The 72,089-nt window shown below is 43.3% G+C and overlaps 2 protein-coding genes and 4 non-coding genes across 8 annotated transcripts; 2 read left to right on the top strand and 4 right to left on the bottom strand.

Moving 5' to 3' along the window:
- Positions 1–14,043: 14,043 nt before the first annotated feature.
- On the bottom strand, positions 14,044–14,115 carry trnat-cgu (transfer RNA threonine (anticodon CGU)). The gene has a single exon. It is a non-coding gene; the product is annotated as a tRNA-Thr (tRNA).
- A 2,037-nt stretch (positions 14,116–16,152) lies between these two features.
- trnas-gcu (transfer RNA serine (anticodon GCU)) lies at positions 16,153–16,224 on the top strand. Its single transcript has one exon. It is a non-coding gene; the product is annotated as a tRNA-Ser (tRNA).
- A 98-nt stretch (positions 16,225–16,322) lies between these two features.
- Positions 16,323–16,394, bottom strand: trnat-cgu (transfer RNA threonine (anticodon CGU)). Its single transcript has one exon. It is a non-coding gene; the product is annotated as a tRNA-Thr (tRNA).
- A 5,988-nt stretch (positions 16,395–22,382) lies between these two features.
- LOC131722788 (zinc finger protein 583-like) lies at positions 22,383–33,664 on the bottom strand. 2 transcript variants are annotated; one of them, XM_059015865.1, is made up of 3 exons: positions 32,894–33,664; positions 24,733–25,047; positions 22,383–23,650 (listed from the first exon to the last, which is right to left on the bottom strand). In XM_059015865.1, exons 1-3 carry the CDS (start codon positions 33,162–33,164, stop codon positions 22,647–22,649), a joined length of 1,590 nt encoding a protein of 529 aa, XP_058871848.1. In that variant the 5' UTR covers positions 33,165–33,664; the 3' UTR covers positions 22,383–22,646. The 2 variants fall into 2 exon arrangements, with proteins under 2 accessions (XP_058871848.1, XP_058871849.1); XM_059015866.1 differs by lacking the exon at positions 24,733–25,047.
- Positions 33,665–41,106: 7,442 nt separating this feature from the next.
- Positions 41,107–51,575, bottom strand: LOC131696766 (zinc finger protein 883-like). Of its 2 annotated transcripts, none has more exons than XM_059015864.1 (4): positions 51,467–51,575; positions 49,688–49,951; positions 47,495–47,996; positions 41,107–43,035 (listed from the first exon to the last, which is right to left on the bottom strand). In XM_059015864.1, exons 2-4 carry the CDS (start codon positions 49,907–49,909, stop codon positions 41,999–42,001), a joined length of 1,761 nt encoding a protein of 586 aa, XP_058871847.1. In that variant the 5' UTR covers positions 49,910–49,951; positions 51,467–51,575; the 3' UTR covers positions 41,107–41,998. The 2 variants fall into 2 exon arrangements, with proteins under 2 accessions (XP_058871847.1, XP_058871846.1); XM_059015863.1 differs by lacking the exon at positions 51,467–51,575 and adding an exon at positions 51,092–51,226.
- A 1,055-nt stretch (positions 51,576–52,630) lies between these two features.
- Positions 52,631–52,749, top strand: LOC131722812 (5S ribosomal RNA). The gene has a single exon (XR_009320045.1). It is a non-coding gene; the product is annotated as a 5S ribosomal RNA (ribosomal RNA).
- The last annotated feature ends 19,340 nt before the right edge of the window (positions 52,750–72,089 follow it).

Here is a 72,089-nt window from a genome sequence, read left to right on the forward strand (position 1 = left end):
ACACCGCTTCCCTCCCAGTCCCTCCTCAGCTCCGCTAGAGCCACACTGCTTCCCTCCCAGTCCCTCCTCAGCTCCGCTAAAGCCACACTGCTTCCCTCCCAGTCCCTCCTCAGCTCCGCTAGAGCCACACTGCTTCCATCCCAGTCCCTCCTCAGCTCCGCTAGAGCCACACTGCTTCCCTCCTCAGCTCCGCTAGAGCCACGCCGCTTCCCTCCCAGTCCCTCCTCAGATCCGCTAGAGACACGCTGCTTCCCTCCCAGTCCCTCCTCAGCTCCGCTAGAGCCACGCCGCTTCCCTCCCAGTCCCTCCTCAGCTCCGCTAGAGCCACGCTGCTTCCCTCCCAGTCCCTCCTCAGCTCCGCTAGAGCCACGCTGCTTCCCTCCCAGTCCCTCCTCAGCTCCGCTAGAGCCACACTGCTTCCCTCCCAGTCCCTCCTCAGCTCCGCTAGAGCCACACTGCTTCCCTCCCAGTCCCACCTCAGCTCCACTAGAGCCACACTGCTTCCCTCCCAGTCCCACCTCAGCTCCGCTAGAGCCACGCTGCTTCCCTCCCAGTCCCTCCTCAGCTCCGCTAGAGCCACACTGCTTCCCTCCCAGTCCCTCCTCAGCTCCGCTAGAGCCACACTGCTTCCCTGCTAGCACAGCATGGGGCTGATTCACCTGCCATAGCACTGTCAATAGCAGAGCATGGGACTGATTCACCTGCTATAGCACTGTCAATAGCACAGCATGGGACTGATTCACCTGCCATAGCACTGTCAATAGCACAGCATGGGACTGATTCACCTGCCATAGCACTGTCAATAGCACAGCATGGGACTGATTCACCTGCCATAGCACTGTCAATAGCAGAGCATGGGACTGATTCACCTGCTATAGCACTGTCAATAGCACAGCATGGGACTGATTCACCTGCCATAGCACTGTCAATAGCACAGCATGGGACTGATTCACCTGCCATAGCACTGTCAATAGCACAGCATGGGACTGATTCACCTGCTACAGCACTGTCAATAGCACAGCATGGGGCTGATTCACCTGCTACAGCACTGTCAATAGCACAGCATGGGACTGATTCACCTGTTATAGCACTGTCAATAGCACAGCATGGGGCTGATTCACCTGCCATAGCACTGTCAATAGCACAGCATGGGACTGATTCACCTGCTATAGCACTGTCAATAGCACAGCATGGGACTGATTCACCTGCTATAGCACTGTCAATAGCACAGCATGGGGCTGATTCACCTGCTACAGCACTGTCAATAGCACAGCATGGGGCTGATTCACCTGCCATAGCACTGTCAATAGCACAGCATGGGACTGATTCACCTGCCATAGCACTGTCAATAGCACAGCATGGGACTGATTCACCTGCCATAGCACTGTCAATAGCACAGCATGGGACTGATTCACCTGCCATAGCACTGTCAATAACACAGCATGGGACTGATTCACCTGCCATAGCACTGTCAATAGCACAGCATGGGACTGATTCACCTGCCATAGCACTGTCAATAGCACAGCATGGGACTGATTCACCTGCTATAGCACTGTCAATAGCACAGCATGGGACTGATTCACCTGCCATAGCACTGTCAATAGCACAGCATGGGACTGATTCACCTGCTGTAGCACTGTCAATAGCACAGCATGGGGCTGATTCACCTGCCATAGCACTGTCAATAGCACAGCATGGGACTGATTCACCTGCCATAGCACTGTCAATAGCACAGCATGGGACTGATTCACCTGCCATAGCACTGTCAATAGCCCCCTCTCTCCCTCTCTCGTTGCTCCAGCTAGGAGTTCACATTCAGCTTCCTTAGATTATATAGCGCCATTCTTTACTAACTTTTACAAATGAGCTTATTGGAGGCTTAAAAGGCATGTCGTATGCAGACAGGCTAAAATAATTGAATCTATTCAGTGTTGAACAAAGAAGACTACGCGGCGATCTGATTCAAGCATTCAAAATCCTAAAAGGTATTGACAATGTTGACCCAGGGGACTTTTTCAACCTGAAAAAAAGAAACAAGGACCAGGGGTCACAAATGGAGATTAGATAAAGGGGCATGCAGAACAGAAAATAGGAGGCACTTTTTTTACACAGAGAATTGTGAGGGTCTGGAACCAACTCCCCAGTAATGTTGTTGAAACTGACACCCTGGGATCCTTCAAGAAGCTGCTTGATGAGATTCTGGGATCAATAAGCTACTAACAACCAAACGAGCAAGATGGGCTGAATGGCCTCCTCTCGTTTGTAAACTTCCTTACCGGTTCATGATGCTGAGTAAGTTCAGTGGCCTAGACAACTCCTTGTGCAACTTGTCACCTGACTGAGCCTGGCTTATCACCGTTACAAAACTGCACATCGTTACATTAATTAAGAATTTAAAAAAACACCTTGCATTCTTTCTCTGATCCTTCGTTCCAATAAGAGTCACTCCTGGAGAGTAGGAACCTCCCCTCCCCTCTCTCCCTCCCCTCCCCTCCCCTCTCTCTTCTTCTCTCCTCTCTCCCCTCCCCTCTCTCTCCCTCCCCTCCCCTCTCTTCTCTCCTTTCTCTCCCCCTCTCTCCCCTCCCCTCCTCTCTTCTCCTCTCCTCTCTCTCCCTCCCCTCCACTCTCTCCCTTCCATGGGACTGATTCACCTGCCATAGCACTGTCAATAGCACAGCATGGGACTGATTCACCTGCTATAGCACTGTCAATAGCACAGCATGGGGCTGATTCACCTGCCATAGCACTGTCAATAGCACAGCATGGGACTGATTCACCTGCCATAGCACTGTCAATAGCACAGCATGGGACTGATTCACCTGCCATAGCACTGTCAAAAGCACAGCAGGAGACTGATTCACCTGCCATAGCACTGTCAATAGCACAGCATGGGACTGATTCACCTGCCATAGCACTGTCAATAGCACAGCATGGGACTGATTCACCTGCTATAGCACTGTCAATAGCACAGCATGGGACTGATTCACCTGCCATAGCACTGTCAATAGGACAGCATTGGACTGATTCACCTGCCATAGCACTGTCAATAGCACAGCAGGAGACTGATTCACCTGCCATAGCACTGTCAGTAGCACAGCATGGGACTGATTCACCTGCCATACCACTGTCAATAGCACAGCATGGGACTGATTCACCTGCTATAGAACTGTCAATAGCACAGCATGGGACTGATTCACCTGCCATACCACTGTCAATAGCACAGCATGGGACTGATTCACCTGCTATAGAACTGTCAATAGCACAGCATGGGACTGATTCACCTGCCATACCACTGTCAATAGCACAGCATGGGACTGATTCACCTGCCATAGCACTGTCAATAGCACAGCATGGGACTGATTCACCTGCTATATCACTGTCAATAGCACAGCATGGGACTGATTCACCTGCCATAGCACTGTCAATAGCACAGCATAGGACTGATTCACCTGCCATAGCACTGTCAATAGCACAGCATGGGACTGATTCACCTGCCATACCACTGTCAATAGCACAGCATGGGACTGATTCACCTGCCATAGCACTGTCAATAGCACAGCATGGGACTGATTCACCTGCCATAGCACTGTCAATAGCACAGTATGGGACTGATTCACCTGCCATAGCACTGTCAATAGCACAGCATGGGACTGATTCACCTGCCATAGCACTGTCAATAGCACAGCATGGGACTGATTCACCTGCTATAGCACTGTCAATAGCACAGCATGTGACTGATTCACCTGCCATAGCACTGTCAATAGCACAGCATGGGACTGATTCACCTGCCATAGCACTGTCAATAGCACAGCATGTGACTGATTCACCTGCCATAGCACTGTGTCCGTTTTTGGACACCTATATATATATGTCTCTCTCCCCTACTCAAAAAATCTGCACATGGCAGAGTTCAGGCACACGGCACACACACACACTGACACACACAAGCTGACACACACACACACACACTTACAGGCAGACACACACTGACACACACACACACACACTGACACTTACACAGACACACACTGACACACACACAGACAGACAGACAGACAGACACAAAGACACTCACACACACACTGACACACACACTGACACACACACCCTGACACACACACACACTGACACACACACACCTTGACACACACACACACAGACACACACACACTGACACACACGCACACACACACACACTGACACACATACCTTGACACACACACACACACACCCTGACACACACACAGACACACACACCTTGACACATACACCTTGACACACACACACACACACAAACACTGACACACACACACACATACTGACACACACACCTTGACACACACACACACAGACACACACACACACTGACACACACACACATTTACACACAGACACACACACACACTGACAAACACGCACACACACACACACAGACAGACAGACACACACACAGACACAGACACACAGAGACACACACACACAGACACACTGACCCACACACACACACACAGACACAAACACACACAGACACAAACACACACAGCGACAGACAGACACTGAGACACACAGAGACAGGCAGACACACACACACTGAGACACAGACACACACACTGACACACACACACACAGACACACACTGACACACACACACGCACAGACAGGCAGACACACACACACCCTGACACACACACACACACACACACAGACAGACACACACACACTGACACACACACACACAGAGACACACACCCTGACACACCCACACTTACACACACACACTGACACACACACACACTGACCCGCACGCACGTACACACAGAGACAGGCAGACACACACAGACTCACACTGACATACACGCACTTACACACAGACACACACACACACACACGTACTGACACACACAAACACTGACACACACACACGTACTGACACACACACACACACACACACACACACAGATACACACACGCACAGGTACACTTATGCTATGCACTTTAGCTGCCAGTTAAATATTTAACTAAATGTTAAATCTAGCTAAGAGATTTAAGATTTATTTAAATATTTAGCTAACTGTTAAATCTTGTAAGTAGATTTCTAAATGATATCTTAATGCACACATTTATAAAAAGCTGTATTTATTTTCTCCTCATTTCTGGCAGCCCATACTAACGGCGCTCGGAACTTTGGCATTTTTAAATCCTAACGGTCTCTGCTCAGCGGAGTGGAATGTTCAGGAGCCGGTTGCCTAGCAGCGTCTCCGCCTCCTTCTCTGCCCCGCCCCCTCTCTCCCTCTCTCGTTGCTCCAGCTAGGAGTTCACATTCAGCTTCCTTAGATTATATAGCGCCATTCTTTACTAACTTTTACAAATGAGCTTATTGGAGGCTTCGTGTTTTTAAGATGGTTCAGGTGCAGTCCGGGCAGACTGACTGCAGCATCATTACAGTATACCGCACTGCGCTCGGCTTTGTGTGGAGGCTGATACACAAAATAATGAACGACTGGTAAAGAAATCACTTGGATTGCTTTTTAATGCTAAATGTGTATCTGGTATTCTAAGTATTACCTACAATTAATAACTCAGCTATATTCATATTCAGAATGTGATAGAGTATTAAGTTCCTGATTAACCTGCGATCTTTGAAATTGACGAGGAAATCAGTTTATGGGAAAGTAATCAAGCACTTTGTTTTTAAGGAAGTCTCTCGGAAGTGGTGTTTTGGGATTGCAATTAACCAGTCGGTCTGGAGTAGAGACGGTCCGAATCTGTGGAGGAGTGAATTCCTGGGAATTCACACTCCTCCAGGGAGCCGCCATCTTCCTCAGCGACATCGTCATCGGAATTATCACAAACGGACCGCTAAAGTGACCTGGAATACATGAACTCAGCTGCTCGGTTCTAGTTTTGTGAAATCGACAGACGTTGTGTCTCCTTTTAAGAAGTAGGAGTTCATAAAGGCTGGAGTTGAGGGTTTGAAAACGTGACCCAATGAGAAGTCTTGTTTTTGTTTGACAGCGTATAAAGATTTAACTGACAAAAAGGCCTGATATGTTACATTGGAAGTGCTTCGCCTGTAAAGAGTTTGATAGTATGTTTACTTGATTTCCATTTTTATCATTCAAATACTAAACAGGTAAGATGCTCCCTCTGCAGATTACAGATTCTCTTCAGATTTCCGCGGTTCTGTGCAGTTTGGGACGGCCTCTAGGCTTGAGGTTTGCAGACATGTGATAGACAGTCTCTGGGTTCGGGCAGCGATGCACATTTTAATTTGAGCTGCTGTGCTGTTATAGATTCATCTGATAGAGACACAGGGATATCTTCAGACGGCACGGTTCAGGTGTTTTGAGACTTGTGGAAAGGATGGAAGTTTTACAAATATTACAATTTTTTTTTTATCAATAACTAGAGTAAATTATCAAAATCCGTTGTTCTGTATCTGACTGGTTGTATGTTAACCTTACAGAGGATTCTATGAAGAGAAATGTAATAAATGAATTTTCAAATTTGACAGGCCCTCGATGTGCGTCTCTTGTTTTGTGTTTTGTTGTTCTTCAGAGCCGGGCTCGCTGACAGGTTTAAAACACAACGCGTCGCTTTCACTGGCGTTCTGCTGCCTGGACTTATTCCTGCGATATCTTTATCAACACAATCGCCATGGTTTATGTTTTTATTAACATGGCCCTCGTCATGAATAGTTCTCAGGAGTTGTTTTAGTTTTACATCAGTTATGAACGGAGCGCGGGAGGGGACTTGAGACAAAAAATATATCTCCCAGAGACACACAGGTACTGACGCACGCATGCGCACGCACACACACACGCACACACACACAGGTACTGACACAAACACACACACACAGGGCTCAACAAGGCTGAACACACACATACACATACACACACACACACACAGGGATCAACAAGTCTGAACACACACATACACACACACACACAGGGATCAACAAGGCTGAACACACACATACACATACACACACACACACACACACACACACACAGGGATGAACAAGGCTGAACACACACATACACACACACAGGGGTCAGCAAGGCTGAGCACACACACACACACAGGGATCAACAAGGCTGAACACACACATACACACACCCACATAGGGGTCAACAAGGCTGAACACACACACACACACAGGGGTCAACAAGGCTGAACACACATACACACAGGGGTCAACAAAGCTGAACACACACACACACACACACAGGGGTCAACAAGGCTGAACACACACACACACACACAGGGGTCAACAAGGCTGAACACACATACACACAGGGGTCAACAAGGCTGAACATACACACACACACAAAAACACACACACACAGGGGGGGTCAACAAGGCTGAACACACACACACACACACACAGGGGTCAACAAGGCTGAACACACATACACACACACACACACACACACAGGGATCAACAAGGCTGAACATACACACACACACAAAAACACACACACACAGGGGGGGTCAACAAGGCTGAACACACATACACACACCCACATAGGTGTCAACAAGGCTGAACACACACACACACAGGGGTCAACAAGGCAGAACACACATACACACATGGGTCAGCAAGGCTGAACATACACACACACACACAAAAACACACACACACAGGGGGGTCAACAAGGCTGAACACACACACACACACACAGGGGTCAACAAGGCTGAACATACACACACACACACAGGGCTCAACAAGGCTGAACACACACATACACACACACACACACACACACACACAGGGATCAACAAGGCTGAACACACACACACACACACACACACACACACACACAGGGGTCAACAAGGCAGAACACACACACACAGGGGTCAGCAAGGCTGAGCACACACACACACACACACACACGGGGATCAACAAGGCTACACACACACACACACACACAGGGCTCAACAAGGCTGAACACACACACAATCACAGGGATCAACAAGGCTGAACACACACACACAGGGGTCAAAAAGGCTGAACACACACATACACACACACACACACACACAGGGGTCAACAAGGCAGAACACACACACACACACAGGGATCAACAAGGCTGAACACACACACACACACACACAGGGATCAACAAGGCTGAACACACACATACACACACACACAGGGATCAACAAGGCTACACACACACACACACACACAGGGCTCAACAAGGCTGAACACACACACACACACAGGGATCAACAAGGCTGAACACACACACACAGGGGTCAAAAAGGCTGAACACACACATACACACACACACACACACACAGGGGTCAACAAGGCAGAACACACACACACACACAGGGATCAACAAGGCTGAACACACACACACAGGGGTCAAAAAGGCTGAACACACACATACACACACACACACACACACAGGGATCAACAAGGCTGAACACACACACACACACACACAGGGATCAACAAGGCTGAACACACACACACACACACACACACACACAGGGATCAACAAGGCTGAACACACACACACACACACACACACAGGGGTCAGCAAGGCTGAACAAACACACACACACACGGGTCAACAAGGCTGAACACACACATACACACACACACACACACACACCCACACACACACATGGGTCAGCAAGGCTGAACAAACACACACACACACGGGTCAACAAGGCTGAACACACACATACACACACACACACACACACACACACACACACACACACACACAGGTACTGACAAACACACACACACTTATGTGTTGCTAATTGGTAGATATGCATATTTCAACATTACAAGAGCCAATCAAATCGCGTGAAAGCTCAAAGCGGGCGGAGCTCATTTGCATACAAACTCCAGATTTAGCGGCAATTTAAATATTTAACTAAATGTTAAATCTACCTAAGAGATTCAAGATGTATTTAAATATTTAGCTAACTGTTAAATGTTGTAACTAGATTTCTAAATGATATCTGAATGCACACATTTATAAAAAGCTGTATTTATTTTCTCCTCATTTCTGGCAGCCCATACTAACGGCGCTCGGAACTTTGGCATTTTTAAATCCTAACGGTCTCTGCTCAGCGGAGTGGAATGTTCAGGAGCCGGTTGCCTAGCAGCGTCTCCGCCTCCTTCTCTGCCCCGCCCCCTCTCTCCCTCTCTCGTTGCTCCAGCTAGGAGTTCACATTCAGCTTCCTTAGATTATATAGCGCCATTCTTTACTAACTTTTACAAATGAGCTTATTGGAGGCTTCGTGTTTTTAAGATGGTTCAGGTGCAGTCCGGGCAAACTGACTGCAGCATCATTACAGTATACCGCACTGCGCTCGGCTTTGTGTGGAGGCTGATACACAAAATAATGAACGACTGGTAAAGAAATCACATGGATTGCTTTTTAATAGTAAATATGGATCTGGTATTCTAAGTATTATCTACAATTAATAACTCAGCTATATTCATATTCAGAATGTGATACAGTATTAAGACAGGGTCCAGTATTAGAAATAAATAAACATGCTTGAAGAGAAACAGCAGTGATGTTTATTGCCCATTCCCATCCATTCTCTAGATGTTTCTACATTGTGGTTGCAATCCACAGGGACAAGGGACTCAGTGATGTTGAATAAAAAACTAGAGCCCACAATTAACCAATATAGAAAGGAAGGGGGGAGAAATGTATTGCCTGCGTGCAGCACCTTCCACTTTCCTCTATTAAATGTCATTTGCCATGTGTCTGCCCAGTTCTGAATGCTGTTTAGATCATTTTGAATGACCTTTGCTGCTACAACAGTATTTGCCCCTGGGTCGACATTGTCAATACCTTTTAGGATTTTGAATGCTTGAATCAGATCACCGCATAGTCTTCTTTGTTCAAGACTGAACAGATTCAATTCTTTGAGCCTGTCTGCATACGACATGCCTTTTAAACCCGGGATAATTCTGGTTGCTCTTCTTTGCACATTACTTCCCTTGATTTAAATTCAACACTTCTCACAATATATCCGAGCATCTCGTTGGCCTTTTTTATAGCTTCCCCACATTTCCTCATGTTGAAGCTGTGATTAAAGGTATTGAAAGCGGTCTCTCTCTGGGGTTCCCCTGTATCAGTGGTGTGGGGTTTCCTCGGGTTGAAGCTGTGATTAAAGGTATTGAAAGCGGTCTCTGTCTGGGGTTCCCCTGTATCAGTGGTGTGGGGTTTCCTCGGGTTGAAGCTGTGATTAAAGGTATTGAAAGGGGTCCCTACCCTGGAGTCCCACTCGTTGAGGGTCTTGACGTTGATGAAGGACACTTCCCCGTTGGCTCCGGTCATCACACCATCGTGTTCACAGCGAACGATCAGATCGATATCCTCCCCCAGCTTCCAACACCGGTACCTGAAACACAGAGACACACACAGGGGTCAACAAGGCTGAACACACACACACACACACACACACACACACACACACACACACACACACACACACACACACACACAGGGATCAACAAGGCTGAACACACACACACACACACACACACACACACACATACACACACACACACACAGGGGTCAACAAGGGTGAACAAACACACACACACACACAGGGGTCAACAAGGCTGAATACACACACACACACAGGGGTCAACAAGGCTGAACAAACGCACACACACACACAGGGGTCAACAAGGCTGAACACACACACACACACAGGGGTCAACAAGGCTGAACACACACACAGAGGGATCAACAAGGCTGAACATACACACACAGGGGTCAACAAGGCTGAACAAACACACACACACAGGGGTCAACAAGGCTGAACACACACACAGAGGGATCAACAAGGCTGAACACACACACACACACACAGGGGTCAACAAGGCTGAACAAACACATACACACACACACACACAGGGGTCAACAAGGCTGAACATACATACACAAACACACAGGGGTCAACAAGGCAGAACACACACACACACACACACACACACACAGGGATCAACAAGGCTGAACACACACACACACACACACACACACACACACACACACACAGGGATCAACAAGGCTGAACACACACACACACACACACACACACACACACACACACACACACAGGTACTGACAAACACACACACTCTTATGTGTTGCTAATTGGTAGATATGCATATTTCAACATTACAAGAGCCAATCAAATCGTGTGAAAGCTCAAAGCGGGCGGAGCTCATTTGCATACAAACTCCAGATTTAGCGGCCATTTAAATATTTAACTAAATATTAAATCTACCTAAGAGATTTAAGATTTATTTAAATATTTAGCTAAATGTTCAATCTAGCTAAGAGATTTCAGATTTATTTAAATATTTAGCTAACTGTTAAATGTTGTAAGTAGATTTCTAAATGATATCTGAATGCACACATTTATAAAAAGCTGTATTTATTTTCTCCTCATTTCTGGCAGCCCATACTAACGGCGCTCGGAACTTTGGCATTTTTAAATCCTAACGGTCTCTGCTCAGCGGAGTGGAATGTTCAGGAGCCGGTTGCCTAGCAGCGTCTCCGCCTCCTTCTCTGCCCCGCCCCCTCTCTCCCTCTCTCGTTGCTCCAGCTAGGAGTTCACATTCAGCTTCCTTAGATTATATAGCGCCATTCTTTACTAACTTTTACAAATGAGCTTATTGGAGGCTTCGTGTTTTTAAGATGGTTCAGGTGCAGTCCGGGCAGACTGACTGCAGCATCATTACAGTATACCGCACTGCGCTCGGCTTTGTGTGGAGGCTGATACACAAAATAATGAACGACTGGTAAAGAAATCACATGGATTGCTTTTTAATGCTAAATGTGTATCTGGTATTATAAGTATTATCTACAATTAATAACTCAGCTATATTCATATTCAGAATGTGATACAGTATTAAGACAGGGTCCAGTATTAGAAATAAATAAACACGCTTTAAGAGAAACAGCAGTGATGTTTATTGCCCATTCCCATCCATTCTCTAGATGTTTCTACATTGTGGTTGCAATCCACAGGGACAAGGGACTCAGTGATGTTGAATAAAAAACTAGAGCCCACAATTAACCAATATAGAAAGGAAGGGGGGAGAAATGTATTGCCTGCGTGCAGTACCTTCCACTTTCCTCTATTAAATGTCATTTGCCATGTGTCTGCCCAGTTCTGAATGCTGTCGAGATCATTTTGAATGACCTTTGCTGCTGCAACAGTGTTTGCCACTCCTCCTATTTTTGTGTCACTTGTTATTGATTTATTTATATAAATGTGTGTTTTGTTGTTCAGCTCTTTATTATTATTTCTCATCTCGAGTGTGGTTTGATGGATTTGCTTCACTGGACCCCCCTAAACTACTTTCTCTCTTTCCTCTATGGAACTATACGAGCGAAACTCCGATTGGCTGAAGGACTGTCTGCCCAATGCACGCCCCCCCTGTTGCTTAGCAACCACGTCTCCCGTTCCACGGCTCTGCTTGCCAGCGGCTCGCTGCTTGATCTCCCCGCCCTGCCAATCATCTCCTGCCTTTATAAATGCGGAGGAATATTGTGAGAGGGAGAGCCGGACTTGTGAAGGAGATTCCGCGCTGCAGACTGGAGCTGGAACGCGGAGAGACTTTATAACTTCGTGTCGCTCACCAGGAAGGCTGTGTGTGACCGGGAGGGGATCATTTCCAACACGGGGTGCAGCGTGCTGGGGTTCCCCGGTCAGGGAGCCTCTTAGTTTATTGTTAACGTTGTGTGCTTTATTTCATAGCTGTGCCACTCCTGCAGCAAGGAGTCCTCTGTGTTTATTTGTTATATTATATTTTATTTTATTCTTGCGTGCACGCAGCTGTTTTATATATTCATTTTAAATAGATTGGGGGGAATTGGTACCATGTACTTTATAAATGTAATGTAGTTTGTAACGAGACCATTCAACTGCTGACGTTGTTGTCTACTTTGTATGCATCACAAAAAGAACAGAATTGCTGATCTGGTTAATTAACTTTACTATAAGAAACTGATAGATCCAAGTATGTTATATGAACTGCAATAATATAATCTGTGGTAATTAGTTTAATTAACTGCACTATAAGAAACTGATAGATTTAGAGTTTGTTTTATTGTATTATCCATATATATATATATATATATATATATATATATATATATATATATATATATATATATATATATATATATATATATATCTACTAGACAATTGTTAGACTGTGAAGTGAAGGTGGCATTGTCATATGGTTTACATTATTGTTAATGTGCTTGAGATTTTTAAAACAATTACTAATAGAAAACTTGTAAAGATTATTTTTGGTATATGATTGCTTGGTTTCTCCTGGATAAAAGAGTTTGTGCGGAACCAACTACTCGACGTCCTTGTCCTCCATAAACACAAGGTGGCGCAGTCAAATTATTAACAGAAACGTAGCTATATGTATATAAAGACCTGCGACACAAGAAACCAACCGTTTGCTAAACTATTTAAGGACCAAGCGGTTTTTTTGGCTGTATTTGACTCTCTTCCTATAACAATGCACAAAAAATCAATTTGTTACAGTCGCATCTTGGAATGGGTGTCCTTGTTTTCAGGACACTCTGGGGAACGTTATAGCTTCTCTTAAATAATCTGTCAAAGCCGTCTGGCAAGGCAAGCTGTGGCTTTCAATTTGAAATTTCAGTATGATGTGGTGTTGACACGATCTCGGTCCTTAAAGGGTTAAGAGCCAAACACACTGACCAATTGCGCCACAGGAGTTTGCTGCGGGAAACAAGGTAAAAAATCACGCGCCTTGACAGGTTGCATTTCTGAAACTGACAGCTCGGCACCGTTGGTTGTGCTTGATAGGAAATGGTGTTGTTGGAGTCGGGGTATAGCTCAGTGGTAGAGTATTTAACAGCTGATCAAGAGATCCCCGGTTCAGATCCGAATACCCCCATTTTTATTTAAATTAAAATACAAGTTACATTATATAATTTTTCATTTCAGCTGCAAAGGTACAAACAAGTAACAAATAGTGTTTTAAAGACAGCAACAAGGTACGGACGGGGATTGAACCCGTGATCTTCGGTTTACGAGACCGACGCCTTACCACTTGGCCACCGCACCCTTCATGACTGCAAATGAAATCGGAAGCTTGGACTCTATTGAGAAGGCTGCCCGGAAACCAACCTTACAGTTAACAACTGAATGCCAAGGATGGGCAAAATAGTCTCGGAAACTCTTTAAATAGAAAACATTGGTCTCCATATTTATATAAAATACAAATAGAAAATAGGTTGCCAGACATGTATTTTAAATAGAAATTAGTAAATACTATTTTGCAAATAATATTTTTTTAAAACACTTGATCTACCGGCTGTAGTATACACCCATTTTTTTATTTATTGTTTTCATAATAATGAACTGAAAGTTTCAGTACTGCCTCAGTCCACAAGCCTGTCAGTAACCGTATTTTGATCCAAAAGAACTGGTACTTCTATAGCAATAATTACAATAGTTTTAGGCTGTCTTTGAAAATGAATTAATCTGGAGTTAAGAATCGTACATCTTTTACCAGAAACATTTTGTTTTACATTAAATGGATTTCATATTAGAGTGAAGCTATGGTCGCATTGCTGAGTAAGGAATGACCATAAAACAAGGCACATGCTAATTCTGAGGACACACTCGTTTTAGGTGTTAACCCTATTATTTGCAGCAGCAGCGATGCAATTTTAAAGCTTTTCGCCATTTTTCTACTTTTTATTTACTTAAAACGAAAATGCAGTTTCTGCTCAATTTGTAATAAAGCAGTACTTGTTATATAATCCTTACAGTAATCATAATATAATCAGAGCCTTCTGAGGACACAGACGCCGTTACCCACAGTGACTTACAATCGGAAACAAAAATACATTTCAAGAATCACAGTTCAAGTATTCATACATATAAGAGCAAGATAAAATACAATGACTTCAGTTCTAAAAAGTACAAGTATATGACAAAATACGATTCAATAATCAGAGCAGATAACAGTGTCAGTGATAGTTACATCAGGATATGATTAAATGCAAAATACTACAGATTGAATAACAGTTGCGGCAGATTACAGCTGTCTCCTTTCTCTAACTAAGCGTTCAATCTCCTGCTGCCGTCTAGACTTTCTGGGAATGGTTTGTACTATTTCCTTCCTTTTTTCAACTCCAAACCTCTCACTTCCATATGCGTAGATGATGTCCCCAAATTTATCCAGCTTCTTTTCAACTGTTCCACTTAATCTTTCCAATGCAAAGCAGAGATCTGTGTTTACTGTGTCCCATGCAGTCTTCTCACAAGCTCTTGGTCATTTAACTCCAGGCTTGTGCCCGTTGAGGTTCTTTTCTCTCTTATGCTGGTTTGTCTGACCGGGTTCACAAGGATCATTAGGTTCATCACTAACTGTGTCCATGCAAGTCCTCCTCACGTCTATGTATATATTTATAGACATTATCTACAAGACAATTGTTAGACTGTGAAGTGAAGGTGGCATTGTCATATGGTTTACATTATTGTTAATGTGCTTGAGATTTTTAAAATAAGTATTACTAATAAAAACTTGTAAAGATTATTTTTGGTATATGATTGCTTGGTTTCTCCTGGATCAAAGAGTTTGTGTGGGAACCAACCACTCGACGTCCTTGTCCTCAATAAACACAAGGTGGCGCAGTCAAATTATTAACATAAATGTAGCTATATGTATATAAAGACCTGCTACACAAGCAACCAACCGTTTGCTAAACTATTTAAGGACCAAGCGTTTTTTTGGCTGTATTTGACTCTCTTCCTATAACAATGCACAAAACATCAATTTGTTACAGTCTCATCTTGGAGTGGGTGTCCTTGTTTTCAGGACACTCTGGGGAACGTTATAACTTCTCTTAAATAATCTGTCAAAGCCGTCTGGCAAGGCAAGCTGTGGCTTTCAATTTGAAATTTCAGTATGATGTGGTGTTGACACAATCTCGGTCCTTAAAGGGTTAAGAGCCAAACACACTGACCAATTGCGCCACAGGAATTTTCTGCGGGATACGAGGTAAAAAATCACTCGCCTTGACAGGTTGCATTTCTGAAACTGACAGCTCGGCACCGTTGGCTGTGCTTGATAGGAAATGGTGTTGTTGGAGTCGGGGTATAGCTCAGTGGTAGAGCATTTGACTGCTGATCAAGAGATCCCCGGTTCAAATCCGAATACCCCCATTTTTATTTAAATTAAAATACAAGTTGCATTATAGAATTTTTCATTTCAACTGCAAAGGTACAAACAAGTAACAAATAGTGTTTTAAAGACAGCAACAAGGTACGGACGAGGATTGAACCCGTGATCTTCGGTTTACGAGACCGACGCCTTACCACTTGGCCACCGCACCCTTCATGACTGCAAATGAAATCGGAAGCTTGGACTCTATTGAGAAGGCTGCCCGGAAAGGAAATCTGCCTGGAAACCAACCTTACAGTTAACAGCTGAATGCCAAGGATGGGCAAAATAGTCTCGGAAACTCTTTAAATAGAAAACATTGGTCTCCATATTTATTTAAAATACAAATAGAAAATAGGTTGCCAGACATGTATTTTAAATAGAAATGAGTAAATACTATTTTGCAAATAGTATTTTTTTAAAACACTTGACACCCTCTACCGGCTGTAGTATACACCCATTTTTTATTTATTGTTTTCATAATAATGAACTGAAAGTTTCAGTACTGCCTCAGTCAACAAGCCTGTCAGGAACCGTATTTTGATCCAAAAGAACTGGTACTTCTATAGCAATAATTACAATAGTTTTAGGCTGTCTTTGAAAATGAATTAATCTGGAGTTAAGAATCGTACATCTTTTACCAGAAACATTTAGTTTTTCATTAAATGGATTTCATATTAGAGTGAAGCTATGGTCGCATTGCTGAGTAAGGAATGACCATAAAACAAGGCACATGCTAATTCTGAGGACACACTCTTTTTAGGTGTTAACCCTATTATTTGCAGCAGCAGCGATGCAATTTGAAAGCTTTTCACCATTTTTCAATTTTTTATTTACTTAAAACGAAAATGCAGTTTCTGCTCAATTTGTAATAAAGCAGTACTTGTTATATGATCCTGACAGTAATCGTAATATAATCAGAGCCTTCTGAGGACACAGACGCCGTTACCCACAGTGACTTACAATCGGAAACAAAAATACATTTCAAGAATCACAGTTCAAGTATTCATACATATAAGAGCAAGATAAAATACAATGACTTCAGTTCTAAAAAGTACAAGTATATGACTAAATACGATTCAATAATCAGAGCAGATAACAGTGTCAGTGATAGTTACATCAGGATATGATTCAATGCAAAATACTACAGATTGAATAACACTTGCGGCAGATTACAGCTGTCTCCTTTCTCTAACTAAGCGTTCAATCTCCTGCTGCCGTCTAGACTTTCCGGGAATAGTTTGTACCTTTTCCTTCCTTTTTTCAACTCCAAACCTCTCACTTCCATATGCGTAGATGATGTCCCTAAATTTATCCAGCTTCTTTTCAACTGTTCCACTTAATCTTTCCAATGCAATGCAGAGATCTGTGTTTACTGTGTCCCATGCAGTTTTCTCACAAGCTCTTGGCCATTTAACTCCAGGCTTGTGCCCGTTGAGGTTCTTTTCTCTCTTATGCTGGTTTGTCTGACCGGGTTCACAAGGATCATTAGGTTCATCACTAACTGTGTCCATGCAAGTCCTCCTCACGTTTATATATATATTTATAGACATTATCTACTAGACAATTGTTAGACTGTGAAGTGAAGGTGGCATTGTCATATGGTTTACATTATTGTTAATGTGCTTGAGATTTTTAAAACAATTACTAATAAAAACTTGTAAAGATTATTTTTGGTATATGATTGCTTGGTTTCTCCTGGATAAAAGAGTTTGTGTGGGAACCAACCACTCGATGTCCTTGTCCTCAATAAACACAAGGTGGCGTAGTCAAATTATTAACATAAATGTAGCTATATGTATATAAAGACCTGCTACACAAGCAACCAACCGTTTGCTAAACTATTTAAGGACCAAGCGGTTTTTTTGGCTGTATTTGACTCTCTTCCTATAACAATGCACAAAAAATCAATTTGTTACAGTCTCATCTTGGAATTGGTGTCCTTGTTTTCACTCTGGGGAACGTTATAACTTTTCTTAAATAATCTGTCAAAGCCGTCTGGCAAGGCAAGCTGTGGTTTTCAATTTGAAATTTCAGTATTTCAGTCCAGATAGTTCAGCAGTCGGATGCCTTGAGCCCGCAAGGGAGCTAAAATGGCATCCATACATTTGGAAAAGGTTCGAGGAGCTAGTGACAGGCCGAATGGGAGGACACAAAACTCGTACACCCTGCTCTGGAATGCGAAACGCAGATACTTCCTGTGACCCGGGCAGATGGGAACGTGTAAGTACGCATCTGTCAGGTCCACGGTGGTGAACCAGTCGCCGTGTCGGACTGACTGGATGATGTGCCTGTGCGTAAGCATCCTGAACGATAACACCCGCAGGTATTTGTTCAGTCGCAGATCTAAAATAGGACAGAGCCCGTCGTCCTTTTTGGGCACTAGGAAGTATTTGGAATAGAACCCCTGGTCAATCAGAGCAGGGTCTACTTGTTGAATGGCACGCTTCCTGAGCAATGCCTGTATTTCCACATTCAGAGCTGAGGACTGAACCGAGTCCTTCGCTGCAGTTACGACCACCCCCCTGAAGGGGGGAGGCTTTAACTGGAACTGAAGGGTGTACCCAGTGGATATAGTTTTGCGCACCCAGATGTCGTTGGTGCATTGTTGCCAGAACTGGAGCTGTGGAACAGTATAAGGGTGGGCTAACAGCTGCCTGGATGCCTCAGGGCTGCTTTGGCTGTGCTCGCTCACGAGGGGCCTGGCCAGAGCCACGAGGACGTGACCTGCCACCTCCTCTAGGGCGCCATTCTACGCGCCGCGGTCTTGCAAACCCAGGCTGGCCGTGCACTGATGGACCTACGGTGTCCTACGCCATGGCTGTTCCTGAGGCCGCTTTGGCTGGAACTGTTTATTTGGCCACAACTTAGCCATTTGCAGCGACGCCTCCCGCGCCTTGACGGAGCGTTGCAACATCTCCACCGTCGGACCGAATGTGTGTCCGGGTGTAATCGGAGCATCCAGCAAAGGGGCCTTGTCAGGCTCCTGCACTCTCACCTGCGAGAGCCAGAGCTGTCTTCTGGCCACCACCATAGACGTGATGCTCCTGCCCTGAGCCCGCGCGTTGAGCTGGGCTAGCTTCACCAGCAGCTGACTGAGTGTGCCTAGCTCGCTTCTGAGGGCCGCAGAAGGGCACTCAGGTAGGTCTTGAAGGAGTGCCGCCTGGTAAACCGTCAGTAGACTGGCTATATTAGACAGGCTGACTGCCTCCGTGGCCACAGAGTACCCTTTTTTCAGGTGTATCTCTGTGGTCCTGCACTGCTTATTGGGGCAAGCTGGGTCTTTAGTAAGCCCAGATAGTGTCGGCGTCTTCACTAACGCGGCCAACGCAGCGTCTACCGGTGGAAAGGACGCTGAACCGGCCTCACTAGCCCTTTGCATAGTAAAGGCCGAAGCCTTGCGAGACGTCGCAGGAGCAGAGGCCGGAGCCCCCCAAGTAGACTGCAACTCTTTAACAAAGTCCGGGAATGCCGGAAGCATCCTGGACTGATGGGAATGGGCTGAAGGCGACTCAAACAGCGATCGCTGGTGAAGCTCTGTCCCAGGCCAATCGATGCCCAAGTGGCGGGTTGCACTGTCCTCCCTGCATAGTAAGCACATTATATTTCCAATTGCACACAGTGGAAAATCAGTCTTCCTTTGTTTTATAGATCATGGTCCAGGTGGCTTACTGCACAGACAGCCCTCAAACAAAAGTGTTTTGTATCTTGTTTTTCTGCATTTCCAGACAGCTCATTTTGAAAGTTTGCGTTTGAAGGCCAGACAAGAGTGATTACATAATTAAATAGTGTATCAAAATGTAAACACATCTATTAACACTGTAGTTCCGTAGACTGAACCGCCCCAGGATCAAAAAACCATCCTTAGAAAAGCACATGCACACTCAATTAAAACACTGAAACAATGTTTTTTTAAAACAGGGAGCGCTGCCTATATAAAAGTCTCCAGAAGGCTGAGCAGGAACAGAGACCATGGATCAAACCATCAGGTACTTCGATATGTGGATAGATGATCTCAACCTGGGGGCTGTGGTGCAGGACCTGCAGCAGAACAGCGGAGGTACCCTGGGTGTGGGTAGTGACGTGGCCCCTGGTTCCCCCATGTCCATCTCCACCTCCCAGAGTGGCTGCAGTGAGAGGGAAAGCAGGACGGAGAGCCCTAGCCCAACCGACAGCCCCTCTGAGAGCTGCTGTGGCTTCTGCAAGCAGAACGACGAGACTGTGCAGGTGTACTCTTCTCACTGCCTCAGGACACACTCTTGAAATCAGCAGAAAGAAACGTATGCAAAGAGAGGGTAGGATAGCGCAGGCTACAGTTGGAGGTGCGTATCATGCTTCACACAAGAACAGCGCAAGACGCGTAAATTCAGTTCCGCGCTTCCACACAGGGAGAAAGGCTTTATCGTAAATTAATATTTAATAAAAAAAAAAAAGAAATTAGGATTTGTTTTAACAGTGCATTTCTCTGCAGAGTAACCATGACGCGCATTTCTGAGGTTAAACTTTTCCATAAATGTGTAAAAACAAAACAGACGTGTCTAGTTTCTATAAAAGAACCACCACTAATTTATATGAGACCACCGGCGTAGATTTAGCTAGGGACGGTAGGGCCATGTCCCTACCAATGTCAAGGGACCGTTGAATTGTCCCTACCAATAATTTAAAATCTGAAACGTCTTTTGTCAATTCGTTTTATCCGCTCGGCTCCACAAAGGGTTAACTCTCTCAAGATCCCCTCGTTGCTCCTCCAGTCTCCAAAAAAAACCCAAAAAACGCTAATTTGATTGTCTTAGGCCCTAGGTTCTCAACCGGGGGCGCGGTGAACGTTTGAATAATAACGTACTAGTAATAATAACAGTGACGTGCCAAACGATACTCCCGATTTCGACCCTTTGAGTGCAGCGAGTTATTAAAGAGAGAAAGAGATACCGGGAGTTTAAAAAGAATGGCACCCTGGGATTTGTAGGTGTTTGGTGGGGTTTTGGGGTGTAATCAGCAGACAATACAACTACAAATTCCATAATGCATCACTGTAACACGGACTCAGTGCGCGGCTGACGTCAGGGACCAAGCAGAGTCTGGTGTTGTTTTCATTGAGGCGCAAAAGTGCACAAGGACTCGGGAGTGAAAGGTCATTTTCCGGATTTAAAATAAATTTTTTAAAAAAATCTAGTCATTCTTAAACTGTATATTGTGCCACAATTTTCACATTTACTTAAATAAGAATAAATATAATCAGTTTAATTCGATATTTAGTTTGTGTTTGTTGGTTAATGCGTTGTCACATTATTTCAATCCTCCTCCTTCCTCCCTTTGTAACTAACTTACTCCTTGCTTGATATTTTTTGTATCGTGTGTGTAAAAAGCGAACACGAACATATATTTGATTGAATGGACAGTGTGACTATCCAGGCGGCTAAATAAACGCACTATATAGTCAGTAATAATAAAAAAATGTTAAAAAATCAAATTAAAAAAGGGGGGGGGGGGGGGGGGGCATATATACAAATAAATTTCTGTGGGGCGTGAGTAAAAAAAAGGTTAAGACCCGCTGGCTGGACTCTGGAAAGACGCTCATCTGAAGCTGCTGCTTGCCGGTCAGTCTGATAGGAGTGTGAGCCACTGACTGAATGAAAGCCAGGTGCCGGGGCTGAAGGTATTGTCAGCTCGTCAGCAACAGGGTTTGAGAGAATAAACCTACCGACCTACCTAATGGATAGGTAGGTATGTTTATTACGTTAGCGACCCATTGCTAGTTGCTAACCCCACGTCCTTGGTGGCTAGCTAGCTTGTTTCACAGCTAAATCATTACGTCTGTGTGAGTGTGCGTGTGCGTGTGCGTGAGCATGTTTTGATATCGTTAACCAAATAACGTTAGCTAATCACTTCAATTTGGCTTTAGGTGACTAAAGCAGATTGGCAGCCAAAAAAAGAAAGATGGACATCAGGACATTTTTTACAAAAAGTCAAAGTGTAAGTAGGATGGAAGATGTTGTTAAAGTAATAAACACAATTGATAATGATTCTCATAGCAAATGTAACAATAATTTACTAATGAAGTTAGCAGAGTCATACTTTCTCTAAACAGCATGCATCAATTTATCATTTTATCAGGTGAATGAAGCAGTGCAACCTGGTAAAAGCAGTACAGAGGCAGGTGGAGCAACAGGGTCGCAGGTGAGGTCTGTAATGGCTTAGTGATTATTTGAGTCTGTGAGCTTTTGATCTGAACAGATTGTGATTAGGGGGGGCCCTGTTTATCAAGCAGGTTTATTCTTTTGTTTTCAGTAAATATTTCTGTATTTAATCAAATGCACTCCAGTTGTCTAGGTGTCCAAGCGTCTGCAATTCTGAGAATGTTCTCGAGTCCTGTAAGAGCCTGCAACTGACTTCACTTCTTCACACACTAAGTGCAGGGAGAGGATTACACACCTGTGTGAATTTTATGGTGTCTTTTAAGGTCTCCTAACTGGCTGAATCTCTTCCCACAAACATCACAGTGATGAGGTTTCTCTCCTGTGTGAATGGCTTTGTGTTTTTTAAGGTTTCCTATGTGACTGAATGTCTTCCCACACTCAGGGCAGTGATGAGGTTTCTCTCCTGTGTGAATTTTATGGTGTCCTTTAAGGTTTCCAAACAGGCTGAATCTCTTCCCACAAACAGAACAGTGATAAGGTTTATCTCCTGTGTGAATGGCTTTGTGTCTTTTAAGGTCTCCAGACTGGCTAAATCTCTTCCCACAAACAGCACAGTGATGAGGTTTCTCTCCTGTGTGAATGGCTTTGTGTTTTTTAAGGTATCCTAACTGGCTGAATCTCTTCCCACAAACATCACAGTGATGAGGTTTCTCTCCTGTGTGAATGGCTTTGTGTTTTTTAAGGTTTCCTAAGTGACTGAATCTCTTCCCACAAACATCACAGTGATAAGGTTTCTCTCCTGTGATAATGCGCTGGTGTGAATGAAGATTTCCTAACTGTGTGAAACTCTTATCACTGGTCTGTATGTGGGAAGGTTTCTCTCCTGTGTGAATGCGCTGGTGTCTTTTAAGCAGTGATATATGATTGAAACGCTTCCCACAATCAGCCCAGGAACACGTAGTCCCTCCTGTGGGATTTCCCTTGTGAGTTTCAGGAGCGTCTAATTGACAGGAACTCTTCCCACCTTTAATAGAATGAGGCAAGGTCTTCAAGCTGCCCTGGGTTTCTGAATTGTTAAAACATGCAGAATGTGGCGTCTCTGTACTCTCCACAGTAAGTGGGTGTCTGTCTTGTAAAGAAGGGATTGTAACTGAGTGAGTTCTCAATGTCTTCACATACTCTTCTTGGGGTGTCGTTTCTCTGTGTTTCTTGCTCTGTGGTTCGCCTCTAGTAGAGTTTTTGCACTGGGGTGATGGAGTGGAGTCGTGTTCTCCTTCATCTACTTTAGAAGCTAAAGAAAGAAAGAGAAGAGAGACAAAGGTTATTGTACAGCATTCTTCCACATGCACTGTTCTGCAGGGCTTCATGTCATAAACATGACAATAATAACACAGCAATGCTTACTGTGAGACACACAAGAGTGAAATGTGCTGCTGAGAGCAAACATTACAGTCCCTGGGATAGTTGTAGTGAGATGAGCTTTTAAACATGATATTGTATTTGAATAAAATGTAAGAAATAAAATAAGACTGATGGGTCATACAATACGGGTTCACTCTCATTGTGGCGATGCTGCTGCATACTCTCCACAGAAATGCTCTACTGAAATGTTTCTTCTGGGGACGCTAAGCAACCAGACTGGATGTGACATCACCCCGTGATGGGACATGTGATCCCTGCAGCTCTGTAAAGCTGTGGGAGCAGCACAACTGCAAACAGTCTATCAGAAATGGGGAAAGATCTAACAGATCTAACACAGGGGTGTCCAAAGCTGGCCCTTCCACTCCTGCTCTTTGTTCCAACCCTGTTCTGAGTTGTTTAAATGAACCAATTAAAGCTCCATCCAGGCACAGGAGCAGCACTGAACCTGTTCAATGTGGAGTGGAATGGCCTCCAGGAGCGTGATTGGAGAGCGCTGATCTCACAGCATTCTAAAGAGGCGTGGCAGTGGCTGCACATCTAGCGTGATTGGACAGCGCTGCTCTCACAGCATTCTAAAGAGGTGTGGCAGTGGCTGCACATCTAGCGTGATTGGACAGCGCTGATCTCACAGCATTCTAAAGAGGTGTGGCAGTGGCTGCACATCTAGCGTGATTGGACAGCGCTGCTCTCACAGCATTCTAAAGAGGTGTGGCAGTGGCTGCACATCTAGCGTGATTGGACAGCGCTGATCTCACAGCATTCTAAAGAGGCGTGGCAGTGGCAGCACAGTTAGCAGGAGCCTCAGGAGCAAGCACAGTGATGTCCTTGTTGACATAGTTGTTGGGCAGCTCCCCTTGTTTAAAATATGAATCTCAAGCACACTGCTGGTGTTCAGTACCAGGTTCTGCAGGATGAATAGGCAGCTCAATGCTGCTTGTTTTGTAGGATTACCTCCAAATCCCAGATCACATTCAGATGGAGAATCATCACACAGGTTGGATCCCAGCTTGGTGTTCTCCTCAACTGTACAGACATTATTTTCAGTAGGAAGTTCCTCTGCGATGGAGACACATTCCTGTTCTATGAATTCCTCTTTAATAGGAACACACTCAGGGACGTCTTCATCTTTAACACATGGCAGCTCTGTAACCTGTATTAGACTTGCACACCACTCCTGCTCAAAGGACTCCTCTCGTGTGTAAGCTGCTTCTATCTTTGGCCCCTCCTGTGCTTCAGATTCAGGGATAGCGTGGCTCTCTATGGGATCTGTGGGAAACAAAATTGTATAAAATTACAACTCTTACTTACTAGCTAGGTTCCTCTACAAAGCCAGCCCCTTGTCAGAATGACTGAATAGATTCAATTCTTTGAGCCTGTCTGCATACGACATGCCTTTTAAACCTGGGATAATTCTGGTTGCTCTTCTTCGCACTCTTTCTAGAGCAGCAATATCCTTTTTGTAAGGAAATATCTGTCTGTGGTTAGTGAATTAGCCTGAATACTGGAATGCAGCCCTGCACCCCAAGTTAAACTGCCAAGAGGGGATTCTGAAAAGGGGAGATTGATTATTACTATTATTTCTTATTTATTTCTTAGCAGACGCCCTTATCCAGGTCAACTTACAATTGTTACAAGATATCACATTATTTTTACATACAATTCCCCATTTATACAGTTGGGTTTTTACTGGAGCAATCTGGGTAAAGTACACTGCTCAAGGGTACAGCAGCAGTGTCCCCACCTGGGATTGAACCCACGACCCTCCGGACAAGAGTCCAGAGCCCTAACCACTACTCCACACTGCTGCCCCAGATTCAGCTGAGCAGTTTGATACCAAACATGCCCTCAATCATCTTTAGATCATGGGGTCTGCATTGCTCCTTAGAAAAGTTAACTGGAAAAGAAAACCATGGTAAGAACATGGCAAAATCGCTCCGCGCGGAGTGCAGGATGTGCCCTATAGCCTGGAGATCGCAGGTTCGAATCCAGGCTATGTCACAGCTGACCGTGACCGGGAGTTCCTAGGGGGCGGCGCACAATTGGCTGAGCGCTGCCCGGGTAGGGAGGGCTTAGGTCGGCAGGGGAATCCACGGCTCACCGCGCATCAGCGACCCCTGTGGCCGATATGGCGCCTGTGGCTCTGCAGTGGAGTCGCCAGATCTGTGTTGTCCTCCGGCACTATAGGTCTGGTGGCATTGCTGTGGATCTGCAGTGCGAAAAATGACGGCTTGGCAGGAGCACGTTTCGGAGGACGCGTGTTCCAGCCTCCGTTTCCCGAGTCGACGGGGGGGTTGTGAGCGGTGAGCCGAGGATACAGATAATAATTGGGCATACTAAATTGGGGTGAAAACCGGGGTAAAATAATTGGCGACGACTAAATTTAAAAAAAAAAAAAGAACATGGCAAAATAAAGGCAATTCTAGATAAGTCTGATATTGTATGATTATAAACTGATTGAATACACAGATTCATGTAGAAAGTTAAAGTAGACAAATATGTTGACTTATTTTCTTTTGCTTAATTAATGTGTTATTATTTATTATTATTATTATTATTGTGACTAACCTTTTGGGGTTGCAGCACCCCCTAGCGGTCACACACAGGATTTATTCAGCTAGAATTAAACAAAGATCTGTTATAAAGCTGTGGTATAATGAAAAACAATTCATGTGAAAATCTGAGCGTAACATTGAAGCAGGGTTTCACTCTAACTATTCTCCTGCTGAATGCAAACCGACAAGTGTGGTGTTCTGTGTGTCTCTGCTCTGGGGGCTCTTGCCACCCCTCCTCAAAGGCTCAGCCGGTGTAGAGCCTCACCCCTCTGAGGGAGACTCCCTGCTGGGACAGAGGGGACCCCCTGGACAAACAGTCACTTCAATCCAGACTGAAGCTGCCCCTGCCTCGTGCATCACTGCAGGCAGCCTCCAAAAGAGACGTCACAGACTGGCTGGGCAGTGAGACATGGTTCCAGTGGCAGAGTGGGGGAGCTCACAGGTTAGAACATAAGAAAGTTTACAAACGAGAGGAGGCCATTCAGCCCATCTTGCTCGTTTGGTTGTTAGTAGTTTATTGATCCCAGAATCTCATCAAGCAGCTTCTTGAAGGATCCCAGGGTGTCAGCTTCAACAACATTACTGGGGAGTTGGTTCCAGACCCTCACAATTATCTGTGTAAAAAAGTGCCTCCTATTTTCTGTTCTGAATGCCCCTTTATCTAATCTCCATTTGTGACCCCTGGTCCTTTTTTCTTTTTTCAAGTCAAAGAAGTCCCCCGGGTTGACATTGTCTATACCTTTTAGGATTTTGAATGCTTGAATCAGATCACCGCGTAGTCTTCTTTGTTCAAGACTGAATAGATTCAATTCTTTTAGCCTGTCTGCATACGACATGCCTTTTAAACCCGGGATAATTCTGGTTGCTCTTCTTTGCACTCTTTCTATCCTTTTTGTAGCGAGGTGACCAGAACTGAACACAATATTCTAGATGAGGTCTTACTAATGCATTGTAAAGTTTTAACATTACTTCCCTTGATTTAAATTCAACATTTCTCACAATATATCTGAGCATCTTGTTAGCCTTTTTTATAGCTTCCCCACATTGTCTAGATGAAGACATTTCTGAGTCAACATAATGCCACCGGGTATAAGAGGAGCTATTTCTCTTATTTGATTTATTTATTTTTAATTAATAGTGTTACTTTACCCTTTTTTAACTCCCAAATTAAAACACATTTTCCCTCGCAGCAGGAAACCGCACAACAGCTGAGGACAACAGAGGCAAGTCTCAGCAAAGTGTCTGAGGAATGTCTTTCTGTGAACTCATACTGTATTGTGATCATGGTTGGGATGGAAACTGTCATCACAGAATACAAGTTTCAATGTGTCAAATACAACGAGCAGACAAGGGGCTGCAGCAGGAGAGCTGCTTATTCTCAAAGCAGCTTCATGGAAACAAGTGATTTCCACAATTCTGACTCTTCAAAGTGCAGCAACATGTTTTTTTTGTACAAACTCCACCTTTGTAATAATCATTAGTAACAACATTGGAAGCTTACTTGTGCAACGCCATGTGAACTGTATATATACATTCAATCACATCCCTTCTAGTATTACAATACATTTGTACTGGTGTGGCTCTCCCTATTGCATGCATTCTCTGCTCTTAAATAGTAACCTGTATTAGTAAGTGTCTGGATTTGAAACAATATGAGAGATCGTTTCCTAATTCTGTTATACCCTGTATTAGTGAGTGTCTGGATTTTAAACAATATGAGTGATCGTTTCCTAATTCTGTTATACCCTGTATTAGTAAGTGTCTGGATTTTAAACAATATGAGAGATCGTTTCCTAATTCTGTTATACTCTGTATTAGTAAGTGTCTGGATTTTAAACAATATGAGAGATCGTTTCCTAATTCTGTTATACTCTGTATTAGTAAGTGTCTGGATTTTAAACAATATGAGCGATCGTTTCCTAATTCTGTTATACTCTGTATTAGTAAGTGTCTGGATTTTAAACAATATGAGCGATCGTTTCCTAATTCTGTTATACTCTGTATTAGTAAGTGTCTGGATTTTAAACAATATGAGAGATCGTTTCCTAATTCTGTTATACTCTGTATTAGTAAGTGTCTGGATTTTAAACAATATGAGAGATCGTTTCCTAATTCTGTTTACCATCAGCTGAACAAAATACTTTATTTATTTATTTTATGATTAGAATTTTTCTAACAAACAAACTGCAGCTTCACGCTGTTTTGAGCAAATGATCGATTTTAATAATAGAAAACACACTGTTATAGTATAATATATACTGCACCACTATCCATTCTTAATAATACACACTGTTATAGTACAATATATACTGCACCACTATCCATTCTTAATAATACACACTGTTATAGTATAATATATACTGCACCACTATCCATTCTTAATAATACACACTGTTATAGTATAATATATACTGCACCACTATCCATTCTTAATAATACACGCTGTTATAGTATAATATATACTGCACCACTATCCATTCTTAATAATACACACTGTTATAGTATAATATATACTGCACCACTATCCATTCTTAATAACACACACTGTTATAGTATAATATATACTGCACCACTATCCATTCTTAATAATACACACTGTTATAGTATAATATATACTGCACCACTATCCATTCTTAATAATACACACTGTTATAGTATAATATATACTGCACCACTATCCATTCTTAATAATACACACTGTTATAGTATAATATATACTGCACCACTATCCATTCTTAATAATACACACTGTTATAGTATAATATATACTGCACCGCTATCCATTCTTAATAATACACGCTGTTATAGTATAATATATACTGCATCACTATCCATTCTTAATACACACTGTTATAGTATAATATATACTGCACCACTATCCATTCTTAATAATACACACTGTTATAGTATAATATATACTGCACCACTATCCATTCTTAATAATACACACTGTTATAGTATAATATATACTGCACCACTATCCATTCTTAATACACACTGTTATAGTATAATATATACTGCACCACTATCCATTCTTAATAATACACACTGTTATAGTATAATATATACTGCATCACTATCCATTCTTAATACACACTGTTATAGGATAATATATACTGCACCACTATCCATTCTTAATACACACTGTTATAGTATAATATATACTGCACCACTATCCATTCTTAATAATACACACTGTTATAGGATAATATATACTGCACCACTATCCATTCTTAATAATACACACTGTTATAGTATAATATATACTGCACCACTATCCATTCTTAATAATACACACTGTTATAGGATAATATATACTGCACCGCTATCCATTCTTAATAATACACACTGTTATAGTATAATATATACTGCACCACTATCCATTCTTAATAATACACACTGTTATAGTATAATATATACTGCACCACTATCCATTCTTAATAATACACACTGTTATAGTATAATATATACTGCACCACTATCCATTCTTAATACACACTGTTATAGTATAATATATACTGCACCACTATCCATTCTTAATAATACACACTGTTATAGTATAATATATACTGCACCACTATCCATTCTTAATACACACTGTTATAGTATAATATATACTGCACCACTATCCATTCTTAATAATACACACTGTTATAGTATAATATATACTGTACCACTATCCATTCTTAATAATACACACTGTTATAGTATAATATATACTGCACCACTATCCATTCTTAATAATACACACTGTTATAGTATAATATATACTGCACCACTATCCATTCTTAATAATACACACTGTTATAGTATAATATATACTGCACCACTATCCATTCTTAATACACACTGTTATAGTATAATATATACTGCACCACTATCCATTCTTAATACACACTGTTATAGTATAATATATACTGCACCACTATCCATTCTTAATACACACTGTTATAGTATAATATATACTGCACCACTATCCATTCTTAATAATACACACTGTTATAGTATAATATATACTGCACCACTATCCATTCTTAATAATACACACTGTTATAATATAATATATACTGCACCACTATCCATTCTTAATACACACTGTTATAGTATAATATATACTGCACCACTATCCATTCTTAATACACACTGTTATAGTATAATATATACTGCACCACTATCCATTCTTAATACACACTGTTATAGTATAATATATACTGCACCACTATCCATTCTTAATACACACTGTTATAGTATAATATATACTGCACCACTATCCATTCTTAATAATACACACTGTTATAGTATAATATATACTGCACCACTATCCATTCTTAATAATACACACTGTTATAGTATAATATATACTGCACCACTATCCATTCTTAATAATACACACTGTTATAGTATAATATATACTGCAGCACTATCCATTCTTAATAATACACACTGTTATAGTATAATATATACTGCACCACTATCCATTCTTAATACACACTGTTATAGTATAATATATACTGCACCACTATCCATTCTTAATAATACACACTGTTATAGTATAATATATACTGCACCACTATCCATTCTTAATACACACTGTTATAGTATAATATATACTGCACCACTATCCATTCTTAATACACACTGTTATAGTATAATATATACTGCACCACTATCCATTCTTAATACACACTGTTATAGTATAATATATACTGCACCACTATCCATTCTTAATAATACACACTGTTATAGTATAATATATACTGCACCACTATCCATTCTTAATAATACACACTGTTATAATATAATATATACTGCACCACTATCCATTCTTAATACACACTGTTATAGTATAATATATACTGCACCACTATCCATTCTTAATAATACACACTGTTATAGTGTAATATATACTGCACCGCTATCCATTCTTAATACACACTGTTATAGTATAATATATACTGCACCACTATCCATTCTTAATAATACACACTGTTATAGTATAATATATACTGCACCACTATCCATTCTTAATACACACTGTTATAGTATAATATATACTGCACCACTATCCATTCTTAATAATACACGCTGTTATAGTATAATATATACTGCACCACTATCCATTCTTAATACACACTGTTATAATATAATATATACTGCACCACTATCCATTCTTAATACACACTGTTATAGTATAATATATACTGCACCACTATCCATTCTTAATAATACACACTGTTATAGTATAATATATACTGCACCACTATCCATTCTTAATAATACACACTGTTATAGTATAATATATACTGCACCACTATCCATTCTTAATAATACACAGTGTTATAGTATAATATATACTGCACCACTATCCATTCTTAATAATACACGCTGTTATAGTATAATATATACTGCACCACTATCCATTCTTAATACACACTGTTATAGTATAATATATACTGCACCACTATCCATTCTTAATACACACTGTTATAGTATAATATATACTGCACCACTATCCATTCTTAATACACACTGTTATAGTATAATATATACTGCACCACTATCCATTCTTAATAATACACACTGTTATAGTATAATATATACTGCACCACTATCCATTCTTAATAATACACACTGTTATAGTATAATATATACTGCACCACTATCCATTCTTAATAATACACAGTGTTATAGTATAATATATACTGCACCACTATCCATTCTTAATAATACACACTGTTATAGTATAATATATACTGGACCACTATCCATTCTTAATAATACACACTGTTATAGTATAATATATACTGCACCACTATCCATTCTTAATAATACACAGTGTTATAGTATAATATATACTGCACCACTATCCATTCTTAATAATACACACTGTTATAGTATAATATATACTGCACGATTATCCATTCTTAATAATACATGAAGGCAGGGTGCTGCTGCCACCCCCTGTATTCACCCAGTTCGGTCTGGAAAGGTCGCTGTAAATGTGTGTGAGGAACAATAAGGAAACAGGACTAAAGCAAACCAATGAGCCGCGACTGTACCAAAGACAAACACAGCACTGGAGCTGAAGACAATGAAACCACTGATCTAAAAACAGAGGTGCAGTCAAACACGAAAACACGATGCGCTGCTGTGTGTTGATATGAGGTCCCAAATCATTATTCTAAAGCTCTGCAATATGGTCTGTAACTCTCAGTGGGACTCTAAACAAGACATCACTTTACCTGAAGGACAGACACTGTGTAAGACTCTCTAATTACAGACTGGTTAAGACCTACCAATATAGTCGTTTCTTAGTTTCTAGAATACCTATTTAAATATGAATTAGACTAGGCTAGATGCACTACGTTCTTATAATCTATAAAATAACACAATGCCTCAATTAGACTCCTTATAACCAATATTAGGACAGAGCTGTGCTATTATAATAATCAAACACTAAAACGTGTCTGAAGAGAGATTCGACCCAAGATCTTTCCAGTAGAAGGCGGTTTGAGGTGTTGGATTGACCGAGCAATACCACCCAATAAAACCCATCTTACCTTGAAATATGAAAGGCTGTTTAATGTCTGCATGTGCAGCGTTTATACACCCTCGCACGGCTTTCAGCTCGCTCTCTGATATTTCCAATCTCAGCTTCAGAGTTTCATTCTCTCTCTTCACTGCAGACATGTCCTCTTGTAATTCAGTGAATTTGCTGCTCACAGCTTCAGTAATCGCGCACACGACGCTGTCTGCAGCCGCTTTCACTGCGAGCTCGACGGTGGAGGCGAGCTCGTCTTGAAACAACGACACGGAGACACTGACGTCCATCTTCACTGGTTTAGTTTGAGACTGCTCTAGCGGAATCCTCTTTGCATTCAGAAACACCGCCTTCGGTTTGTATTTAGTAAGATATATCTGTTTTTATCGTAGCCTTCCCATTCAAATATATTCATCACTTCTGGTGTGATAAAGAAAGAACACAAACAACAGTCTTTGCAAGGAGTAACTTTCCTTTCGTGTTTCAGAATCGCGCAGAGCTCTGCTGGAGCTTCAACGCGTTTGTTTCTCAGTAAATCATCTCATTGAAAAGCTCGACTTGTCTATAGCTGCGACTGACGCGCTCCGCTCTGTGTGTGAAATTCAACACAGAAAAGGGATGCTTTCCTTTTCACGGAACTCCGTGCAGGTGATAAACAAACACAAAAATCACTAATTATTAGAAAACATTTCATCCCAGCCTAAATCCTTTAAACAGCAGGAGACAGCGTGTTGTAAAATCATCACTGACTGCAGCCACCTCTCCACACATGAACAAAACAAACCTCTCTATTTCCTGAACTGAAATGAAAGCGTCACCAGCAGAAGGCGGGTCTGGTTGGACCCGTCGCGTATTATTGGCTGTAGAAACACTCTATCCCCAGCATGTGAGCCTGATTGGCTGGCCTCCCTGTCGGAGGCGGTTATGAAACTGGATCGCAGAGTTCGCCATGTTGGCTCTGTGAGCGCGGTGTTCTATACGATGCGGACACTGCGCGAGATCCGAAATGGCGCCAGTTTCGAACGTCTCTGCGTTCTCATGCGCGCGCTCAATTCCAAAGCCGCCGCTGCTGCTGCGCGCGTGGGGTTTGAAAGCTGCAGAGGATTTTACATCATCAGAAAGCAGCGGACAGCGCAGCGAGTTAACATTTCCAAAAGCATGCTTTTGACAGCACCGATTAACTTGTGTACTGGTTCAGTACCGGCCTCCGTACAACCACGGGATCATATGCGTTACACGACACGTCACTGCACAATATATATATATATATATATATATATATATATATATATATATATATATATATATATATATATATTAGCTCAAAGAGCCAGCTGCCCAACGTTTCGATATGTTGTACATATCTTTCTCAAGGGAGCCTGTGTTTGAATCAAAACATTGGAGGTATTTATAGGTTTTTGTCGGCATGACAACTACTTGTTATTGTTTACATTCAAATCCTTGATTTATTCTTATTAGATGTAATGGTGTTCTATATATTGTGACATAAATTTTGTTTATTTATTTAAATGTTATATATTTATTGAAGTTAATTAGTTCATTCTTTTCTGTTGAGTCCCGCTGGCATCATCGTGTTCAGTCTATTTATCCATTTACTTTCTTTTATTCTTCTATATGTCGCATTGTCTAATTTGAGCTGTTCTAATACTACAAACTTTACATCATTCATGTCATGTCCCTGACTGGTGAAGTGCTGTACTATTGGTTCATTCATTTTTTTATTTCTAATTAATGAAAGGTGGTTCTGAATTCTTTTATATAAAGTAGTTCCAGTCTCTCCAACATATTTGATTTCATCACATTTTTCACAGGCTATTCCATAAACAACATTGCTATTTTTACAGCAGCTACAGACAAGTCGAGCTTTTCAATGAGATGATTTACTGAGAAACAAACGCGTTGAAGCTCCAGCAGAGCTCTGCGCGATTCTGAAACACGAAAGGAAAGTTTATTTATTTTTTATTAGTTTTAGAGTGCTCTTAAGTTTAAACTCTTTTTCAGCTGATGCAGTTTCTTTGCCATTCGGAAGAAAAACTGAAAAAAAGTTTATCTTGGAAGCAAAAAAAAAAAAAAAATAGCGTATAGTTTTCTTTGTGTTGAGTTTGTACAAACACAGCTATTTCTCTCTCTTCTCCCTTCTCTCAAACAATTCATCTTAGCCACATCTGTGATTATGTAGCTTTGTTACACAGTATAAATAATTATTAATTGTAAAATATTAAAATCAGAGCTGCAGGTTAACAGATCCATCATAAACTTTGTGAAATCAAATCCATTCAAGAAGCAAACATTTTGATTTTGCACATTGCTAATGTTGAGTGAAAATTTTCCAGTTTTTTTCCTGTGGACCCCCTGGACTGTCTCTGAGGACCCCAGGTTAAGAACCACTGCTCTGGATTAAAGAGCATCATTTTATTACTCTCTCTCTCCCTCTTGTGGTCACAGAGTGTAGTGCAGTTAGTTTTGTTTGGTGTTTTGACGAAACACTGATGAGAGTCCCTGCAATGTGGGACCTGTATGGGTGGTTCCATGGTGTAATGGCTAGCACTCTGAATCCAGCGAGCTGAGTTCAATCTCGGTGCATTCCTTTTATATTTGTCTCACAATAACACTTTATACACTGGTCTTGGTTTAAATAACTATTGGTTTAAACTCTGGTTGAGTGTCTTTCATAGTAACTAATATTAGTATATACACTAGTGATACTGCAGATTCCACCCTCGCCCCGCAGTGGAGGAATGACCTTCCTACGGATGTCAGGACTGCCCAGTCCCTGACTGCCTCCTCAAGACTCACCTCTTCAGACAGGACCTGTAAAACTCAACTCTTCCCTTCTAGACAATATAGCACTCTGCCTTTAATGCACTTGTCTGCTCCCTATTTTACTGTATTTAATCCTGCACTTAACCCAATCTGTAGTATTTTGTATTTCACCTGCATTCATATCTAACCCTGATGTAGCTATCAACACTGTTATCTGCTCTTGAACTGCCCCGATATCAAATCGTACTGTGTTTTGTATTTGCTCTTATTAGGACTGAAGTCATTGTATTTTGTATCTTGCTCTTAATTGTACTGTAATTCTTGATATGTAAGTCTCCCTGGGTCAGGGCGTCTGCTAATCAATCAATCAATCAATCAATCGATCAAATCTAAGTAAGGGTTCCTCAATAAGAAGGCTTCCTGCAGGGAGTGGACGCGGGCTTCACGTGGGTGTGCTGCTCTAGCACTGAACTGTTAAATAACATTGACATCCACAACAAAAAGAGCAAAGTGCACTGTGTTAACATTGCTTCACCAATGAGATACCACCAGCCCTATATTTAGGAAACAGTGACAGCCATGTGTTATTATTACAGCCTTCCCCTGAAGCTAGCCTTTCTTTGAACAAACACAATATCCTACAGTAATCTGGACTAACACATCATTGTCACATTTTGAACTCTGTGCACAGGGGTCTGGTTGCTTTTTTGTGTGTCTCCACTTCATGGGTTGCACTACAATGTATTTCTTTCCATTTGAAATTTATACAGCAGAGGATTCGGGTAAAAAAAAAAAACTATGGAAATTCATTAACAAAGACTTTGTTAAAATAACGTTAATGTTGCAGAGTCAGGAAATGAGACGTTAAGGAACGCAACCTTACTCACCCCTGTCATGCCCATGCATCACATCAGATATGACATCATACATGACATCAGCAATGACTAATGACATGACAAATGCTCCAGCGAGACTGCCCAGAAGGACATTACCTGGGTGTGTTTATTGGTTTGCCGTATATTGTGCCATATGTCTATATATATATATATATATATATACTGCAGCACGCGATGCACCCATGAGGAAGAGGAAGAATCTGAGGGGGAGGAGTGGTGTTGTGCGGCAGGTGAGCTGGGGTTAGGGTGCCCTTCATTTTCCCACGCTGGGAGGAGGTAGTGGCTGCCCAGGCACGTCAGAGCAAGACACCCCACAAGCAAGACAAGAGCTGCCGCCGTTCAGTTAGAGAGCAGGAGGAGCAGAAACAGAAATGGTGGTGCCTAGATTGTGGAGAGGGCGACCACAAAAACGCCTCGCTGCCCATTTCGAGAGTCGGAGGGGGCAGTGCCGTTGCCTACACATGAGCCAGAAGAGGTGGAGCTGTTGCCAGCATGTAAGCCAGAAGAGGCGGAGCCAGTGCCAGCACATAAGCCAGAAGAGGCGGAGCTATCACCAGCAAGTGAGTCAGAAGGGGCGGAGCCATTACCATCCCAAGAGATAGAGGGGGTGGAGCCGTTGCCAGCCCAAGAGCCAGAGGGGGTGGAGTTGTTGCAAGCCCAAGGACCATTGCTGGAAGAGAAGGTATGGGAGGAGCTGAAGCCACACCCCCCAGAAATTTTTTGGGGGGAGCAGGGGTGTGATGTTGGGACTCCCCAGCAACCATTGCTCATGTTGCTGAGGGGGGCACGACGAAGAGAGAAAGTGCTGTCCCAGGAGAAATGGCCAACATCACCAGTGTTGCTGTCTGCTGCTCCACTTGAAGTTGCTGTGCTGTCTGCTGCTCCACCTGAAGTTGCTGTGCTGTCTGCTGCTCCACTTGAAGTTGCTGTGCTGTCTGCTGCTCCACCTGAAGTTGCTGTGCTGTCTGCTGCTCCACCTGAAGTTGCTGTGCTGTCTGCTGCTCCACTTGAAGTTGCTGTGCTGTCTGCTGCTCCACTTGAAGTTGCTGTGCTGTCTGCTGCTCCACCTGAAGTTGCTGTGCTGTCTGCTGCTCCACCTGAAGTTGCTGTGCTGTCTGCTGCTCCACTTGAAGTTGCTGTGCTGTCTGCTGCTCCACCTGAAGTTGCTGTGCTGTCTGCCTCTCCACTTGAAGTTGCTGTGCTGTCTGCTGCTCCACCTGAAGTTGCTGTGCTGTCTGCTGCTCCACCTGAAGTTGCTGTGCTGTCTGCTGCTCCACTTGAAGTTGCTGTGCTGTCTGCTGTTCCACTTGAAGTTGCTGTGCTGTCTGCTGCTCCACTTGAAGTTGCTGTGCTGTCTGCTGCTCCACCTGAAGTTGCTGTGCTGTCTGCTGCTCCACTTGAAGTTGCTGTGCTGTCTGCCTCTCCACTTGAAGTTGCTGTGCTGTCTGCTGCTCCACTTGAAGTTGCTGTGCTGTCTGCTGCTCCACCTGAAGTTGCTGTGCTGTCTGCTGCTCCACCTGAAGTCGCTGTGCTGTCTGCTGCTCCACTTGAAGTTGCTGTGCTGTCTGCTGCTCCACTTGAAGTTGCTGTGCTGCCTGCCGTGCCGGAGGGTCCAGCGCCAGTGCCAGTGGTTCCGGAGGGTCCAGCACCAGTGGTTCCGGAGGGTCCAGCGCCAGTGCCAGTGGTTCCGGAGGGTCCAGCGCCAGTGCCAGTGGTTCCGGAGGGTCCAGCACCAGTGGTTCCGGAGGGTCCAGCGCCAGTGCCAGTGGTTCCGGAGGGTCCAGCGCCAGTGCCAGTGGTTCCGGAGGGTCCAGTGCCAGTGGTTCCGGAGGGTCCAGCGCCAGTGCCAGTGGTTCTGGAGGGTCCAGCGCCAGTGCCAGTGGTTCCGGAGGGTCCAGTGCCAGTGGTTCCGGAGGGTCCAGCGCCAGTGCCAGTGGTTCCGGAGGGCCCAGTGCCAGTGGTTCCGGAGGGTCCAGTGCCAGTGGTTCCGGAGGGTCCAGCGCCAGCAGTTCCAGTGCCAGCGGAGGCACCCAAGCTAGTGCCTATGCCGCTAGGGGCGGCCAACCTGCCTGTGCCAGCTGACGGGTATCCAGGAGGGACCCGAGAAGGGACAATAAGGACACTGGGTTTATGGGGTAGGCCGGGGGTTAAACGGGAGCCCCCTTATAGAAGCCCAGGGGTAGTCACAGGGGTTAAACGGGCGCCCCCTTACAAAAGCCTCATGGTGGTGAAGGAGTGCTGGGGAGTGTTGGGGCCAGCGGACTCCAGGCGGCAGGGTGCACAAGGTGGGAGGACTGGCCCTGCCCGTCTGGTGTTTGACAGGGGTTGGCTGGTCCCCAACATTTCCTCCCACCGTCCCTCCCTCCCAAATCTTGTGGAATGGTGGGGGGGAGGTGGCCCGTTGAGGGCCTGTATGTGCAACGCACATAAGGGGGGAGGAATGTGACAGAATGAGGGTACTGCCCTATGTTTATAGTGTGTGTGTGTGTATATGTGTGTTTTGTAGTGGTGGTGGGTAATTAAAGGGTTAATTCACTGGCACTTTAAATACATGTGAGAATGTGGTGGAGGGTTTAATTGATTAAGTGGGTGTAAATTGTTGCACAGGTGTATGTAAGGGAGCGCTGAGAGCACAGGTTTGGTTGGTGTTGGGATTCTGGAGAGGGTAGACCTCTGATCCTGTGTGTAGTGGTTTTCTTTGTTAAGAGTGTGTGCGAGATCTGTTTTTGTTTAAACTGTTTATTTTGTTGTGTTTGTCTAATAAATAAGTGCCGTAGCACTTTCACCTGCCGTCTGTCTCCGAGTCTCTCTACATTGCTGCCCGACAGCTCTTCCACTCGGGTCATCCTGTGACAATCCCTCTCTGTGTTTGTATAGCCTGGAAACAGGCATCAGTGCCCTGCCAAGCTGCACACACTGCCATCATTCACAGCTTTGACAGGGGTAAAAATAGAAGCAAACAGTAAAAGTGGCCCAACCCTATGAAGCCCCACTGATGCTCACGGCTCAGATCTCATCTAACTGCCTGGGACAGGATTTGTATAAAGGAAGGTGCTTTGCATACCTGTGCCTGCCTCACTGCTCTACACAACAGCTAGAATAACTGCACTGCTCCATTGCTCAGGGTTTTTAAAGCTGACAGTTCAGCCCTTTCACAGTCACTGAGACACACAGAGAACATGTCTTCACTGGGGCTCCTCCTCTGCACACTGGCACTCTTTGCTCATGATAAGAAATCCTCATTATTATGAATTATTATTAATATCAGCGCTTCCTCAGCACACAGTGCAATGCAGTTAATGGACGAGGCTGTTGACTCGGTGGGTTGATGTTCTGTGTTTTTATTTTCAGAATCCAGCGGTCAGATTGTCCTGACTCAGAGTCCCACAGTGGAGTCTGTCTCTATAGGAGGGAGTGTCACTCTGAACTGCAGATCCAGTAGCTCTGGTTTTACCAGCAGTCTAGCCTGGTATCTGCAGAAACCCGGAGGAGCTCCTAAACTCCTCTTCTCTTCACTGAATAGCCGAGTCTCTGGAGCTCCAGCTCCATCCACTGACAGCAGGGCAAGAACAAACTTCATGCTGACCATCAGTGGAGTCCAGGCTGAAGATGCAGGAGATTACTACTGTCAGCAGCACTATAGCTTCCATTCATTTGATCTTCAAGAGACACACTGCAGATATTAATACTGACCACAAGAGGGAGGCAGAGCACCACTGCTGTCCATGTAATAAAACTATAATAAGGCAATTGAACTAGGCAGCATTTACCTCCCCAGTCAGTCCAGTCCTCCCATTGTTCACCCAAGGCTCCTCACACCCAGTCATCTAAACACTACAGTGTGGTCTGTGTCTGGAGGAAGGAGCTGCTCACAGTGATGTCACAATGATGTCTCAACACTTATGGGCCAGTTCATTCTGAACAGGCAGATTTCTAATGTCCCTCCTAAAGAGCAGGAAAGCACTGAGAGGCTAAACATCAAACTTCAGGAAGGATAATCTAACTGCACTGTGAGTCACCCAACCCTATCAAGTCCCACCTTTGTTCACAGCTTAGATCTCATGTCTGTGACACTTATTGAAACAGAAGTGCAGCGCTTAGAACACATATACAAATAGAACTAATCCACTCTTCTATTAAACTGTGAACTTAGTGTTTGATTGAATCCCTCTCTGTGTTTGTATAGCCTGGAAACAGGCATCAGAACCCTGCCAAGCTACACACACTGCCATCATTCACAGTGACCACAAGAGGGAGCCAGAGCACCACTGCTGTCCATAATGTGATAGCACAGTAATAAGACAATTGAAATAGGTAGCAGTTACCTCCCCAGTCAGCCCAGTTCACCCATTGTTAACACAAGGCTCCTCACACCCAGTCACCTAAAAACTACCGTGTGGTCTGTGTCTGGAGGAAGGAGCTGCTCACAGTGATGCATGCAGGGAAACACTGACTCTAATATCTCAACATCTGCAGCTTCCACCCCTGACACTTCTAGTATATTTGTTGTCTTACATTTGATTTCTATAAGAATCCAGACTGACACAGATAGTCAAAGTAAACAGCTTTTATTTCCCTAATCAAATACAGCTCATCGCTTAGCTTGTGCCCTGCTTGTTGTGTTATTTGGTTTTACACTTTGAATTTGCACTGGAAAGGGCTAGTAGCAACACACAATCTTAAAGCACACTCACATTTACTCTATTACAGCTGCCTTGTGCCATTCTATGCTAAATAATTAACAATAGCAGTTTGTTTTCTCCTTCAAAGGGTTTACCAGGAGAACTGCTCTATGATACAGCAGTAGCTCATAGCAATAGATGAAGCTCAATTCAGCTTTCCTGGACTTCCAATAAGAGCATTTACAGTGTCCTAAATTTACATTGCGCATTTTACTGTACAGTTTCGACATATCATTTTTTAATAGCTCTATATATATATAAAAACACGAGCACTCAAGATTCTGATCCAATCAGAAATGATCTCGTTTCTATTACAATAAGAAAGTAAGCACTACCTGCTAGCTCGTGATCAAGTGTATCAATTGTCAACACAAATGATCAACATGGCTCTAATATCGTAAGACTGATTGTAGATTGTATGTTCTATAAATAATTGCATACATTAATATATCCATCCATTATCATTAACCACTTAATCCTACATATATATATATATATATATATATATTACACACACATACATATATATATGTTATTTATTATTTTGAAAATGAATACAAATTATATTTAAAAAACACTTCACTGTAAGCAATCTATTTCTAAAACATGGATATTAGTATTTGTAAAATTTAAGAATTTTCTGGGAGCATGTCTGACTGTCTCCTCGGCTTGGGCACCCACATTATTCAGCAGCGCACTGCGGTGCTGAAATGTCAGGAAGCTGAGCAAAATGGATAAGTTATTTTTATGCAGGAACATTATTTACATTTTCATTTTTTTCTCTCCTGTGTGAATTTGCTGGTGTGTAACAAGGGATCTTGACTGACTGAAACTCTTCCCACAATCAGAGCAATGATAGGGTTTCTCTCCTGTGTGAACCCGCTGATGTTTTCCAAGTTGTCCTGACTGACTGAAACTACTACCACAGTCGGAGCAGTGATATGGCTTTACTCCTGTGTGAATTCTCTGGTGTTTTACAAGGTCTGCTGAATCCCTGAAACACTTCCCACAGTCAGAGCAGTAATATGGTTTCTCTCCTGTGTGAATTCGCTGGTGTGTTACAAGTTGTCCTGACCGACTGAAACTCTTCCCACAGTCAGAACAGTGATACGGTTTCTCTCCAGTGTGTATTCGCCGATGTATTAATAGGTGTTCTGACCGACTGAAACTCTTCCCACAGTCAGAACAGTGATATGGTTTCTCTCCTTTGTGAGTTCGCTTATGTGATTCAAAATTTCCTGAATGTCTGAAACTCTTCCCACAGTGAGAACAGCGATAAGGTTTATCTCCTGTGTGAATTAGCTGGTGTTTTGAAAGGTTTCCTGAGTTCCTGAAACGTTTCCCACAGTCAGAGCAGCAATGCGGTTTCTCTCCTGTGTGAATTCGCTGGTGTGCTGTACGGTGTCCTGATGACTTGAAACTCTTTCCACAGTCAGAGCAGCGATAGGGTTTATTTCCCGTGTGAATTCGCTGGTGTATCACAAGGTCTCCTGACTGACTAAAACTCTTTCCACAGTCAGAGCAGCAATGCGGTTTCTCTCCTGTGTGAATTCGCTGGTGTGTTGTACGGTGTCCTGATGACTTGAAACTCTTTCCACAGTTAGAGCAGCGATACGGCCGCTCTCCTGTGTGAACTCTCTGGTGTATTACAAGATTTGCTGACTGAGTGAAACTCTTACTACAGTCAGAGCAGTGATACGGTTTCTCTCCTCTGGTATTTTTAAATTTCTCTCCTTTCAGTATTTTTAAATTCCTTAACTGGGTGGCACCCGTCCTTGCTTTAACTGCTGGACTGGAACCTGGAAAAGACAAACAGGAGAGAAAATCAGAGACTGTTTGATGTAAGAAATGCAGCAATTGTGCCTTCCTCATTTTGTAGTTTCATAAAAAACAGAGAAGTTTTTTTTTCTTGTGTTGTGTTTTTGCTGGTGTTATTGATTATTGCTTATCATTTGTCAAAAAGGGTTGCAATGGGTACCTGCCTGTCAATCCTAGCCTGATCAGCTAGATTAGGATAGGGAGATTGTAGGGGCAGATGGAGATATGGTGCAAAGTAGTCGGATGGAGATTGGGTGTTTGAAATACTATACAGAGTATAATGGTCCTGATCCCACGCTGTTTGCGAAGACCAGGGAGTCAAGTTGTTTATTGCTGATTTCCTGAGAGGGACTGTGCATACAGTCAAGCTTGCCTATGTTGTTGAGAGCTCCTGAGAGTGAACATGCAAATGGGAAAGGCTCACCTAGGTTGCAAGAGAACCCAGAGAGTCATTTGTTAGCCTGGGTTGCAGGAGACACCTGAGAGCAGTTGCATGCACAATTAGCTCATCAAGGTTACAGGAGTAATTGCGTATATGATAACCTTGTTTGTTGATTGTAAATGAGCGGCAGTAATTGGAAATAAACTCATTGATTATACGTACAGCACAAATTTTCTGATTAGAAACAAATGTGTAAGAGTAATTGGATATAAACTGATTGAAATATGTTGCATCACAAATCTGCTGTATAAAAATAGAACAAATGAATGAGTGATTGAATATTAACTGTAGTATCGAGGGGGAGGGGGGGGAAAACCTGCCGATTAGGAATAAAGTCATTTTCCCCAATAGATGTCAAATTAACCCTATAGACCGCAGAATAAATACATATAGAACCCTCCTGTAGATTCCTGAGAATTTTGACCAACAGTGGAGATTTCACGTAAGTTTTATTCAAATAAACATAACTAGCAAAACAAGTAAAATGTATAATTACAAGTTTTATTTATTCTAAACAAGACAAATTATTATAAGTTTATATATCATACTATACATTTTATTTTCTTCAAGTTTTTAGCATATGATTCAATTACAGTGCATAATACCTGTATCTCATCCAAATCGATGTTTGAGGCAGACCAGGTCAATTTGGTTTCGACAAACAAACCTACAATAAGACTGATTGAAGTACTGTTTTCAATTCATTATACCGTCATAACTGGTTATGGTTTGGTTACGACAAACAAACCTACAATAAATGGAACTGTGTTTGGGGTCTCAAGCTGTGTGAGAATGGAGAGAAAGAGATGACCAGCTGCATTCTGGGACTACAGGCTCTCACCACACACACACACATGCACGCACGCACACACACAGACACACACACACACACTGACACACACGCACTCATTTGAATGCCCACTTTTTAAATAATATACTTTGAATAGTGATTAGGAAGAAAATAACATGAATTTGGTGATTGATTTTGCATAGAATTAATTAACACATAAAGCATTTTGTTGATGTAAGAATCATTTAAATTGTTTATTTCTTACTTTTGATAAACACTGAAAGACCTTGGCTATCCAGGATGGGGGCTGTTAACTCAATCTGGTAGTTATGGACACGTTCAGTAAATTACATTGAAGTTTTGCCCCAATTAGCCAAATTTTATAAATTACTGTGGATGGTCTTTAGGAGCAGGTCCATTACGATGTTTATCTACCAGTACCATTGAGAAAGATCCATGAGAATAAATGCAATTCATATTACAAAAATTAAAAGTAATCTGAACATTTTAAATGTAAGACACATTGACATTGTAATAAGAAAACAAGTTTTGCTTTAACCATTAACTAATTAATGGCTTGTAGACTGAGATTATGGAAAAGCTAATGATTAAAAACTTTTTACAAAAGGAGCCTTGGGCAGCAAATTGGACAAGACCACGTGAAACTACAGACACATGGAAGCAGTGCCAACAAACCAAGAGAACTCCACAGTGCTGTTAATAGAGGGGAAGCGAGAACCTGCAATTGATTGATCCAGGGTGCCGTTTCCCAAAAACAACTCGAACATCGTAGAGCAACATGTCAAATCTGACGCATTTCCCAAACACCGTCGATAGTCAAGTAGCTCATGAATAGCATTGTGGGTTCACGAGTGGTCTGGGGTAATTGCGAGGAGACTTCGCGAACATACACAAGGGCTGCGGAGCACCACTTGAAGTATGTGTGTTGAGGGCATCAAACATATACATTCTGGTTTAAGTTTAATTATTCTTGCTTTGAACAGTATATTGCGTTGCTTTGTATTGAATTTATTGCATTTATAACAAATAAAAAGGGTAATTTTATCAAGAATAAAAAAGACCAGTATTTAATTGTATCATTTTGAAGCCAGGTTACCTTCAATTGCAATGCGTAAAATAAAAACGCATTATATGAGGGCTGAAGTACAACGTTTAGTAATACAAAGTGTACATAAGATCATGATTTAAATGGAAATTGAAATAATATCTGGAAGATGCTGTTATCACAATACATAATGGTTACTCCCCGTGACCCTGTAAAGGATGAAGCGGTTATGAAATGGATGGATGGATAATGCTTACTTGGATATACTGAAAGGTGACATCACGACCAGGGGCCGTTAAGAAAAAAAAACTATTATTATTATTGTGCTGTAAGCCTAACCTACCTGCATGCTATATCTGGGTTTGATTTAACTTATTATTACCAGTATTAGGCCTATTATTATTTCATTACTTATCTTTATTATTAATAGACAACATTTATCTATATGTATAAACAAAACTGCTAGTAGTTTATATCTTTAATTTACTTATTTGTATAACTAGAGCTTGTTTTTACTGTACCGTCAGTTCACGAGAGTCCAGTTGGCTGTTTTGTATCCTTTTCACTGTAATAAACCCTCCATGCTTGATTCAAGTGGCCTGTTCACATTTATATAAACCATGCCTGGTTGGCTAATCTTTTTAAACCCTTACAATATTACAGTACATTAACAATACAAATTTGTAATTCTGCTTGTTCATTTTCCAAAGTTTCCTCATCTAAATAATCGCTGGGTCTCAAGTAATCGGCGGTCTCCAATAGGCGCTGGTCTGCTCGTGAGTTTTGTAAATAAATGCCGGACTGTTTAATAGAAGTTTCACGGTATGTGTTAATGTCCATTTAACTGCTGTTAAATACTTTTGTACATGTCCGGCTACAGAGATTAGCACTGTCTCTCAGAGCCGGCCTTAGGGCAAGGCAAGCAAGGTGACCGCCTAGGAGGACCCCACCCCCAAATTGTGTATATGACGTCTTAAAATGAATCCAGATTCAGACTCTTCACAATAATCACATCCAAAACATATTGATTTCTGCTGAGCAATTTACTGTATGCACAGACTGACAAAGTGTTTCCTCATGTGTGTACTTGTTCTGCCATAACGGCCCTTTTATTGAAGGATGGGTCCTGATCATGGCACGCTTTTTTTAATTAGTAAAAGCAAAAAAGTACAAAAAGGACCCTTCACTACGGCATTCACACAGCGATATTACAGCCTCAGCTGCAATTTGGCAGCATACCTCCATTTACATAGAAGGCAGATCATGCAGTGTTAAAACATGCTGCCGGTGTGTCACACTTCAAAAGAATACACTGTATGCTGCACACATTAAATAGGGATTCGTTTTTTTAAAAACATATTCTGTTCTTCAAATCTGCATAAAACAGGTAACTCACATTTCAGTATGTTGCTTAGACAAGTTAAACTGATAGTTTGTTTCAAACTTTTTGTTCCATGTAATGATACAAAACAGTAGGCTACAGTATTTTAATTAAAGAATAAACCATTTTAGCCAGAAATCACTAACTTATTCTAATAAATTAAACTGTGTTTTATAATATAATGCTGAAATGCTCTTAACATAGAGTATTTTTAACAGTATTTGTGTTTTTATCATTTATATTCTGAGGTGAAATTAAATATTTAAGCTATTTATTACCCAACCTGTGACATAAAATATACAATATAGTAGCCTACGCTGGTCAGACAGTTGGTTTCGAACTTCAGCCCCCTGTCAGCAGCTGCAGATGTGGGCAGGACCAGATTTCAGAACACGAAAAAATAAGGGGAGTTTTAGGACTGTACCAATAACATCTATTACATACATTATAGGGTGTTACATACTGTCTTATATAAAATGTGGTGTCTGTTCACAGCGAGGAAAATCTGCTTCACACCGGCACTGTGCCGCCACTGAACCACCTTGAGAGTGTCGCTGCATTTACCAGCATTTCCCATTGACACTGAAAGTGATTCCGCATCAGTGCCGCCACAGACACGGTGATTTGCTTCAGTGTAGACAAGTATGCAAAATGAACCTGGATGCTAATGTGGAGCCCTGCTATCTGTTCTCAGCCTCTCAGTCACATTGTGGCCATCACTCAGTGTAGAATGACAATGTCACAGCTAGTCAGTCACTCACCTGCTAGACTGCATTCTGAATGTGAGTGCCCGTCTCCCTGTCCACCTCCTTGCATGCTGTTGAGAGAGCCTTCCTCTCCAGAGCCTTGCTTTCTCACACAGATTCTCTCCAGCACCACGCTACACTCCCGCAGGTGTACCGGACCCAGCTCAGTGGGGGCTGCTTTCAAATCTTCAGATTCTTCCTTCCCTGGTTTCAACAGTACCTCCTCTTTCAGGGGCTCCAGTTTAATACGCACCATTTCCAGCACCTCTTCTTTCATAGGAACTGGTTCTTCTGTCTGGGAGATCTCCAGTTCGTTGCGCTCAGCTTTAATTCCAGACACCACTGGCTTGATGCTGTCACAGGGCGTCTCACAGAGCTCCTGTTTAATGGGGAGGGAAGCCAGTCCAGTGAACTCCAGTCTAATAGGGACCAGTTCAAGTTTAGGGAGCTCCTCTTTAATCGGGACAGATTCCATCTTCACATTGTCCACGGTATCAAACATGGTTCTGCTTGGTAGCTGTCAGAAAAAAAAAAGAAAAAAAGATTAAGGGCTGGTTTCATATCACAGACCCTGATAAGCACTAATGCCGAGGCATGTCTACACTGAAGCAAATCACCGTGTCTGTGGCGGCACTGATGCTGTATCACTTTCAGGAAATGCTGGTAAAATGCAGAGACACACGTCTCTCGAGGTGGTTCAATGGCGGCACAGTACCGGTTCTGAAGCAGATGTTTCTCAGTGTAAACTGCAATGCCACAACAGACACTGCATTTTACAACGAACAGTATTTAACACCCTACTAATTCCCTAGATGTAGTAGTAGTCGTAGTAGTAGTAGTACAGCGATCTATGCGTAAACCTTAGAAACAATGGAACCTCCCTTTTAAATTCTAGACCACAATCCACTTCCCCCCCCCCCCGGTCTACTTTTTCCCCAGGACACCGGTGCTGAAGCACAAGAAACACTGCATTTTACATAGAACAGTATGTAACACCCTATTATATTTGTAATGGACGTTAATGGTACAGTCCTATAAAACCCATTTTTTTGTGTTTTGAAATAGGTTTCAACCCATATGCAGCAGGAAGCTGAAGTTCAAAACAAACAAACTGCAGTGTACAAAAATGAGGGTCGATAGAATAAAAGAAGTCATTGTTAAATTACTAAATGAGGCTTTAATCATGTCAAACTTTGCGTAGATCAACGTATTTAAAAAAGGGATTGATTTGATCGAATGCTCAAAGTAGGTGTTAATCCTAGAAATCTGTTTATAGTGGAATACTGTGGAAAAATGCAGAATTTACATTTTGGCAGAGAATTTGTATTTTTTACATTTTGTGAAAAATGCAAAGAACATCTATGAACCCCACCAACTGAACGAGTTGTAAATGTTTTAAAGTAAGCACCAGTGACACTTCTGCAATGTGCACATCATCACCCTGTTGTGTTTGATCAACCGCTACACCTACACTCTACAAGAAGCCTGGGAAAGTACTGGATGTACTTCATTCATCCTGTGGGGATAAAATAAAATAAGGGTTTTGGAGGTTGCCTGTGCTTTGAAGTTTCGGTTAGGATTGTTAGGATTATGGTGAATTATAAAAAAAAAAAAATTCATGTGATGAACGAATAGCAACTGCCCACCAGCGTCGAGTATGTGGGGGCCGTAAGACCTCAGCCCCCCTCGGGCAAAGTCAGCATTTTAAAAGGGGGCTCAACCCCCCCTGTGTTTTGAGACATGTTGTGAGGGCATCCCTGCTGATCACAAATGAAAAGAAAAATGGTTTCACATTAGTAGCGTGAAATACATTGAAAGCACTTAGAACAAAACACCTATACAGCTTGTATACACAGCAATGCAGTCGAATACGTTTGCCTAGAGATTTATTGGTATAGAACTTCTGACAGATCTATCTTATAGTCAGTCTGACATACATAACCAACCCATAAATAATTATTTAAAAAAAAAATCTAATAACTGCTGGGACTACATTTTCACCATTCATGGGTTCTTTGTTAAAGATCACTTAACTGTTATTTTACGGTCAAAACTACAGATATATATATCTATAGATAGATCTAGAGCTACAATCAGCTGAGTTCAAGTGAGATTTGGGTCCATCATCTTGGGTGATGATGAGAACACGAGAGAGTACACATAGTTCTACATATGTCTCTGGAGGGGTTCCAGTTTAATAATACACACCATTTCCAGCACCTCTTCATTCACAGGAAGGGGTTCTTCTGTCTGGGAGATCTCCAATTCATTGCACTCAGCTTTAATCCCAGACACCTCCGACTTGATGCTGTCAGATGGCATCTCACAGAGCTCCTGTTTAATGGGGAGGGAAGACAGTCCAGAGATCTCCAGTCTAATGGGGACCACTTCCAGTTTAGGGAGCTCCTCTTTAATCGGGACTGATTCCATCTTTACACTGTCCACGGTATCAAATGGGGTTCTGCTCGGTAGCTGCCAAAAATAAAAAAAGAAAGATTATAAGTCCTGTCAAAGAGGTTTAAGTGGGGGCTCCTGACAGGCACACCCAGTAAAAGCGCTCGCCCGAGTGCAGTGGATTTGTATTTCAGACACCATAATTTAAGGTGGACTTAAAAATACCAGAATTATTCTGATCTGACTCTTAAGGTGGATTTCCCTTTTAAATCGCCACAAAACATGAAGATGTTTAATTTAAATTACTGATTGCGCATGCGTCTATTCAAAAACACTCCTGCAAATTCGGCGAGTTTTCGGTTTAACCCTGAAGCAGAAATCGTGTTAACCATTGACATACATATATATATATAATGAAAAAAGTCTTTACGGTATAAAGTTTTGTTTTTTTTAACATGGCAACTGACTGTGTAAAACACAATACACACGTGGTGCATTAATTAAAAGGAAATTTATTTAAAGTGCTTTTTTTTTTAAATTCTTTTTTTTTAGTAACCATACAATACAAATGTACTATATAAATGACAAATACATATTTGGAACATCTTAAACACATATTATAAACCGTTCAAGTTTTGAACTATATTTAACTGCAGTTCAGTCAAAATGGCGGACGAATGTATAAACAATATTCTCTTTTTTTTCTATTTACCGAGTAAAATGGGAAATAACTGCCTCTGTAAATAACAGAAATCACTCAAATAAAAAAAATATTATTCTTTTATAAGTATTAGAATATAGCCGCTTCAAATATGTATTTGCAAAGCTGTATTGAACAGAATCATCCACATGGCGGCCACACTATTTATTATTATTATTATTATTATTATTATTATTATTATTATTATTTATTTCTTAGCAGACGCCCTTATCCAGGGCGACTTACAATTGTTACAAGATATCACATTATTTTTACATACAATTACCCATTTATACAGTTGGGTTTTTTACTGGAGCAATCTAGGTAAAGTACCTTGCTCAAGGGTACAGCAGCAGTGTCCCCCACCTGGGATTGAACCCACGACCCTCCGGTCAAGAGTCCAGAGCCCAAACCACTACTCCACACTGCTAAAAAAAATAAAGTTTTACTTAAAGCTTTATTACAGCAAATCCTGCTATTTTTAATCAATAAAATCAAAGTAAGGAGAAATCGCTTACCTATTAATAAAATATAATAGCAATGCAGGACAGTGAAGATACAGCATATAGAAATTTCAGATGTATTCCTAGGACGGTAGCTCTGGCACTCGTTTGCACATTGGAAATTAACATGCAGGCAACTGACTGTGCACGTGTTTACTGCGGGCACAGAAGGGGGGGTCGTGTTAAAGAAACAGACTCACTGATACCCATATTTGGAAACATGAAGCATGGGGGTTCCATAAGCGCTACAATTCATTGAATCACCAGACTGTTACATTTGCTTAGTTGCAGGTTAGTAATATTACGAAAGCACACAACTACTTTAATTGCTTGTTCTTATATATCTGACCAATATAAATCTAGGATTTTATGAAATGGTTAACAACTCACCCGCTACTAATCTTCAAAACTCAAACCCGCCGCAATATTTGCGCTTTAAAATGATGCGTCCGGTTCAGTTGAGTTTTTGGAAACCAAGCTTGTTCTGGGGGCAGAACGAATGCTTTACATCTGATTGGTTACTTGCGAGTCTAAAATGTTTAATGGAACATTTGATTGGCCAGATTATTTGACAAAAAATATGGTGGGGAAAGACCGGGAAGAATTCAGTTGTGTCTGACTTGCGGTTAGAACTACCCACTGAAATGCATAGAATTATATGAAATATTGTACAGAAGAAAAGAGGCTGTATCGAACTACCGATATTTAATATTTTTTTTTTAATTTTGCAAGATTCGTACATATAAAATATTTTAATACTAGTGTTTCCAAAGATGGTTTAGTCAAGTTTTTCATGCCAATGAAGTGTTGGCGATACAGAATTGAGTGTAAAATATGTCTGCCCTGAGCAAGTGCAGGTCTGTGTCCCTCCTGGCCGAATCATCTGTCGAGCATAAACAAATGGCCACTAAACCTACTGCTGCCCCTCGTCAGCGGAGTCCAATGACATCTCTAACCCTTTATCATTCATTACACAATACAACTGAGATCGGCTGTTTTAATAACGGTGTGTGGATTTGTGGGGGGTCGTCAGAAGGCAGGGTCACGACACAAGGAATGATTCAGATTTATTTGAATTTGATCTCATTTCTGTTTCTTTACGTGTTTATTTTCACTTCAGTATAAAGTTTGCTTTGGAGGTTGTGTGTGTGCGTGCGTGTGTGTCTGTGTGTGCCTGCGTGCGTGCGTGTGTGTGTGTGTGTCGTTTTATGGCCGTGCACATGCGTTTCTCTTTTTTATTTGTTCTTACCCCGTGGTCAGTTTTGGTGTCGTTTAAATTTGGTATTTAGGCTACTGAAAGAACAATACAGACGAGAATCTTGCATGAAGTTTGTCCGACCACCCGCAATTATCGAAATAAATAAAGTAATATGTAAATATTGGAATGAATAAATAAATACGTATGGGAATAAATACATTTATGTCGATATTTATGTATTCATTCATTCATTCATTCATTCATTCATTTTTTTGAATTGAATTCAATTTTTTTTCTCGTGTAGCAGTATTCCGGTATTAGTTACTATGGAACATACTAAAGCACTAGAGCTTTTCGCTTACGGCCATACCACCTTGAGAACGCCCGATCTCGTCTGATCTCGGAAGCTAAGCAAGGTCGGGCCTGGTTAGTACTTGGATGGGAGACCGCCTGGGAATACCAGGTGCTGTAAGCTTTTCTACCTACAGCTTGAAAGGGGGCGCTATTTCCCCACATATTTCGAATAATATTCTCACACTTGCTCCAACTAGAAATATTTTTTACATTTTATTTTAACATTTAACATGAAACTTTTAACATAAGTAAATGATATGAACTCAATCCATCCTGCCCTTTTCCCATGTGTGTGTGTTCGTTTGTTAAAACATTAAAAAATACATTATTTTTCGGTTTAATAAATAGACATTGTTGTGGAATTACGTGATTTCAAAGACATTGAGATTCAATGTATTATCAGTATATCAGCCTATATATGTACAGAAAATGGTACATGCATATTTAAATATACTTTTCTATTTTCTAGCTGCCATGAAAACTTACTGGTGTTCCTTAAAAAGAAAAGGCAACAAATCCAACATTTGGAACAGACGGCAGCTTGAGGAGAGAAGAAGAAAGTAATAAAGAAATGTATGTGGTTTTACTATACGGTTGCAATTAAGGACAAATATTTTAACACATTGAAATGGTCTTTGTTTTTGTTAACTCAAATTTTGAAAGATAAAAGTCAAACCATGAGGTAAAATATTACGAATTAACAAATTGTCTTAAGAATTGTATAATTGTTGATGTAGACCTGACTTGGAACCTTAAAAGTTTTGTTGAATGTATCGGACACTACTTTGAATAGTCCACTTTGTATTGGACAGGATTAAACAATATGAAAATGTCAGACGCATGGAGAGGTGTCATTCAATAGCTGAAATGCTTTGTAATAGAAAATGTCAAAATGAAATTTGTTTATTGCTAATTTTTCCAGAAACTACAACGTCGTCTTCAAGTCCTGCCAACAGCTGAGAACAGTAGTTAGGCCCAGGCGCCTTGACTTACAATCCAGGGCGAGAAGCCCAGAGGCAAAACCCCCCAAAAATGGGGTCATACTTAATTAGAGAGCATCCTGAACTTGAATCAGCCTGGATCACTTGGGAGAACTGAGCAGTATTCAATCAAATATGTCATGATAACAAAAAACTCCAAGTCCCATAAGCAAGTTGTGCTACGTTTACACCTGCACACCTGAGCCGAGCCGGCCTGGTGTGTCTCCGCTCGTTCGGCTCGCATTTACACGAGAGAGGGGAGAACCGAGCGAATGACGTCACGAATAATGAACGTGCTGAGCAGCAAGTTTTCAAAGACGACAAACGACAGTGAGAATGGCGGTTGCTGTGGCGGATCAGGATGTTTTCGTTGTGTTTTTTTGCATCTTTGTGTTTTACCTGCTGAATAACACGGCTGAAATGCATCGAAGGATTGAATATAAAAAGAAAAGAAGAATGCTTCTGGAAGAGAGTCGCAGTCTGAGTCTTTTGAAGATGAATATGGCCATCAGACTTAAGGCAAAAAAGGTACGGTTTATTTTCTTTTTTTTATTAAAAAAATAAACTTGAAAACACAGTCGGTTGTATTATCAGCTTTGTTGGAAACTAGCGTAATTTCTTTGTTATTACCTGATGTCCGCGTTTGACTAAAAAAACGTTTAAGCTATTTTTTTTTTTACTTTTACAAGCACTCACATCAAACCTTTTAAAAGATTAGCATAACAACAAGAAATACATACCACTGTTTATAAATGTAAAAAGAAGCAAAAAACAAACAAACAGAATGACACAAATCCCCGCCCACAGCCTGCTTCGGCCCCGAGCCAGATTCAGATATGTTGCAGGGCTGGAGTTTCACGGCTTGGTTCCGGCTCGGCTCGGTTATTTGCTAGTGTAAACACTCCCGTACCGGTACGGGTGTGCTAGTGTGAACGGGGCATTGATAACCCCTCAGCTCCAAGCTGGTGCCACTGGAAGCAAACCCTGTCACTTGTTTCTCTAGATCTAACTCCAGGCAATGCAAAATTGAAAAAACATGGCAGTTTGATTACAACATAATTTCTCATTTTTTGTTGACCCTTCCAAGGTCATAGGTCATAGGTCGAAGGAGAAATTAAAAAAATAACAACCATAGTTTCTGCACTCAGCATGTCAGAAAACCCCCAGGTGATTTTTTCTAGTAAAATCTGCACTGGTTGAGTTGGTATGGAATGCCCCATATATTGGCGATTGGGGCTGCGGGACCTGGACAGGGGAAGAGCTCCAGGACCTGGGTCATCTTGGCCTTGAGATCCATAATGTCCGTACAGGGATGAGACCCCAACATATAAGTTGATAAGTGCACTGTGTGGAACAAACAAAAAAAATACAAGAAAATCTCCTCTGACTCATTTCTGAGGGGCCTGGAGGATTGAATGCACAACAGTTTTGATCACATCCGGGTACCACACTGCAGCTCAGTACACCCCAGCATGTGTGCAACGTGCAGACCCTGCAAGAGGACAGTTCTGGATATCCGGGTACCACACTGCAGCTCAGTACTCCCCAGCATGTGTGCAACGTGCAGACCCTGCAAGAGGACAGTTCTGGATATCCGGGTACCACACTGCAGCTCAGTACACCCCAGCATGTGTGCAACGTGCAGACCCTGCAAGAGGACAGTTCTGGATATCCGGGTACCACACTGCAGCTCAGTACACCCCAGCATGTGTGCAACGTGCAGACCCTGCAAGAGGACAGTTCTGGATATCCGGGTACCACACTGCAGCTCAGTACTCCCCAGCATGTGTGCAACGTGCAGACCCTGCAAGAGGACAGTTCTGGATATCCGGGTACCACACTGCAGCTCAGTACTCCCCAGCATGTGTGCAACGTGCAGACCCTGCAAGAGGACAGTTCTGGATATCCGGGTACCACACTGCAGCTCAGTACTCCCCAGCATGTGTGCAACGTGCAGACCCTGCAAGAGGACAGTTCTGGATATCCGGGTACCACACTGCAGCGCAGTACACCCCAGCATGTGTGCAACGTGCAGACCCTGCAAGAGGACAGTTCTGGATATCCGGGTACCACACTGCAGCGCAGTACACCCCAGCATGTGTGCAACGTGCAGACCCTGCAAGAGGACAGTTCTGGATATCCGGGTACCACACTGCAGCGCAGTACACCCCAGCATGTGTGCAACGTGCAGACCCTGCAAGAGGACAGTTCTGGATATCCACTTTGGGACAAATAGCCTTGCTCAGGGACAATCCCCTTAAGACATACTATGCGGGAGTTAATCGTGGCAGTTAGGAGAGCTTCTCCCCACAAACTTTTTATTGCTGTAAGTTCAAGTTTGCCTGCACCCAGTGATTATGCATCAACGTCTAGAGTTGTGAAAAAAGCCAACCACTCCCTGTTCACATGGTGAATGTACTGTTCCTCAGAAGCAATCACTTTGTTGGGAGAATTGGTGTTTGAATACTCAATTAAAGATAATGAATTAATACATGTGTGTAATGGGTTAACTGAGTTACAAACTTCTTCCAAATGAGTTCAAGATAGAATGATAGAAAGAGAGGAACGAGAGAGAAAGAGGGGAATGAGAGAGAAAGAGGGGAGTGATAGAGAAAGAGAGGAATGAGAGAGAAAGAGGGGAACGAGAGAGAAAGAGGGGAGTGATAGAGAATGAGAGGAATGAGAGAAAGAGGGGAACGAGAGAGAAAGAGGGGAGTGATAGAGAAAGAGGGGAACGAGAGAGAAAGAGGGGAACGAGAGAGAAAGAGGGGAATGATCGAGAAAGAGGGGAACGAGAGAGAAAGAGGGGAGTGATTGAGAAAGAGAGGAATGAGAGAGAAAGGGGGGAATGATCGTGAAAGAGGGGAATGAGAGAGAAAGAGGGGAACAAGAGAGAAAGTGGGGAATGAGAGAGAAAGAGGGGAGTGATAGAGAAAGAGAGGAATGAGAGAGAAAGAGGGGAACGAGAGAGAAAGAGGGGAGTGATAGAGAATGAGAGGAATGAGAGAAAGAGGGGAACGAGAGAGAAAGAGGGGAGTGATAGAGAAAGAGGGGAACGAGAGAGAAAGAGGGGAACGAGAGAGAAAGAGGGGAATGATCGAGAAAGAGGGGAACGAGAGAGAAAGAGGGGAGTGATTGAGAAAGAGAGGAATGAGAGAGAAAGAGGGGAACGAGAGAGAAAGAGGGGAATGAGAGAGAAAGAGGGGAATGAGAGAGAAAGAGGGGAGTGATAGAGAATTAGAGGAATGGAGAGAAAGAGGGGAACGAGAGAGAGAGAGGAACGAGAGAGAAAGAGGGGAGTGATAGAGAAAGAGAGGAACGAGAGAGAAAGAGGGGAACGAGAGAGAAAGAGGGGAACGAGAGAGAAAGAGGGGAACGAGAGAGAAAGTGGGGAGTGATAGAGAAAGAGAGGAATGAGAGAGAAAGAGGGGAACGAGAGAGGAAAGGGGTGAACGAGAGAGAAAGTGGGGAATAAGAGAGAAAGAGGCGAATGAGAGAGAAAGAGAGGAACGAGAGAGAAAGAGGGGAGTGATAGAGAAAGAGAGGAGTGATAGAGAAAGAGAGGAACGAGAGAGAAAGAGGGGAGTGATAGAGAAAGAGAGGAATGAGAGAGAAAGAGGGGAACGAGAGAGAAAGAGGGGAGTGATAGAGAAAGAGAGGAATGAGAGAGAAAGTGGGGAATGATAGAGAAAGAGAGGAACGAGAGAGAAAGAGGGGAACGAGAGAGAAAGAGGGGAACGAGAGTGAAAGAGGGGAGTGATAGAGAATTAGAGGAATGAGAGAGAAAGAGGGGAACGAGAGAGAAAGAGAGGAACGAGAGAGAAAGAGGGGAGTGATAGAGAAAGAGAGGAATGAGAGAGAAAGTGGGGAATGATAGAGAAAGAGAGGAACGAGAGAGAAAGAGGGGAACGAGAGAGAAAGAGGGGAACGAGAGAGAAAGAGGGGAGTGATAGAGAATGAGAGGAATGAGAGAGAAAGAGGGGAACGAGAGAGAAAGACGGGAGTGATAGAGAAAGAGGGGAACGAGAGAGAAAGAGGGGAACGAGAGAGAAAGAGGGGAATGATCGAGAAAGAGGGGAACGAGAGAGAAAGAGGGGAGTGATTGAGAAAGAGAGGAATGAGAGAGAAAGAGGGGAATGATCGTGAAAGAGGGGAATGAGAGAGAAAGAGGGGAATGAGAGAGAAAGAGGGGAGTGATAGAGAATTAGAGGAATGGAGAGAAAGAGGGGAACGAGAGAGAAAGAGAGGAACGAGAGAGAAAGAGGGGAGTGATAGAGAAAGAGAGGAACGAGAGAGAAAGAGGGGAACGAGAGAGAAAGAGGGGAACGAGAGAGAAAGTGGGGAGTGATAGAGAAAGAGAGGAATGAGAGAGAAAGAGAGGAACGAGAGAGAAAGAGGGGAGTGATAGAGAAAGAGAGGGATGAGAGAGAAAGAGGGGAACGAGAGAGAAAGAGGGGAGTGATAGAGAAAGAGAGGAATGAGAGAGAAAGTGGGGAATGATAGAGAAAGAGAGGAACGAGAGAGAAAGAGGGGAACGAGAGAGAAAGAGGGGAACGAGAGTGAAAGAGGGGAGTGATAGAGAATTAGAGGAATGAGAGAGAAAGAGGGGAACGAGAGAGAAAGAGAGGAACGAGAGAGAAAGAGGGGAGTGATAGAGAGAGAGGAATGAGAGAGAAAGTGGGGAATGATAGAGAAAGAGAGGAACGAGAGAGAAAGAGGGGAACGAGAGAGAAAGAGGGGAACGAGAGAGAAAGAGGGGAGTGATAGAGAATGAGAGGAATGAGAGAGAAAGAGGGGAGCGATAGAGAAAGAGAGGAACGAGAGAGAAAGAGAGGAACGAGAGAGAAAGAGGGGAGTGATAGAGAAAGAGAGGAATGAGAGAGAAAGTGGGGAATGATAGAGAAAGAGAGGAATGAGAGAGAAAGAGGGGAGTGATAGAGAAAGAGAGGAATGAGAGAGAAAGAGGGGAATGATCGAGAAAGAGAGGAACGAGAGAGAAAGAGGGGAACGAGAGAGAAAGAGGGGAGTGATAGAGAATTAGAGGAATGGAGAGAGAAAGAGAGGAACGAGAGAGAAAGAGGGGAACGAGAGAGAATGAGGGGAGTGATAGAGAAAGAGAGGAATGAGAGAGAAAGTGGGGAATGATAGAGAAAGAGAGGAATGAGAGAGAAAGAGGGGAGTGATAGAGAAAGAGAGGAATGAGAGAGAAAGAGGGGAATGATCGAGAAAGAGAGGAACGAGAGAGAAAGAGGGGAACGAGAGAGAAAGAGGGGAGTGATAGAGAATTAGATGAATGGAGAGAGAAAGAGAGGAACGAGAGAGAAAGAGAGGAACGAGAGAGAAAGAAAGGAACGAGAGAGAATGAGGGGAGTGATAGAGAAAGAGGGGAATGAGAGAGAAAGAGAGGAACGAGAGAGAAAGAGGAACGAGAGAGAAAGAGAGGAACGAGAGAGAAAGAGGGGAATGAGAGAGAAAGTGGGGAATGATCGTGAAAGAGGGGAATGAGAGAGAAAGAGGGGAATGAGAGAGAAAGAGGAGAGTGATAGAGAATTAGAGGAATGGAGAGAAAGAGGGGAACGAGAGAGAAAGAGAGGAACGAGAGAGAAAGAGGGGAGTGATAGAGAAAGAGAGGAATGAGAGAGAAAGAGGGGAACGAGAGAGAAAGAGGGGAACGAGAGAGAAAGAGGGGAACGAGAGAGAAAGTGGGGAGTGATAGAGAAAGAGAGGAATGAGAGAGAAAGAGGGGAACGAGAGAGGAAAGGGGTGAACGAGAGAGAAAGTGTGGAATAAGAGAGAAAGAGGCGAATGAGAGAGAAAGAGAGGAACGAGAGAGAAAGAGGGGAGTGATAGAGAAAGAGAGGAGTGATAGAGAAAGAGAGGAACGAGAGAGAAAGAGGGGAGTGATAGAGAAAGAGAGGAATGAGAGAGAAAGAGGGGAACGAGAGAGAAAGAGGGGAGTGATAGAGAAAGAGAGGAATGAGAGAGAAAGTGGGGAATGATAGAGAAAGAGAGGAACGAGAGAGAAAGAGGGGAACGAGAGAGAAAGAGGGGAACGAGAGTGAAAGAGGGGAGTGATAGAGAATTAGAGGAATGAGAGAGAAAGAGGGGAACGAGAGAGAAAGAGAGGAACGAGAGAGAGAGGGGAGTGATAGAGAAAGAGAGGAATGAGAGAGAAAGTGGGGAATGATAGAGAAAGAGAGGAACGAGAGAGAAAGAGGGGAACGAGAGAGAAAGAGGGGAACGAGAGAGAAAGAGGGGAGTGATAGAGAATGAGAGGAATGAGAGAGAAAGAGGGGAGCGATAGAGAAAGAGAGGAACGAGAGAGAAAGAGAGGAACGAGAGAGAGAGGGGAGTGATAGAGAAAGAGAGGAATGAGAGAGAAAGTGGGGAATGATAGAGAAAGAGAGGAATGAGAGAGAAAGAGGGGAGTGATAGAGAAAGAGAGGAATGAGAGAGAAAGGGGAATGATTGAGAAAGAGAGGAACGAGAGAGAAAGAGGGGAACGAGAGAGAAAGAGGGGAGTGATAGAGAATTAGAGGAATGGAGAGAGAAAGAGAGGAACGAGAGAGAAAGAGAGGAACGAGAGAGAAAGAGGAACGAGAGAGAAAGAGAGGAACGAGAGAGAAAGAGGGGAATGAGAGAGAAAGTGGGGAGTGATAGAGAAAGAGAGGAACGAGAGAGAAAGAGGGGAACGAGAGAGAAAGAGGGGAACGAGAGAGAAAGAGGGGAGTGATAGAGAATGAGAGGAATGAGAGAGAAAGTGGGGAATGAGAGAGAAAGAGGGGAACGAGAGAGAAAGAGGGGAGTGATAGAGAATTAGAGGAATGGAGAGAGAAAGAGAGGAACGAGAGAGAAAGAGGGGAGTGATTTACAAAGAGGGGAACGAGAGAGAGAGGGGAATGAGAGAGAAAGAGGGGAACGAGAGAGAAAGATGGGAACGAGAGAGAAAGAGGAGAGTGATAGAGAAAGAGAGGAACGAGAGAGAAAGAGGGGAATGAGAGAGAGAGGGGAATGAGAGAGAAAGAGGGGAACGAGAGAGAGAGGGGAATGATAGAGAATGAGAGGAATGAGAGAGAAAGAGGGGAACGAGAGAGAAAGAGGGGAGTGATAGAGAATTAGAGGAATGGAGAGAAAGAGGGGAACGAGAGAGAAAGAGGGGAGTGATAGAGAATTAGAGGAATGGAGAGAGAAAGAGAGGAACGAGAGAGAAAGAGGGGAACGAGAGAGAAAGAGGGGAACGAGAGAGAAAGTGGGGAGTGATAGAGAAAGAGAGGAATGAGAGAGAAAGAGGGGAACGAGAGAGGAAAGGGGTGAACTAGAGAGAAAGTGGGGAATGAGAGAGAAAGAGGCGAATGAGAGAGAAAGAGAGGAACGAGAGAGACAGAGGGGAGTGATAGAGAAAGAGAGGAACGAGAGAGAAAGAGAGGAATGAGAGAGAAAGAGGGGAACGAGAGAGAAAGAGGGGAGTGATAGAGAAAGAGAGGAACGAGAGAGAAAGAGGTGAGTGATAGAGAAAGAGAGGAATGAGAGAGAAAGTGGGGAATGAGAGCGAAAGAGGGGAACGAGAGAGAAAGAGGGGAGTGATAGAGAATTAGAGGAATGAGAGAGAAAGAGGGAAACGAGAGAGAAAGAGGGGAGTGATAGAGAAAGAGAGGAATGAGAGAGAAAGAGAGGAACGAGAGAGAAAGAGGGGAGTGATAGAGAAAGAGAGGAACGAGAGAGAAAGAGGAACGAGAGAGAAAGAGAGGAACGAGAGAGAAAGAGGGGAGTGACAGAGAAAGAGAGGAATGAGAGAGAAAGAGGGGAACGAGAGAGAAAGAGGGGAGTGATAGAGAAAGAGAGGAATGAGAGAGAAAGAGAGGAACGAGAGAGAAAGAGGGGAGTGATAGAGAAAGAGAGGAATGAGAGAGAAAGAGAGGAACGAGAGAGAAAGAGAGGAACGAGAGAGAAAGAGGGGAGTGATAGAGAAAGAGAGGAATGAGAGAGAAAGAGGGGAACGAGAGAGAAAGAGGGGAGTGATAGAGAAAGAGAGGAATGAGAGAGAAAGAGAGGAACGAGAGAGAAAGAGGGGAGTGATAGAGAAAGAGAGGAACGAGAGAGAAAGAGAGGAACGAGAGAGAAAGAGAGGAACGAGAGAGAAAGAGGGGAGTGACAGAGAAAGAGAGGAACGAGAGAGAAAGAGGGGAGTGATAGAGAAAAAGAGGAACGAGAGAGAAAGAGAGGAACGAGAGAGAAAGAGAGGAACGAGAGAGAAAGAGGGGAGTGATAGAGAAAGAGAGGAATGAGAGAGAAAGTGGGGAATGATAGAGAAAGAGAGGAACGAGAGAGAAAGAGGGGAACGAGAGAGAAAGAGGGGAACGAGAGAGAAAGAGGGGAGTGATAGAGAATGAGAGGAACGAGAGAGAAAGAAGGGAGTGATAGAGAAAGAGAGGAACGAGAGAGAAAGTGAGGAACGAGAGAGAAAGAGAGGAACGAGAGAGAGAGGGGAGTGATAGAGAATTAGAGGAATGGAGAGAGAAAGAGAGGAACGAGAGAGAAAGAGGGGAGTGAGAGAGAGAGGGGAATGAGAGAGAAAGAGGGGAACGAGAGAGAGAGGGGAATGATAGAGAATGAGAGGAATGAGAGAGAAAGAGGGGAACGAGAGAGAAAGAGGGGAGTGATAGAGAATTAGAGGAATGGAGAGAAAGAGGGGAACGAGAGAGAAAGAGGGGAGTGATAGAGAATTAGAGGAATGGAGAGAGAAAGAGAGGAACGAGAGAGAAAGAGGGGAATGAGAGAGAAAGTGGGGAGTGATAGAGAAAGAGAGGAACGAGAGAGAAAGAGGGGAACGAGAGAGAAAGAGGGGAACGAGAGAGAAAGAGGGGAGTGATAGAGAATGAGAGGAATGAGAGAGAAAGTGGGGAATGAGAGAGAAAGAGGGGAACGAGAGAGAAAGAGGGGAGTGATAGAGAATTAGAGGAATGGAGAGAGAAAGAGAGGAACGAGAGAGAAAGAGGGGAGTGATTTACAAAGAGGGGAACGAGAGAGAGAGGGGAATGAGAGAGAAAGAGGGGAACGAGAGAGAAAGATGGGAACGAGAGAGAAAGAGGAGAGTGATAGAGAAAGAGAGGAACGAGAGAGAAAGAGGGGAATGAGAGAGAGAGGGGAATGAGAGAGAAAGAGGGGAACGAGAGAGAGAGGGGAATGATAGAGAATGAGTGGAATGAGAGAGAAAGAGGGGAACGAGAGAGAAAGAGGGGAGTGATAGAGAATTAGAGGAATGGAGAGAAAGAGGGGAACGAGAGAGAAAGAGGGGAGTGATAGAGAATTAGAGGAATGGAGAGAGAAAGAGAGGAACGAGAGAGAAAGAGGGGAACGAGAGAGAAAGAGGGGAACGAGAGAGAAAGTGGGGAGTGATAGAGAAAGAGAGGAATGAGAGAGAAAGAGGGGAACGAGAGAGGAAAGGGGTGAACTAGAGAGAAAGTGGGGAATGAGAGAGAAAGAGGCGAATGAGAGAGAAAGAGAGGAACGAGAGAGACAGAGGGGAGTGATAGAGAAAGAGAGGAACGAGAGAGAAAGAGAGGAATGAGAGAGAAAGAGGGGAACGAGAGAGAAAGAGAGGAGTGATAGAGAAAGAGAGGAACGAGAGAGAAAGAGGTGAGTGATAGAGAAAGAGAGGAATGAGAGAGAAAGTGGGGAATGAGAGCGAAAGAGGGGAACGAGAGAGAAAGAGGGGAGTGATAGAGAATTAGAGGAATGAGAGAGAAAGAGGGAAACGAGAGAGAAAGAGGGGAGTGATAGAGAAAGAGAGGAATGAGAGAGAAAGAGAGGAACGAGAGAGAAAGAGGGGAGTGATAGAGAAAGAGAGGAACGAGAGAGAAAGAGGAACGAGAGAGAAAGAGAGGAACGAGAGAGAAAGAGGGGAGTGACAGAGAAAGAGAGGAATGAGAGAGAAAGAGGGGAACGAGAGAGAAAGAGGGGAGTGATAGAGAAAGAGAGGAATGAGAGAGAAAGAGAGGAACGAGAGAGAAAGAGGGGAGTGATAGAGAAAGAGAGGAATGAGAGAGAAAGAGAGGAACGAGAGAGAAAGAGAGGAACGAGAGAGAAAGAGGGGAGTGATAGAGAAAGAGAGGAATGAGAGAGAAAGAGGGGAACGAGAGAGAAAGAGGGGAGTGATAGAGAAAGAGAGGAATGAGAGAGAAAGAGAGGAACGAGAGAGAAAGAGGGGAGTGATAGAGAAAGAGAGGAACGAGAGAGAAAGAGAGGAACGAGAGAGAAAGAGAGGAACGAGAGAGAAAGAGAGGAACGAGAGAGAAAGAGGGGAGTGACAGAGAAAGAGAGGAACGAGAGAGAAAGAGGGGAGTGATAGAGAAAAAGAGGAACGAGAGAGAAAGAGAGGAACGAGAGAGAAAGAGAGGAACGAGAGAGAAAGAGAGGAACGAGAGAGAAAGAGGGGAGTGATAGAGAAAGAGAGGAATGAGAGAGAAAGTGGGGAATGATAGAGAAAGAGAGGAACGAGAGAGAAAGAGGGGAACGAGAGAGAAAGAGGGGAACGAGAGAGAAAGAGGGGAGTGATAGAGAATGAGAGGAACGAGAGAGAAAGAAGGGAGTGATAGAGAAAGAGAGGAACGAGAGAGAAAGTGAGGAACGAGAGAGAAAGAGAGGAACGAGAGAGAGAGGGGAGTGATAGAGAATTAGAGGAATGGAGAGAGAAAGAGAGGAACGAGAGAGAAAGAGGGGAGTGAGAGAGAGAGGGGAATGAGAGAGAAAGAGGGGAACGAGAGAGAGGGGAATGATAGAGAATGAGAGGAATGAGAGAGAAAGAGGGGAACGAGAGAGAAAGAGGGGAGTGATAGAGAATTAGAGGAATGGAGAGAGAGGGGAACGAGAGAGAAAGAGGGGAGTGATAGAGAATTAGAGGAATGGAGAGAGAAAGAGAGGAACGAGAGAGAAAGAGGGGAACGAGAGAGAAAGTGGGGAGTGATAGAGAAAGAGAGGAATGAGAGAGAAAGAGGGGAACGAGAGAGGAAAGGGGTGAACTAGAGAGAAAGTGGGGAATGAGAGAGAAAGAGGCGAATGAGAGAGAAAGAGAGGAACGAGAGAGACAGAGGGGAGTGATAGAGAAAGAGAGGAACGAGAGAGAAAGAGAGGAATGAGAGAGAAAGAGGGGAACGAGAGAGAAAGAGGGGAGTGATAGAGAAAGAGAGGAACGAGAGAGAAAGAGGTGAGTGATAGAGAAAGAGAGGAATGAGAGAGAAAGTGGGGAACGAGAGAGAAAGAGGGGAACGAGAGAGAAAGAGGGGAGTGATAGAGAATTAGAGGAATGAGAGAGAAAGAGGGGAACGAGAGAGAAAGAGGGGAGTGATAGAGAAAGAGAGGAATGAGAGAGAAAGAGAGGAACGAGAGAGAAAGAGGGGAGTGATAGAGAAAGAGAGGAACGAGAGAGAAAGAGGAACGAGAGAGAAAGAGAGGAACGAGAGAGAAAGAGGGGAGTGACAGAGAAAGAGAGGAATGAGAGAGAAAGAGGGGAACGAGAGAGAAAGAGGGGAGTGATAGAGAAAGAGAGGAATGAGAGAGAAAGAGAGGAACGAGAGAGAAAGAGGGGAGTGATAGAGAAAGAGAGGAATGAGAGAGAAAGAGAGGAACGAGAGAGAAAGAGAGGAACGAGAGAGAAAGAGGGGAGTGATAGAGAAAGAGAGGAATGAGAGAGAAAGAGGGGAACGAGAGAGAAAAAGGGGAGTGATAGAGAAAGAGAGGAACGAGAGAGAAAGAGAGGAACGAGAGAGAAAGAGGGGAGTGATAGAGAAAGAGAGGAACGAGAGAGAAAGAGAGGAACGAGAGAGAAAGAGAGGAACAAGAGAGAAAGAGGGGAGTGACAGAGAAAGAGAGGAACGAGAGAGAAAGAGGGGAGTGATAGAGAAAAAGAGGAACGAGAGAGAAAGAGAGGAACGAGAGAGAAAGAGAGGAACGAGAGAGAAAGAGGGAGTGATAGAGAAAGAGAGGAATGAGACAGAAAGTGGGGAATGATAGAGAAAGAGAGGAACGAGAGAGAAAGAGGGGAACGAGAGAGAAAGAGGGGAACGAGAGAGAAAGAGGGGAGTGATAGAGAATGAGAGGAACGAGAGAGAAAGAAGGGAGTGATAGAGAAAGAGAGGAACGAGAGAGAAAGTGAGGAACGAGAGAGAAAGAGAGGAACGAGAGAGAGAGGGGAGTGATAGAGAAAGAGAGGAATGAGAGAGAAAGTGGGGAATGATAGAGAAAGAGAGGAACGAGAGAGAAAGAGGGGAACGAGAGAGAAAGAGGGGAACGAGAGAGAAAGAGGGGAGTGATAGAGAATGAGAGGAATGAGAGAGAAAGTGGGGAATGGGAGAGAAAGAGGAGAATGAGAGAGAAAGAGGGGAGTGATATAGAATTAGAGGAATGGAGAGAGAGAGAGGAACGAGAGAGAAAGAGAGGAAGGAGAGAGAAAGAGGGGAGTGATAGAGAAAGAGAGGAATGAGAGAGAAAGTGGGGAGTGATAGAGAAAGAGAGGAATGAGAGAGAAAGTGGGGAATGAGAGAGAAAGAGGGGAACGAGAGAAAGAGGGGAGTGATAGAGAATTAGAGGAATGGAGAGAGAAAGAGTGGAACGAGAGAGAAAGAGGGGAGTGATAGAGAAAGAGAGGAACGAGAGAGAAAGAGGGGAATGATCGAGAAAGAGAGGAACGAGAGAGAAAGAGGGGAATGATCGAGAAAGAGGGGAACGAGAGAGAAAAAGGGGAATGATCGAGAAAGAGGGGAACGAGAGAGAAAGAGGGGAATGAGAGAGAAAGAGGGGAACGAGAGAGAAAGATGGGAACGAGAGAGAAAGAGGAGAGTGATAGAGAAAGAGAGGAACGAGAGAGAAAGAGGGGAATGAGAGAGAGAGGGGAATGAGAGAGAAAGAGGGGAACGAGAGAGAGAGGGGAATGATAGAGAATGAGAGGAATGAGAGAGAAAGAGGGGAACGAGAGAGAAAGAGGGGAGTGATAGAGAATTAGAGGAATGGAGAGAAAGAGGGGAACGAGAGAGAAAGAGGGGAGTGATAGAGAATTAGAGGAATGGAGAGAGAAAGAGAGGAACGAGAGAGAAAGAGGGGAACGAGAGAGAAAGAGGGGAACGAGAGAGAAAGTGGGGAGTGATAGAGAAAGAGAGGAATGAGAGAGAAAGAGGGGAACGAGAGAGGAAAGGGGTGAACTAGAGAGAAAGTGGGGAATGAGAGAGAAAGAGGCGAATGAGAGAGAAAGAGAGGAACGAGAGAGACAGAGGGGAGTGATAGAGAAAGAGAGGAACGAGAGAGAAAGAGAGGAATGAGAGAGAAAGAGGGGAACGAGAGAGAAAAAGGGGAGTGATAGAGAAAGAGAGGAACGAGAGAGAAAGAGGTGAGTGATAGAGAAAGAGAGGAATGAGAGAGAAAGTGGGGAATGAGAGCGAAAGAGGGGAACGAGAGAGAGAGGGGAGTGATAGAGAATTAGAGGAATGAGAGAGAAAGAGGGAAACGAGAGAGAAAGAGGGGAGTGATAGAGAAAGAGAGGAATGAGAGAGAAAGAGAGGAACGAGAGAGAAAGAGGGGAGTGATAGAGAAAGAGAGGAACGAGAGAGAAAGAGGAACGAGAGAGAAAGAGAGGAACGAGAGAGAAAGAGGGGAGTGACAGAGAAAGAGAGGAATGAGAGAGAAAGAGGGGAACGAGAGAGAAAGAGGGGAGTGATAGAGAAAGAGAGGAATGAGAGAGAAAGAGAGGAATGAGAGAGAAAGAGGGGAGTGATAGAGAAAGAGAGGAATGAGAGAGAAAGAGAGGAACGAGAGAGAAAGAGAGGAACGAGAGAGAAAGAGGGGAGTGATAGAGAAAGAGAGGAATGAGAGAGAAAGAGGGGAACGAGAGAGAAAGAGGGGAGTGATAGAGAAAGAGAGGAATGAGAGAGAAAGAGAGGAACGAGAGAGAAAGAGGGGAGTGATAGAGAAAGAGAGGAAAGAGAGAGAAAGAGAGGAACGAGAGAGAAAGAGAGGAACGAGAGAGAAAGAGAGGAACGAGAGAGAAAGAGGGGAGTGACAGAGAAAGAGAGGAACGAGAGAGAAAGAGGGGAGTGATAGAGAAAAAGAGGAATGAGAGAGAAAGAGAGGAACGAGAGAGAAAGAGAGGAACGAGATAGAAAGAGGGGAGTGATAGAGAAAGAGAGGAATGAGAGAGAAAGTGGGGAATGATAGAGAAAGAGAGGAACGAGAGAGAAAGAGGGGAACGAGAGAGAAAGAGGGGAACGAGAGAGAAAGAGGGGAGTGATAGAGAATGAGAGGAACGAGAGAGAAAGAAGGGAGTGATAGAGAAAGAGAGGAACGAGAGAGAAAGTGAGGAACGAGAGAGAAAGAGAGGAACGAGAGAGAGAGGGGAGTGATAGAGAATTAGAGGAATGGAGAGAGAAAGAGAGGAACGAGAGAGAAAGAGGGGAGTGAGAGAGAGAGGGGAATGAGAGAGAAAGAGGGGAACGAGAGAGAGAGGGGAATGATAGAGAATGAGAGGAATGAGAGAGAAAGAGGGGAACGAGAGAGAAAGAGGGGAGTGATAGAGAATTAGAGGAATGGAGAGAAAGAGGGGAACGAGAGAGAAAGAGGGGAGTGATAGAGAATTAGAGGAATGGAGAGAGAAAGAGAGGAACGAGAGAGAAAGAGGGGAACGAGAGAGAAAGTGGGGAGTGATAGAGAAAGAGAGGAATGAGAGAGAAAGAGGGGAACGAGAGAGGAAAGGGGTGAACTAGAGAGAAAGTGGGGAATGAGAGAGAAAGAGGCGAATGAGAGAGAAAGAGAGGAACGAGAGAGACAGAGGGGAGTGATAGAGAAAGAGAGGAACGAGAGAGAAAGAAAGGAATGAGAGAGAAAGAGGGGAACGAGAGAGAAAGAGGGGAGTGATAGAGAAAGAGAGGAACGAGAGAGAAAGAGGTGAGTGATAGAGAAAGAGAGGAATGAGAGAGAAAGTGGGGAATGAGAGCGAGAGGGGAACGAGAGAGAAAGAGGGGAGTGATAGAGAATTAGAGGAATGAGAGAGAAAGAGGGGAACGAGAGAGAAAGAGGGGAGTGATAGAGAAAGAGAGGAATGAGAGAGAAAGAGAGGAACGAGAGAGAAAGAGGGGAGTGATAGAGAAAGAGAGGAACGAGAGAGAAAGAGGAACGAGAGAGAAAGAGAGGAACGAGAGAGAAAGAGGGGAGTGACAGAGAAAGAGAGGAATGAGAGAGAAAGAGGGGAACGAGAGAGAAAGAGGGGAGTGATAGAGAAAGAGAGGAATGAGAGAGAAAGAGAGGAACGAGAGAGAAAGAGGGGAGTGATAGAGAAAGAGAGGAATGAGAGAGAAAGAGAGGAACGAGAGAGAAAGAGAGGAACGAGAGAGAAAGAGGGGAGTGATAGAGAAAGAGAGGAATGAGAGAGAAAGAGGGGAACGAGAGAGAAAAAGGGGAGTGATAGAGAAAGAGAGGAACGAGAGAGAAAGAGAGGAACGAGAGAGAAAGAGGGGAGTGATAGAGAAAGAGAGGAACGAGAGAGAAAGAGAGGAACGAGAGAGAAAGAGAGGAACGAGAGAGAAAGAGGGGAGTGACAGAGAAAGAGAGGAACGAGAGAGAAAGAGGGGAGTGATAGAGAAAAAGAGGAACGAGAGAGAAAGAGAGGAACGAGAGAGAAAGAGAGGAACGAGAGAGAAAGAGGGGAGTGATAGAGAAAGAGAGGAATGAGAGAGAAAGTGGGGAATGATAGAGAAAGAGAGGAACGAGAGAGAAAGAGGGGAACGAGAGAGAAAGAGGGGAACGAGAGAGAAAGAGGGGAGTGATAGAGAATGAGAGGAACGAGAGAGAAAGAAGGGAGTGATAGAGAAAGAGAGGAACGAGAGAGAAAGTGAGGAACGAGAGAGAAAGAGAGGAACGAGAGAGAGAGGGGAGTGATAGAGAAAGAGAGGAATGAGAGAGAAAGTGGGGAATGATAGAGAAAGAGAGGAACGAGAGAGAAAGAGGGGAACGAGAGAGAAAGAGGGGAACGAGAGAGAAAGAGGGGAGTGATAGAGAATGAGAGGAATGAGAGAGAAAGTGGGGAATGGGAGAGAAAGAGGGGAATGAGAGAGAAAGAGGGGAGTGATATAGAATTAGAGGAATGGAGAGAGAGAGAGGAACGAGAGAGAAAGAGAGGAACGAGAGAGAAAGAGGGGAGTGATAGAGAAAGAGAGGAATGAGAGAGAAAGTGGGGAGTGATAGAGAAAGAGAGGAATGAGAGAGAAAGTGGGGAATGAGAGAGAAAGAGGGGAACGAGAGAAAGAGGGGAGTGATAGAGAATTAGAGGAATGGAGAGAGAAAGAGTGGAACGAGAGAGAAAGAGGGGAGTGATAGAGAAAGAGAGGAACGAGAGAGAAAGAGGGGAATGATCGAGAAAGAGAGGAACGAGAGAGAAAGAGGGGAATGATCGAGAAAGAGGGGAACGAGAGAGAAAAAGGGGAATGATCGAGAAAGAGGGGAACGAGAGAGAAAGAGGGGAGTGATAGAGAATGAGAGGAATGAGAGAGAAAGAGGGGAACGAGAGAGAAAGAGGGGAGTGATAGAGAATTAGAGGAATGGAGAGAGAAAGAGAGGAACGAGTGAGAAAGAGGGGAGTGATAGAGAAAGAGAGGAACGAGAGAGAAAGAGGGGAATGATCGAGAAAGAGGGGAATGAGAGAGAGAGGGGAATGAGAGAGAAAGAGGGGAGTGATAGAGAATTAGAGGAATGGAGAGAAAGAGGGGAACGAGAGAGAAAGAGGGGAACGAGAGAGAAAGAGAGGAACGAGAGAGAAAGAGGGGAGTGATAGAGAAAGAGAGGAACGAGAGAGAAAGAGAGGAGTGATAGAGAAAGAGAGGAACGAGAGAGAAAGAGGAACGAGAGAGAAAGAGGGGAGTGATAGAGAAAGAGAGGAATGAGAGAGAAAGAGGGGAACGAGAGAGAAAGAGGGGAGTGATAGAGAAAGAGAGGAATGAGAGAGAAAGTGGGGAACGAGAGAGAAAGAGAGGAACGAGAGAGAAAGAGAGGAACGAGAGAGAAAGAGAGGAACGAGAGAGAAAGAGGGGAACGAGAGAGAAAGAGAAGAGTGATAAAGAGGGGAACGAGAGAGAAAGAGGAGAGTGATAGAGAAAGAGGGGAGTGATAGAGAAAGAGAGGAATGAGAGAGAAAGAGGGGAATGAGAGAGCAAGAGGGGAACGAGAGAGAAAGAGGAGTGGTAGAGAAAGAGGGGAACGAGAGAGAAAGAGGAGAGTGATAAAGAGGGGAACGAGAGAGAAAGAGGAGAGTGATAAAGAGGGGAACGAGAGGGAAAGAGAAGAGTGATAAAGAGGGGAATCTACATTAATGATTTTGATTCTGGTATAGTAAGCAAACTTATTAAATTTGTAGACGACACAAAAATAGGAGGAGTGGCAAACTGTTGAAGCAGCAAAGGTCATTCAAAATGATCTCGACAGCATTCAGAACTGGGCAGACACATGGCAAATGACATTTAATAGAGGAAAGTGGAAGGTGCTGCACGCAGGCAATACATTTCTCCCCCTTCCTTTCTATATTGGTTAATTGTGGGCTCTAGTTTTTTATTTAACATCACTGAGTCCCTTGTCCCTGTGGATTGCAACCACAATGTAGAAACATCTAGAGAATGGATGGGAATGGTCAATAAACATCACTGCTGTTTCTCTTAAAGCGTGTTTATTTATTTCTAATACTGGACCCTGTCTTAATACTGTATCATTCAGAACAGAAAATAGGAGGCACTTTTTTACACAGAGATTTGTGAGGGTCTGGAACCAACTCCCCAGTAATGTTGTTCATCAAAGTATAATTGTTTCTATTTTTAATCTTAAAGCGTTCCATTGTATTACATGTTTTTCCTTCTGGTTTGTATGTAGATATTTCCTATACATAGTATTTTACATGAATCTTAAACTCTTTGAAAGGTGATACTTATTCTGGAGATGTGGTACTTGCTGAAAAGCACAGTTGGAATGTAGTTGGTATTCTCTGTGACACAAAGAGTTGCAGTTGGATGTGGAGTCGAGACATAGGATGGATGTCTGCATTACAGTGCTTCAAATGAAGCCCCATTCAAGCAGAGGCTCAATGGTTACTTCATTGTGAGAGGAGTCCAAATCCCAAGATAAAGAGGAGTTCATGCCTGTTTTTATTTAAATGTAGCGCTGTGACAGAAATACAATAAATCTCCCCAAGAACAGAGTTCCCTGGATGCTAGAAAGGGGGCGGCACTCCATTGCATTAATGCATTGACCCGGAAGGGAAATGACATGGCAGCCGCAGATTGGAGGGGCAGCTGCACTCGTATACCAAGGGGTCATGACGCAATCTGTTCCTTCACTTTGGTTTGAGTTTTGAACCTGTAAGGACCGCAAGAGACCCTGTGAAAAATTACGTATTGGGAGTGTTTTGCTTGCTTGTCTGTAATTGTCTTGTTTTGTAAATTTCCCTTGTTTTGTAAAT

Source organism: Acipenser ruthenus, chromosome 51 (assembly GCF_902713425.1).
Source record: "Acipenser ruthenus chromosome 51, fAciRut3.2 maternal haplotype, whole genome shotgun sequence".
In the NCBI taxonomy this organism is placed as follows: domain Eukaryota; kingdom Metazoa; phylum Chordata; class Actinopteri; order Acipenseriformes; family Acipenseridae; genus Acipenser; species Acipenser ruthenus.

Bases quoted from the DNA above. Each gene is read 5' to 3' on its own strand.
- LOC131722788 (XM_059015865.1), bottom strand. From the start codon at position 33,164: ATGGACGTCAGTGTCTCCGTGTCGTTGTTTCAAGACGAGCTCGCCTCC. The intron at 25,048-32,893 runs GTAAGATGGGTT...TGTTTCCCACAG, and splicing joins ACAGCCTTTCATATTTCAAG to ATCCCATAGAGAGCCACGCT. The intron at 23,651-24,732 runs GTAATCCTACAA...TTCTTTCTTTAG, and splicing joins ATGTGATCTGGGATTTGGAG to CTTCTAAAGTAGATGAAGGA.
- LOC131696766 (XM_059015864.1), bottom strand. From the start codon at position 49,909: ATGGAATCAGTCCCGATTAAAGAGGAGCTCCCTAAACTGGAAGTGGTC. The intron at 47,997-49,687 runs GTGTGTATTATT...TTTTTCTGACAG, and splicing joins ATGAAGAGGTGCTGGAAATG to CTACCAAGCAGAACCATGTT. The intron at 43,036-47,494 runs GTGAGTGACTGA...TGTCTTTTCCAG, and splicing joins TTCAGAATGCAGTCTAGCAG to GTTCCAGTCCAGCAGTTAAA.